Below are 72089 nucleotides of genomic sequence, written 5' to 3' on the forward strand. Positions count from 1 at the left end.
ACCCAACCCCTGTGTTGAGCCTCCAAAGTCAAATGCACGTGATGCAAATAATCGTTCCTACTAGGGATCCGGCATGAAGCTGAGTTATTCTAAGTGAAAAACCTGAGGCATATTGTTCTAGCCCTTGCTTACCTAAGTGGACAGCTTGAGCCGAAGTGGGGGCAACGTACCGGGAGCACGAAAGTCTACCCGGCCTAGTTACTTGTCCCAACTTCGTTTTATTTGGTATGACTTCTAACAGAAAGGTGGGCCACGCGCACGTGTACACCATAAATTCAGAAGACTCAGAAAGAAGAAGGGTTTCGTAGCAGTTTTATATACACAATTCAGATAATATTAAAGCGGTAAAAGCATCATTTAGCACATTAGGCATATATCATGTAAAAATCAGATAATAAATAAAGCCAACTATAACAGTTATTTTAAGCTCGAATTCTTGAACCCTGAACTAGTGGTTCTGGTTTGCTATTCCCCAGCAGAGTCGCCAGAGCTGTCACACCTCCTTTTTCCGCCCCCGCTAGGGGTGAAGGGAGTTTTTTCCAATTAAAGGACAATCAAAACGGGATTTATTTATTTATTTCAGAGTCGCCACTTGGGAGATTTAGGGTGTCCCAAGTCACCAATTTTAATCCCGAATCGAGGAAAAGAATGACTCTGTATTACAGTCTGCGCACCAGAAATCCGGATAAGGAATTCTGTTAACCCGGGAGAAGGTGTTAGGCATTCCCGAGTTCCGTGGTTCTAGCACGGTCGCTCAACTGTCATATCTGGCTTAAATATCTGATTTTTATACAATTATGAGCTCATGTGCAAATTTTATCTTTTTACCGCTTTTATTATTGTTATTATTATTTTTACAAGAATGTGAACATTGTTTAAAACATGTCTTTGGATTACGTCACATGAAATGCTCCCGCAATCCGGAACACATTTTTATTCAATGTTTTGGGATTTGGATTTGGGTTGCATGAAATACGCACCCGAGTTTAAGAAGATAATATTATTAAATACGCGCCTAAAGCGACTAGCGTATCATTATTTTGGGTAGGGCCGAGAAATTTGCTAAACGACTCCTCCCGAATTCTAAGCAATTAAATGTACATTTATTGAGGGCCCCGCAATCTATACATTTTATTAAGCGAGGCTCATCTCATTTATTTTAAATGGACAAATCTTAAAGCGACTACATTTTTCTATAAAAATTAGTCTCTAAAATAAAGGAAGAAAATCCTAATTAATTACTAGCTTTTATTTTATTTATTTAAGAAAACATGACATACTAATTGCTAGATTAATACAAATATTGATGAAAAGGAATTTTATTTAAAAAAATTCGAAATTATAAATAAAATAAAAATTTGACAACTAATATTCAAAAGAATCAAATACAGCTAGATAAAAACTCAGCGTTGTTATAAAAAAAACTATTGAGATTAATTATTCACAACCATTTAAAACTAGATTTTAACCATAATTACTAAATCTTTTTAGAAAGTCTTTTAGACTTAAACGAAGTTTCTAATCTTGCCTGAACTCAAATGCCTTAATGCCTAATTTTCGAAAATTAATTCAAATTCATGCCTTAACTAAATTTATCTACTTATTCATGATTAACCTACTGTTGATAATTTTGAAACCTTCATAACTAGTGAATTAACCTGTTTTGCCAAACCGATTCATTAAAGACTAACTTATGTTATTTTTTCTTATTTCAATTATTATTCAGTAATAGATGAAATAGTTTAAATACAATCGATAAAAGGAAATAAAAATGATATTAAAACTTCAAAATTTCATTCTTCATATGTATTCATGCTTCCACATTATTAGCTTTGCAATAGCTAGTATTACAGTCGTGTACCTGGTATTGGAAACAAAAGATGATGAGAATCAGCAGCAGTAATAACAATACAGCACAGCAACAACAGTCCAGCAGCAGTAACAACCCAGGAACAGAGTTTGCAAACCAGTGGAGCAGTAATCCCAAAAAACAAAAGCTTCAAGCTTTGATGAAACAACAATTAATTCTGATTTCAAACAATGAAAGAAAGCAGAAGATTTTTTTTTTTAGTTTTTTTTTTATTTTTTAAGTTTAAATATTTTTCGGAATTTTCTCTCTCCTAAATGTTCAGCCCTTTTTTCTCTCTCTTATTTTCTTTCTGTTCTTCTCTATATTCAGATTAGTTCCTCTATCTGTTCCTTCTTTTGTGTCAAGACCTCTCTATATATAACACATTCCCAAACTCAATTAAAATCAATCACTTTCTCCTACCAAACCCATTATCTTCCCACTCACCCCCATTACCTTAAATAAATATATCAACCCCACCCCATTATATTTTGTCCCTCATGCTTTCACTAAACAAATACAAGATTCCTCCCCACTAAATTTTGTCTTGTCCCCCTTTATATTAAACAACTATATCACAACCCACCCCAATACATTTTGTCCCACATGCTTCACATAAAGAATTCCAAAATATTTAATTACCAAACTACCCCTCCGACCTTATTGCAATTACCAAACTAATCCATCAGCTCTAAACAATCAATTAATCAAACTTGAACCAAAATATAGCCAATATGACTAATTTCTACACAAATTCAAACAAAAAATCGCATGAACATGATTTCTGAACCAATTCAACAATAATATCACATGAACACAAATTGAACAACAAAGAACAACTAAAATTTGATTGAACAATATTTTTAGCAACAAACAATCCTATTTTCAGATTCAACAACAACAACAAACAAGTATATTTAGATTTCTAAATTCACTCATATTGAACTTAAAATTAACTCTAACAACATTACAACCAACAATTCCTATATTAAACTTAAACAAGATTATGAGACAAATTCAAGAAATAATCATAAATGATAAACAAGAAATCAAACTGCAAGATCAACCAAACAAAGTATGAACATGAATGAATCTATTTTTTAAAACAACAAACATGACGGATTAAATGACTCAAACAACATTAATAATTTCTGGAAAATATATAACAACATGAAACAAATTGAAGAAATAATCAATTAAATTTCAATTTGAATCTAACAAACATCAAACCAACAAATTCTTACCCAAACAATAAAACAAACATGAAATAAACATGAAAAACCACTAATTAACTTTCCATTTGAAATCTGAAAATTAATTCAATCAAAACACATGAACACACTAGAGAATTATTTCAACGATGAACAACGAACAAAACAAGAATCAAATATTTAACTATTTTAACTTCGAGAAATATAAAAACGAAATATGGACAAAAATAAAACTCAAAAACAACTAACCGGAGATGAATCAACGACGAACTCGATTGTAAACAAATCTGTTCGGGCTTCGACTCAACGAAAGACCTTCGAACTTTGACGAGACGAAGAAGATGAAGCAACGTGAAACAGAAGCAACTGCTGCGACGAGCAGCAGTAGCAGTCCGTCGAAGAAGCAGCATGAAGCAGTAGCAGCGGGGAGCAGAAACGACTGCGTCAATGGCGGACGCGGGCAGCAGCAGTCGCGAAAGATGGAAGAAACAGCTGGTTGACGGAGCATCAATGGAGGAAAAGGAGCAGTGGTCGTCTACTGCTGCTGCGTTCAGCAGCTATGGGAAAAATGGAGCAGCAGCTCGAGCTGGACACGGACGATGCAGAGGCAGCAAGAAGCAGCTGGGGACGATGCTGGTTGTCGAGAAGGAAAAACAAATCGCCATGGGAGCTCAAGCTTTGAGCTTGGCGACGAAGACGGGGTCGTTCGGTGTGTCTATGGGGTGTGTACACGAGTGAAGGAGAAGCTGCCATGGCTGATGCTTGGAGAAGTTGCAAGGGGCAGTCATGGGAGGTTTGGAAGGTTTTGGAGAAGAAGATGGTGAAGGAGAAGAGAGAAAGAGAAAGAGGGGCGGATGGGATTAATTTTTAGGGTTTTCTTCTTCCTTTTTTTTTATTTGTTTTGTTTTGTAAAATGTAAGATAATAGGATGTTGGGTTATGGACTGGGTCGACCCAATTCGAAATGGACTGGGTCGTTTGGGAAGATTGGGCCATTTTTTGGGTCTGTGGCTTGAAATCGAAGAAGAGGCCCAATTCCGACTTTCTTTATATTTTCGCTCTCTTTTCTTCTTTTATTTCTCTAAAACTAAATTATAAAAATACTTAAATTATTATTAAGAACTAAATTAAGTTATAAAAGCGCAAATTAACTCCAAATAACAATTAACGCACAATTAAGTAATAATTAAGCATAAAATTGTATATTTGGACATTAAATGCTAAAAATGCAAATGATGCCTATTTTTGTAAATTTTTATTTTTTGTAAACAAACTTAATTACTAACAAATTGTAGAATTAAATCCTACATGCAAAATGCGACATATTTTGTATTTTTTATTAATTTAGCAAATAAACATGCACAGACAAATACAAATAATTATTCAAAATATCACAAAATTGCACACCAAGAAAAATTATTTTATTTTTGAATTTCTTTGGGAGTAATTCTCATATAGGGCAAAAATCACGTGCTTACAACAGGAAAGAACAAATAGGACCTTAGCACATAAGGCAGAAAGAAGCAATTAGAGGCTCACGTTTACCTCCACAAACAATGCATATAAGCAGCACAACTCAAACATAAATAGGGCCTTTTGTTAAACAGTATCCTAAGACATGATGTCTAAGTGAATATCAAGACACAGAAGATAGGCAGTTTATTTTAAAAACTCATAAGTAATGGCCCTATCAGTTTGCCTACTGATTTTTTTAAGCCTGTTAAAAATCAGAACGACATCAAGTAACAAAAACAGTTTCAGAGTTATAGGATCTGGAAATACCCTATAGGCTTGCCTACACGCGGAATAATGATAACTATGTTTTATATAGTGAAACAGGGGGCAGATTTTAAAATTGACTCTTAAGTCCCTATAGGCATGTTGTCTAGTGATGGATTAGGGCAATATTTGAAAGAATTCATATCAGGAAAACAAACCACTAATTAGACTAGTTTCAAAGTAAACTACTCAAGAACTGGATTGACTTATTTAAACTAAACTAATTCTACATCTAGGCAGAGTTTCTGATGTTGTTTCCTATAGGTATGACATCTAATTGTTTAAGAGCTGATGTTAGAAACTTGTAGGCATGATAACAAATAAAAACACATGTAAACACTCGTTATAACAGAAGTTGAACTGGATCATATCCTATAGGCATGGTATCTACTTGTGAAGTTGATTTTAAGACCTATAAACATGATTTCTATTACTAGAACCACTTGAAACCTATAGGCATGATGTCTAACATGGTAAGGCAAACATAGCAACTATAGTATCGTATAGGCATGGTTTCTACCCATATTACCCCACAAATATGTAACTACCCACCCTTTTTCACTAGTTGCCCCAATATTCGTTTATAAATTATTACAAACCAAATGAATGAATTACATAAATAGATAAACAAAGAAAAAGCTACACTATAAGGAGCCTGAAGCAGGCCCAAGTGACTTCAAAAACCTCCAATAGCCTCAAATGCCAGTTTCATAGACAATATCATTGTCTAGGTGCATCATAGTTCCCTAAGGATCTCAAGGATCCCGGGCAGTTCTCACACCTAGACTTGGTAACTAAATTGAGTAAGTGCAGTGTGGAAGGGCCAGGCTCAATGTTCCAGAGTTCATAGGGTTCTCAAGAGGATCCCAAGGCAGTACGCACATTGGAGGGGGCAGAACTTAGTGACTTAGGAGTAGAGTGAGAGTTCTTGCCATAGTTTGAAAAAGGTTCCAGTAGGAAAACAGTATTAAAAGAGATTTGCTTGAAATAGTTTTGTAAGAAAACACATAGGGAGTTATTAAATAAGACAATCTTAAAAAAGGGGTAAGGTGGCTAACAATCAGTCAAACCAAATATAGAACCAGAAAAAGCACTTCAATACATGGAGTTAAATAGGTGCACACATCCACTTAGGGGTAATGGGGATTTGGGGTAAGCATGGGGGCACATGGTAAGAATCAGAGGAGCCTAAAAAGGGGTCAAGGTTTTTAAAGTATAGCATGAACTGTAGAGTTAATACAGAACCAATAGGCTTAGGATAGCCAATTACTTCATACAGGAAGGTGCATGCCAGGGATCAGAGAAACATAGTCACATTGGGAAATACTAAAAGGGGATCCTAAAGGGGTATATAGCATGCAGTAAAGAAGACAGTGAAGTATACATGCTAATTGCAGGTTGAACAACAAAACCATAGATAGAAGCATATTAGAAACATGATAACTTGAAGTAATAGGAGAAGCATATTGTTTTTGGGACTTGAATTAAAGTTGGAACATACCAGTAAGGGGATAGTAAATACAAAGTGAAAGAGAACCCAGTAGTCAGCCTTGGCTTGTAGCCGACTGACTATAGACATTAGTAAGTGACACAAAAGAGAGCAGAAAGCTTTTTAGTGTGAAAGAGAGAGTTTTTGAACCAATGTTCGTGTGTCCTTGTATTAATGAGAGAGTATGTATATATAGTAGTTTGAAATTAGGTAAAATAAGGTAAGAATCATAGTAGTACAGTAATTATAGGACCAAGCACTAATCAGAATCAAATCAATGCAAGTACTCCTTTAATTAAAGGGTAATCAACCAACAGTAATGGGCAGAAAATATTTAAGGAAAGAAATCTAGTAGGGCATTAGGTACAAAATAGATAATTAGGGGTAAGTACATAAGGGTTCAATTAAGGAAACCGTTAGTGAAAAATCAGTAAAATACTCGGTTAACCTAATAAGGTAAGAAAACAAAATAAAGTTGCAGAATATGGAAATAATCGAAAATCAGCATATAGTAAATCAGTGAATCAAGGACTCAAAATTACTGATTTAAGGAAAGTAACATGGGTTCCCATGAATAAGTAAATAAACCAAGTTTAAACAGGAGTCGAAGGTCTAAAGGGAAGTTTTCAAATCAATCCAAGAAACAGGGAGCTGAGAGTCAATCAAGGAGAGAGTCATGAGTCAATATTTTAGCATATGAATAGAGTGAGATGGGAGTAACCAAACATAGCAAGCAAAGAGGAAAGTATTGATCAGTCAAGATGAACACCAAGACATAGAGCTAATGTAAGTTAGGCATAAAAACTCAGTAGAAACATATTCGAGGCGAGATAGTCATAGAAACTCAAACAAGAACAGGCCAGTCACAAAATCAAACGAAGAAGCCTAGAAAAATTAGGGCTTTCAACATAAACGAGTTAAAGATGTGATAAACTCATAGAATCAGTTAAAATAATGTAAGAAGTAGAAGGTTAAACACAAAGAATCAGTTAAACAAAATTTTAAAAGAAGTTCTGAAACCCTAATTTTTCAGAAGAAGGTGAAGAACACTTGAAATCAACGATTCTTGCAAAAGAGTTCCAAGGATAGTGTAAAACATTAAAGAAACAAACTCAAATCATCTTAGATCCATACAGATCTAGGAGATATAGGCAAAAATTAGGTTTCTTCCGAAACCCATAGAGTGATGAAAGAATATGTCTAGAATCCCAAGGATCGTAACAAATACAGCGTGATTTTACTCGAAATCACAATGGAGTAGCCAAGAACAGACAAGTAACGAACCCTAGATGCAAGTCGGCATGGCCCTGGGCCCTTGAAGACCTTAGAGAAGGCAGATATGGTATGAGAGAAGCCATTGGAGGCTTTGGAGACGATAAGAGGTCACCGGAGAAGACCGGAGAAGAGAGATTGGCGGTTGAAGGGCTAGGGTTTAAGGGTTAGGAGAGGAGATGAGAGAATACAGAGGCGGCTTGTTTGGGAGAATGAGTTAGGGTTAGGGGTCGTTTAGAGTTTAAAAAAGGCAAGAGTTAATACGGGTCGTTGATCTCTCAGATCAACGGCCATGATTTAATTGGTTCTGGGTCGGGTAAGTGGGTTTTGGGTTTGGTTCGGTAATTCTATTAGGGATTTGGTTGGGGTTGGGTTAAAATTGAAGCTAAAATTGAAATGCAATCTGGCTATATTTTAAATAGCCAATATATCCTTATATAATTTATAATAAATAATAGATAATTTCTAGAAAATAATTTTGTATACTAAAATGATTAAAAATAGATATATAACATTTTAAAAATATAGAAGATCAATTTTATGCATATAATGTAATTATACATTAAAAGGGCTAATATTGCAATTATATGCAATTTAGCTTTAAAAATACAAAATGCAATAATAAAAATGCACTAAAAATATTTTAACAATATTTTGGCATAAATATAGAATTTAAATGACTAAATCACCACAACAATAATTTGAGGGATAATTATTGGAAATTTTATGAGTAAAAGGGAAGGAAATAAATCAATTTAAAATCTTTAAAATTATAGGAAAATGATAAAAACCTTGTGCATGCTTATATATACATATATATACTATTTTGAAAGTATTTATGCATATTTAAAATATATAAGAAAAAATTGGGTGTCAACATTGATCATCATTACTAATATTATTCATTAATACTATAGTACTATTCACCAATAGTGATTGTTGTCTACATTATACGGTTGGGAAATTTTTTCTTATACGGAATAATATTCGTCGTTACTATTCACAAGCAATATTCACATAAATGCTTTTTTGTGAAAAATGGCATTGGAAGAAGGGAAGGTTAAGATTGACAAGTTCAATGGCAAGGATTTTGGATTCTGAAAAATACAAATAGAGGATTATTTGTACCCAAAAAAAATTACGCTTACCTCTGGCCGAGGTAAAACCCAATAATATGGCCAAAGCAGATTAGGATCTATTAGATCGCCAAGCTCTTGGTGTGATTCATTTGACGCTAATACGAAATGTGGTGTTTAACATCATTAACAAGAAGACCATTGCAAGCCTGATGAAGGCATTATCAAGTATGTACAAGAAGTCATCTACTTCAAATAAAGTCTATTGCATGTGTCGATTGTTCAACTTAAAGATGAGAGAAGGTGGATCTGTCACAGAACATATCAATGAGTTTACTATAATATCAACTCAGTTGAATTCGGTTAATATAACATTTGATGATGAAATCAGGGTATTGATTCTACTAACATCTCTACTGTAGAGTTGGTCTGCAATGGTAACTGCAGTTAGCAGTTCATCCGGAAGTACCAAACTCAAATTGAATAATATTAGATACTTGGTTCTAAGCGAAGATATTCGCCGAAGAGAATCAAGTCATTTCCCAAGATCTGCTTTTCATATCGAAAGTAGGGGGAGAAGCAATCAAAGAGGAAAAAGTCATGGTCGTGGTAGATCAAAGTCAAGAAGAAGAGGGAAATACAAACATCGAGACATTACTTGTTGGAATTGCGATAAAAAAGGTCACTACAGTAGTCAATGTAGATAACCAAATAAGAAGAAGAAATAAAATTCAGTAAATGTAATTGTTAAACAAGTCGGTGATGCACTAATTTGTTGTGCAGACAGTCCAATCGAATCTTGGATTCTGGACTTAGATGCATCATTTCACTCTACATCATCCAAAGAATTATTGCATAATTATATTGTTGAAAATTCGGGAAAGTTTATCCAGCAGATGGAGAACCTCTGGATATTTTTGGGAAAGTTTAAGTTCATAAAATGACTTCACAAGGTTCGCTATGAAAATTACAAAATGTCTGACATGTTCGTGGCCTCAAGAAAAATCTGATATCTATGGGTCAGATTGATAGTGAAGGATATACAACAACATTTGGTAACGGACCATGGAAGATAACCAAGGGAAATTTGGTTGTCACGAGGCTTCATGAAGGGAACATTGTATGCAACTGCAAGACAGAGAGATACTATAGCAACAGTTGATCATGGTCGTGATGCACCATTGTGGCACTAGAGGCTCGAGCATATGAGTGAGAAGGGAATGAAGTTGTTGGCATCCAAAGAAAAGCTGTCAAACCTAAAAATGGTTGAATTAGGTTTGTGCGAAGATTGCACTTACGGAAGACAAAAGAGAAGCTGGAACTAGTGCATACGAATGTGTGGGGACCAGCTCCTGTAACTTCTCTAGGAGGCTCACGCTATTACGTCACCTTCATTGTTTATTGCCTTTAAAAGATAGAAAGCTAAAGTTGAAAATCAGACTGGTCTAAAGTTAAAATATCTAAAGTCTGACAATGGAGAAGAGTATGACAGTCAAGAGTTTAAAGCATTCTGCTATGAGAATGGGATCAGAATAATCAAGACAGTTATTGGAACACCTGAACAAAATGGCATTGCTGAGAGGATGAATAGAACGCAGAATGAACAAGCCAGAAGTATGAGAATACATTCTGGATTGCTGAAGTATTTTTGGGTCGAGGCTGTTACCACGATAGCTTACCTCATTGATAGGGGACCCTCTATACCGCTAAATTTTGAAATTCCTGAGGAGGTATGGACAGGAAATGAGGTAACTCTCTCACATCTGAAAAAATTTTGTTGTGTTGCTTATGTGCATGTAAACTCTAATGATAGAGATAAGCTTGATCCTAAATCCAAAAATGTTTCTTTATTGGCTATGGTGATTATAATTTTGGTTATCGATTTTGGGATGATCAGAATAGACAGATCCTAAGACACAGAAATGTCACATTTAATGAAAATGTGATGTACAAGGACAAACTTGAAGTATAACCAACCAGCACCAGCAAACAAACATCTGAAACAGTTGAGTTAGATGAAATCTTAGAAAATAAAGTGGTTAGAGGAATGACAACTGATTCTGAAATTGAAGATGAAGACTCAGAAGCCAAATCTGGATCAGAACAAGAACTGGAACCAGAGATAGAATCAAATGCAAAACCAAATTTGGACTCAGGACTTGAATCAAATTCGGAATCAGTTACTCTTGAATCTACATTAAGGAGATCTAAAAGAGTCACGAATGCTCCAAATAGGCTAACTCTCTCTCTTCACTATTTACTTCTAACTGATGTTGGAGAACCAGAGCATTTTGTTGAAGAAATGCAGGTGATAAACTCTTATAAGTGGAAGCTAGCCATGAGAGAAGAGATGAATTCTCTTCCAAAGAATAAAACATGGATACTTACAGAGTTATTAAAAGGAAAGAAAGCATTGCAGAACAAGTGGGTGTACAGATTCAAGGAAGATCATGATGGTAAGAAGAGATACAAAGCACGATTAGTAGTAAAAGGCTTTCAGTAGAAAGAAGGAATTTACTACATCGAGATCTTCTCTCCTGTAGTCAAATTAACTACTATTAGGTTAGGGCTAAGTATCGTAGCTGCAGAAAATTTGCATTTGGAGTAGCTAGATGTAAAAACTGCTTTCTTGCATGGTGACCTTGAAAAAGACATCTACATGAAGCAACCTGAAGGTTTTCAAGTTTTTGTTAAAGCAAAACCTTGTGTGTAAGTTAAAGCAGAGTTTGTATGGTTCGAAACAAGCTCCCCAACAATGGTACAAGAAATTTGATGGATTCATGCATAAAAATGGTTTCACACGATGTGAGATGGACCATTGTTGTTATATCAAAAATCTTGATGAATCTTATATCATTTTACTGTTGTACGTTGATGATATGATAATTGCAGAAATCTAGCATAAATGAGATCAACATGGTTAAGCTACAACTATGTAACGACCCGACCGGTCGTTTTGAGCATTTCCATCCCGTTAAGCTATTTGACATTATTCTATGTATTATGACTAATGTGAATCGTCAGTTTTGGCTTTCAGGATTTTTCAGAATCAATTTGGAAGAATGGTTCTCAGCTAGGAAGCTTTAAATTGGAAGAGTTAACCAAGTTTCACTTTTTAATATTTGACCTCGGATTGGAGTTTTGATGGTCTCGTTAGCTCCGTTGGGTGATTTTGGACTTAGAAGCACATCCGGATTATGATTTGGAGGTCCGTAGTAGAATTTGGCTAGAAATGGCGAAAGTTAAAATTTTGAAAAGTTTGACAGGGAGTAGACTTTTTGATATCGGGGTCAGATTCCGATTCTGAAAGTTGGACCAGGTCCATAATGTAAAATGTGACTTCTGTAAAATTTGAGGTCAATCGGACGTGATTTGTTAGGTTTCGGCATCGGTTGTGGAAGTTTGAAGTTCAAAGATCTCCAGGTTCGAATTGAGATGCGATTCGTCATTTTGATGTTATTAGGTGTGATAATGAGGCCTCGAGTAGGTCCATGTTATGTTATGGGACTTGTCGGTATACTTGGACGGGGTCCTGAGTGTCTCGAGTGAGTTTCGGATGAGGTTCGGATTTGTTTGGATCATTTTTTGCCAAGTTATCGGTGGCAGATCTGGTGTAATCACACATGCGGCTGGTTTGCGTAGGTGCGATAGTCGCAGAAGTGTTAGAGAAATCGTAGAAGTGAGAAGAGGCTCGGTGAGGAAGGTCATAGAAGCAGAGAAAAGAGTGCAGGTGCGGATGAGCAGGTGTAAGGAATTGGAAGTGCAGGTGCGAAAGTCTTCGTAGAAGCGGAATTTGATACCGCATATGCGGTGGTTGCTGGGCAAGGCCAATTTTGCAGAAGCGAAGTTTTCTCGCAAAAGCGAAGGTCGCAGATACAGCTACTTGACCGCTAATGCGGAATCATTGGGCAGAATGTTATAAGTTCGAGGGTTGGTCATTTTTATCACATATAGAAATATGGACTTCGGAATGGAGCAATTTTTGGAGCAATTTTCATCATAAGGATTGGGGTAAGTATTCCACACTCGGTTTTGATTACATTTTATGAATCCATCTTCATTTTTAGCAATTGGTTGATGAATTTAAAGAGGAAATTGGGGGGGGCTAAAGTTTCATAATGTGAATTTTTGAGTTGTGAACAATGATTTTGAGTCGGATTTGAGTGAAACTAGTATGGTTGGACTCGTAATTGAATGGGTTTTCGAATTTTGTGAGATTTATCTGGTTCCGAAGCTTGGGTGTGACTTTTGGACGGTTTTGGGTTTTGATTAAGGATTCAATCTTTATCATTTGGAATTGTTTTCTTGGGCTTTATTTGATGAATTTGAGTTGTTTTTGGCTAGTTTTGAGCCATTCGGAGGTCGGTACGCGCATGATGCCATTTTTGGAGCATCCCTTGGCTTGCTCGGTATTGGAATTGGCTTGTTCAAGGTAAGTAACACTTCTAAACTTAGTGTTTAAGGTATAAAATCCTGAATTACATGTTATGTGATTGGTGTTGAGGTGACGCACATGCTAGGTGACAGGCATATAGGCGTGCACCGTATGAATTGAGACTTCATTATTTCTATGATATTGTGTAATTACCTGATCTTATCTGTAACCATAAAAGTTCTACGTATTTGAGCTATTGAGTTGTGATCCATGTTAGAAACTATGTCTAGGCTACATACTTATCCTGTTGGGGCCCATTAAGGTCATTTCTGCTGTTGAGTTATCTGTTTTCATTGCTTTATATACTCAGTCATACGCATTCATATGAATATCATATCTCAGTCTCTGTTATCATTTATTGGCATATCATATCATCATTTTGGGCTAGTTTCATGGCATTGTGAGCCCGAGAGACTGGAGATATTGATGACTGAGTGAGGCCGATGGCCTGAGTGTAAGTGATATTATGGGATCGGGCTTCACGTCGCAGCATGTTATATTGATTATATATATGGGATTGGGTTGTGCACCGCAGCGGTTATACTGATTTATGATAGCGCTTGGGCTGAAGGAACCCCTCCAGAGTCTGCACACACCCCCAGTGAGCGCGGTAGATTATATTGAGGGATGGATCTTCCTTGGACATGGATTTTGTTCGAACCATTTAAATACCTGGGGATGGATCTTCCCCACGAGCTGGATTGGGCCCTACTCAATACTGAGTGATTATTGGTCAGTTGATATATATATTTCGGGATAGATCTTCCCTGGGCTGGATTGGCCATATACAGTACTGAGTGATTGAGCATGATGAGAGAAAGTGTGAGATAGTGAGATTGGGTACTCTGAGAGTGTGAGAACATGATTTATCTCTGAGATACATGGCATTAACATGCACACATAACGTACAGGTATAAAGATGTATTTTTCTCATGTTGTATGGTATCACGTCATTCATGACTTCTCACACGTATTGATATATGGGCATAGAGAGGTATTTTACACTTGCTATCCGGAAAGAAAAATGAAATATCTCATTCATTGTTGAAAGGATTTTTGGGGAAAAATCACAATTTTCGAACGTACTTGTATTTTCGATGATTTTGATAAATGATTTGGATTTTTCACTGATATACTTGAAAAGCAGAACTATTTTTCGGAAAACTATGAGAAAGTTGAGCATTTTATCTCTGAGTTTCTTCTTTCATTACTTGCTTTGCGTGGCTATGAACTGTTGTTGGTTATTGGTGTTGGACCCGACCTTTATTCCAGCTCGTCACTACTTTCAATCTAAGGTTAGGTTTGTTACTTATTGAGTACATGGGGTTAGTTGTACTCATACTACACTTCTGTACCTTGCGTGTATATGTTGACTGATGATGTTGTTCTGTCCGATGGGAGCTAGATTTGAAGATGTACCTGTGTTTCGGTTGTAGCTGCCTCTTGTTCATGGTAGCCTTAGAATCATAAAACTCTGTTTATGTACTTTTCAGACGGGATGATGTATTTATTTCACACCAGCTTTGTAAACTCTATTCTTAGAAGCTTATGATTTGTACTACCAGTCCTTGGGGAAAGTATAAGATTCATATAATCTCTTCTATTTAATTATTTATTTAATTTCATTGGAATTGGATATTTTTAATTGGTCTACCTAGCGGGTTGGGGTTAGGTTCCATCACGACTAGTTGAATTTTGGGTCGTGACAAACTAGCGGATGAGTTTGAAATGAAAGACTTAGGACCAACTAAGCAAATTCTTGGGATGAGGATTAGCAGAAACAGGTCGTAAGTTTAAAGTTGCCTCAAGAAAAATACATTTAGAAGGTACTACATAAGTTTAGTCTTCATGATGCAAAGACCAGAAACACTCCACTCGGAAGCCATCTTAATCTGTCAAAGAACCAATCACCAAAAGACAGATGAATAAAGGAAGTACATGACCAAAGTTTCATATGCCTCAGCAATAGGAAGTTTGATGTATGATATGGTTTGTATTAGATCTGACATAGCCCATGCAGTTGGAGTTGTCAGTAGATACATGTCATATCCAGGAAAGGAGCATTGGAAAGCTATAAAATAGATATTACGATATTTGAAAGGCACCTCAGGTATGGTACTTTGTTTTAAAAAGAACAATATTATCTTACAAGATTTTGCTGATGCAAATTTAGGCGGCGATCTGGATAATCGAAAAAGTATCACATGCTACGTGTTCACCTTGGGTGGTACTGTTATTATCTAGATGTCCAGACTTCATAAAAGTATTGCTCTATCTACCACTGAAGTAGAGTACATGGCAATCTCATAAGCTGAAAAAGAGATTTTTTGGCTCAAGAATTTTCTTAAAGAGCAGGACAATTGTGAGCTTTTCAGCGATAGCCAGAGTGCAACTCATCTTGCAAAGAATCCAGTATTTTATGCAAGATCAAAGCACATCCCATTGAGATATCATCATATCCGAGAGCTGATAAGTGAAGGAACTCTTTCCCTGCAGAAGATACCAGGATCAAAGAACCCGTCAGACATGTTGACCAAAGTTATAGGTGTTGACAAATTGAGGATGTGCACTGCCTCAATTAGCCCTCAAAATTGATAGCGTGAAGGCGCCAACAGAGAATAGCAAATCCTTTTTAAATTTCTTTCTTGATGTAACATAGGTTTGAGGGGGAGATTGATAGGAGAAAACCTATTGTTGCACGTGAAAGAAAGAAAAGTAAACAAAACAAAAGAAAGAAAAGTCAAAGAGAGAAGAAAAATAATAGGCGGAAGAATTCATCTTTGAATTTTTTTTCTTATGACGTAAGTGCTTACGTCGGCAGGTTGAATTCTTTTCCTATAGCGTAAGTGCTTAAATCGGCAGGGCATCCAAATGCCTATAAAAAGGGTCTGCATTTTCATTTGCAGATCATCTCTCAACTTCTCTTTTCTCTTCAATTAATAAATAGTTATCCTTTATGTGGCCGTGGAGTAGACAAAAATTGTCAAATCATATAAATCTTGTCTAACAATTTATTGCTTTTCTTTTTTAAATATTTTTTCCTTCTATTAGCTTGACACTCTTCTCAATACATCAAGCTCCTCAACCAACATCAACAAAATGTGGTGACCGCTTAGGCTTCATTTAATTTATCACAATAGAAAGTTGGTTTCGTGTGGAAACCCATTAAATTTAGTAAGTCTTTAAGTACTTACCTTGGAAATCATTCTTTTGTGTAACTAATTAACATATCTAAAAACTAAAACATCAGATTTTGGTAAGCTAATTATAACCTTTCTCAATTGATAGTACAGATCATACTACTATAATCAGAATTCGATTTCATATTCTATAAATCTCGTGAATTTTTGGTAAGTAATTAAACCATTCTAATTCAGAATCCAATTCATTTTTCTATAAATGTCACCCATGAGAGCTACTAAAGTAAACATTACTTAGACCATTATATGCAAATTAAGCTTTATTATTCACAATGATTTCCAAAGATAAACAACTCCATTTCCTATTGATTCCTCTAATGTCCCAAAGCCATATAATACCTTTAACTGATTTTGCAAAATTATTAGCCCAATATGGAATTAATGTCTCAATTATCACCACACCCCTCAATGCTCAAAGGTACAAATCATTAATCACTCAATCTTTAAATTTTAACCTCAAAATCCAACTCATTTCCCTTCAATTTCCATGTGAAGAACTTGGTTTACCTAAGGGATGTGAAAATATGGATTCACTTCCTTCTACAAATTTATACAAAGAATTTTTTTTAGCTTGTGAGACATTAAAACAACCACTAGAAGAAATAATTCAAAAAATGGAAACAAAACCAAGTTGTATCATTTCAACTGGTGGTCTTTATTGGACACAAGAAATAGCTGACAAATTCAAGATACCAAGGTATGTTTTTCAAACAATTTCTTGTTTTGCTCTCCTTTGTTCTCAAGAAACTGGAACTAGAAATTCTGAGTTACCTAATGAGACTACAACAAAGCAATCTGATGATGTGCAAAGTGTTGTACACCAAATTAAATGGTCCCAAAATCTGGCACGAGGTACGTTGATTAATACATTCGACGAATTGGAGCCCTTGTACATTGATGAATACAAGAAAATCATGAAAAATGTTTTTTGTATTGGTCCAGTATCATTATGCAACAAAAAAATGGATGAGATAATGCACAGAAGTAACGAGAGTTCTATCAATAAGGAGCATAGTTATTTGACTTGGCTTAATTCAATGAAGCCAAAATCTGTGTTTTATGTTTCATTTGGTAGCCTTTGTCACATGTCATTCTTGCAAATAAAAGAAATTGGATTAGGGTTGGAATCATCAAATGTGCCTTTTATATGGATAATTAGAGGATTAAATGTTTCATCAGAAGTTGAGAAATGGCTAAGTGATGAAAATTTTGAAGAGAAGGTAAAAGGAAGAGGCATAATTATTAAAGGTTGGGCACCACAACTTATGATCTTATCTCATCCGTCGATCGGAGGATTCTTAACGCATTGTGGATGGAATTCGACTTTAGAAGGAATTACTTATGGCGTACCGATGATTACTTTTCCAATGTTCGCTGATCAATTTTACAATGAGAAGTTAATTGTGAATGTTTTACAGATTGGAATTCGAGTTGGGATTGAAGAGAAGAATAAGGTTTTGGTTAAGAAAGAGGAAGTCAAGAAAGCAATAAATCAACTAATGAATGAAGGATTAGAAAGTGAAGAAAGAAGAAAAAGAGCAAAGGAATTAGCAATAATGTCAAAGGAGGCAATGAAAGAAAGGGGATCTTCTTATTTGAATATCATGTTATTGATTCAAGATGTCATGCAGCTAGTGAACAATTAGGGGGTCATAGCATTACATTAGTTATTCCGAGTTTTATATCAGAAACTATGTACTATTAGTTATGCAGAGATTATATTATTAATGACGAGACTCGAGTTATATGTTGCAAACTTAATATGTATTGAATTTTATACCAGAATTATTTACCATATACCTTAAATTAAATGACCCTTTAAGTATATGAATATCGATACTATTATTAAGCAAAAATAATTTTATGTTTGTGTCATTTTTCTTGAGCGGATTCTTTGAAAGAGTATCGGTTTGAAATATAGCGCAGAGCAACACACTTGGGCCCAACGTTGATAAGTCATTCTCTTACATTCGGACTCGACGGGTTTACTGTTTAATTTTTCTAGTCAGTACACATAGATTTACACTAATTATACATATATTATACATCTGTATAATATTTTTTGTTTAAGCGTGGCGGTTGTTTAGGTTCATTTTTCTACATTTACATTTCTTTGGGTACAGAAGCATTGGGCTAAACCTTGTTTTTCAAATTTGAGCCTTTTATTGGGCTTATTCAGTGTGACTTGTCTTGTCTAAGTCTTGAATTTTTAGTAAAAATTGCATGGGGCGCCTTATTTGGTCGCCCTCATTTAACCTATACTCATTTTTTTAAAAAGTTTTAACTTGTATCCACTTTTTAAATAACTTCAGTCCCCTTTCTCCTCCTCAAAGTTATATTCGCCCTCAATCCGATAGTTCCATTAAAAAAAAATCAAAGCTTTTCAGCTTTTTTCTTGTCTTTTCCTCCGGCAGAGGCTTGACAACCTAATGAATTCATATGTTACAATAGATTAAAGAATTTAGTTTTTTTGGTACTGTTACTTCTTGTGGCAAACATTAGAAAGTGATCCTGCAAAAGGGGTATGTGATGGTTAACATCTAGCAAAGTACATGCATATCCTTGTCGATGGACAAAAAACAGTACCGTAGAAAATTACTTGAGGTTGACACCTCGGAGATGGGGCTATCCTCATCGTTTTAGTCCTCACTCTTGAAGATCAGTTTCTCTTTGGTTGCTCCAGATATTCCAACAAAGACAATCTATCTTTGCTTTAAAATTAGCTAAATAAGAGACAAACCTTCCAACAAGCTGAAAAGATATATGGAGCATTCACAATGTAGTAGGCTGAAGTTCAATTCTAAGAAAGCTGAAATTCGCCAGTTACAAACAAAAACTTCAGCTCTAGAGAGCTGAAGTTCGCCAGTTACAAACCAAAACTTCAGCTCTAGAGCTGAAGTTCCCCAGTTACAAAACAAAAACTTTAGCTCTAGAGCTGGAGTTCGCCAGTTACAAAACAAAAACTTCAGCTCTAGAGCTGAAGTTCCCCAATTACAAAAACAAAAACTTCAGCTCTAGAGCTGAAGTTCGCCAGTTACAAAACAAAAACTTCAGCTCTAGAGCTGAAGTTCGCCAGTTACAAAACAAAAACTTCAACACACTTGGTTCAGCACACCTGCTACTTCAGTCCCGTCTACAAGAATGCTGAAGTTTTGCGTGATTGTCTTTGTTACTTCAGCCCCGTATGCTGAAGTTACGCAAAAACGTGGGTATGCTTGCAGTTTTTTTTGCAAAGCAGGCACAAGTTAAAACGTGACCCAAAAAGCGGGTATAGATGCAAATGCCCCGAATTTTTATCGGGTTTGTGTTTTTTTGGACGGAAAATTCTTTGAAAAAATGACGTTGTATAGCCGCTGTAAAAATAATAGCAAATGTATAAAATATGTATATTTTTTATATATATACACATTCTGTATGTTATATACAAAAATTATACAGGTTTTATATACTTTTTCGGCTACTAAATATAAATAGTTTTTGGCGCGGACTAAAAGTGATAATACCCCAAATTCTTTTTCCATAAAAGCTAAGTACTTTCTATAACAAATGTTTTACCAAAGGAAATTATTATCAATAATTTTACAGTGTGTGTTTGATGTAAAGAGGTGGCATATGTTGAATTTTGGAAGGTGGAGAATTAAGCATGGGCTAGCTTTAAATTGTTGTTATAGTTAATGTCTACATTTGTTATATAGTATAAAATGGTTAGGCACTTATGAAAATTTTAATCTAATTTCAAAGTACAATGAATAGATGGTAAGATCCCATTAATTATAGTTTTTTTTAATTAAGTTAACGAATAGGTGAGAAGGATAATTAGACTAGATAGATGTATTTCAGAAGGATTTGCATATTGAAATTTTTAACACAACTGATGTAGGACAAATATATTATGATTTCTAACATAAGAGAAAATGCATTCGTATATATTCATAAGATTAGGGTAGGCTATCTATATCATATCTTTTGGGGTGCGGCCCTTCCCCGGATCCTACGTGAATGCGAGATGTTTTGTGCATTGTGTTGCCCTTAATATACTAGCAACATATTTACAACAACAGCTACACCTCAATTCCAAACAAATCAGGACCGACTAGCAAATTAAAATACATTAATCAGTAAATTTTCTTTAAACTCTTAATTTTTGAGCCTATGTTAGTGAATATAGTGTTTACTTCATATTAAGAAGCCATTCTTGTCCATCTATAAATGAAACGTCCATGTAAAGTGCTGCCTCATTCTGCTTCAACTGCTTTGAGTAGGGTACCCTAAATGTGTAGTTGGCTCCTGCCCCATAACACTCGTACTCCCCAAAGAATACTGTCCTGCAAAACGTATACATTGACGAGGATTAAGAGATAATTGAAGATTTTGCATTAATCCATCCTATTTCGACGGGAATTAATGAGTCGATTCACCTAATAGTCTTGCTTTTACTGTTATATCGGAAGTTATATATCCACTCATCAAATAAATTATAGAAAATAACAGTAAAAGCAAAACGTCTGGCTCATATAATTCAAGTCTTGTATTTACTGTTATATCAGAAATTTCAATTGGATCTCTAAATGAAAAGTATTTTCAAAAAAATTCTAGAAAATGACTACTATCGTACCAAACACACCATAATTTCATAAATCCTAAATCAATTTTTTGTATATTCGGGGAAACAGTAAAGTTATCGTGTGACTATAAATCACGGGTTCGAATCGTGAAAGCAACTACTAATACTTACATTAGGGTAGGTTGTCTATATCATACCCCTCGCGGGTGCGGCCCTTTCCTGAACCCGAGTGAGCGTGAAATTAGAATTGGAAAAGTTAAAGTCTCCACTTACTGGTCTTTAGTAGGATCTCTCCAATCATTCCAGCCATCAGAGGAAACCACATCAGACATATAAGTGTTGGAGAAGACAACAGTAGCAAAAGCGCCCCAAGCTCGGCCAAGCCTCACTTTTCCAGTGCCAATAATACTGCAATTCACAAATGAAAATCCAGATTTCTCTGTCTCTGAATTCTTTCCTTGTGCTGTGATTGATCCTCCAACTCCACTTGTTCCTTCTTTTGCTATTGAACTTATTGTGCAATCCTAAAAAAAATTGCGGAAAAATTAGAAATAGCCTGATTTATAATTGCTAATTTTAATTGAAAATTAGCTGTAATTTCAAAAATAATTGAAAGTTAGTCCCTTTTTCATGTAAAAATAAAATCTGAACAAAAACTAACTTAAAATTTTGGAAAAATTCCAGCATAATATGCTGGAGTTCGAATTTTTTACATATGAGATTTCAGCATAATATGCTGAATTTCACAATGTGTTGGAGTTCCAACATAATATGTTGTAGGTTTATAAGCATGAGCTCCATAATCTAACATATTACGCTGGAACTTTTCGTGTTTCAGCTAGATTATTTTTGTCCAGAGTTTATCTCCGCGTAAAATAGTGACTATTTTTCAATGACTCTGCAAAGACAACTATTTTTCAATTACTAGTCCAAAAACTAGTTAGCTTATGTTGTTTTTGTTGAGTGTCAAAATTATCCCACATCGGTTGGGGAGTGAATTGGGTGGGAATTTCACCCTATAAAAGGAGGCCTAATGTTTAGGATTTAAATACACATCTCATTTGCCTTCTTATCTTCTTAAGGCATTTGTATCTTCTCTCTTTAGTATTATTTCACTTGTATTTTTGGAGTGGAATAAAATATTGGTTGTGTCCGAGGAAGTAGGCAAAATTGGTCGAACCTCGTAAATTCTGGTGTTCCTTTTATTGTTGTTTTATTGTCTTATTTATTATTTGGTGGTTGTCATAATTTTTAGTATAATAGTTGTGACTCATTCACACTATATACATTTGGCTTCCGCAACAATTAGTATCAGAGCCAAGGTACTGTCTAAGTATGCTCTGTGGTTGCAGCATAGTCTGATCTTTCACATCAGAAAAGATTTATCTTGGTAACTAAGTCAAGGTTCTGTCTGAGTATGCTCTGTGGTTGCAGCTTAGTCTGATTTTCCACACCAGAAAGGAAATATCTTGACTTGTGTCGTCAGCTATTAAATAATATTTGTATCAAAGATGGGAGATAATAAACAAGAAGAATCTACATCAAGTGTCAACAATACGTCATCATTGGCATCTTCGCTTATGACAAGAATTGTGTCAAATGCAAAATCTGCGATAGAAATTGTTGACGGGTCAGGACATTTTGGGATGTGGCAAGGCGAGGTTCTAGATGTCCTTTTTCAACAAGGGCTAGATCTTGCCATTGAAGAAAAAAGACCAGATGATATTGGAGAAGAAGATTGGAGAATTATTAACCGTGTTGCTTGCGGTACTATTCAATCCTACCTTTCTAGAGAGCAAAAATATTCATACACAAAGGAAACTTCTGCAAGTAAATTATGGAAAGCAAAGGATAAATTTTTGAAGAAAAATAGTCAAAATAAATTGTACATGAAGAAGAGACTGTTTCGCTTCACCTATGTTCCTGGTACCACGATGAATGAACATATCACCAGTTTTAATAAGTTGGTCACAGATTTGCAAAATATGGATGCAACTTTTGATGATGATGACTTGGCCTTGATGTTGTTGGGGTCACTTCCTGATAAGTACGAGCACCTTGAAACTACACTACTCCATGGAAATGACGAAATTTCTCTCAGAGAAGTTTATTCGGCTTTGTACAGCTATGAACAAAGAAAGGGAGAAAAACAGAAGGGCGGAGAAGGAGAAGCACTGGTTGTGAGGGATCGTCCTCAAAATCAAACAAGGACAAAGAAAGGAAGATCCAAGTCAAGATCTAAACCCAGCAAAGATGAATGTGCCTTTTGTCGAGAAAAGGGGCACTAGAAGAAAGATTGTCCAAAGTTGAAGAATAAGGCCAAACATAACAATGAAAATGCCATTATGGATTCAAATGTAGTTGATGGTGATGATTCAGACTTCTCATTAGTTACAACAGAGCCATCAATATCATCAGACATATGGTTGATGGACTCGGATTGTAGCTATCATATGTGTCCCAACAGGGACTGGTTCGTGGATTTTCAAGAAGGAGAATATGGAGTCGTCCACACAACGGATAACAGCCCTCTTACCTCATATGGAATTGGTTCAATACGATTAAGGAACCATGATGGAATGATCAAAACATTAATAGATGTTCGATATGTACCGGGTTTGAAGAAAAATCTCATCTCTGTGGGAGCCATAGAATCAAAAGGGTTCAAAACCATTGCAGAAAATGGAGTGATGAGAGTATGCTCTGGTGCACTAGTGGTAATGAAGGCCAATCGGAAGAACAATAACATGTACCGTTATCGCGGTAGTACAGTTATTGGGACAGGGACAGTAACATCCAGTGACGAAAAAGAGGCAGAAGCAACCAGGCTATGGCACATGCGCTTGGGACATGCTGGAGGAAAATCCTTGAAAAACCTATCAGATCAAGGATTGTTAAAAGGAGTAAAGGCTTGCAACTTGGAGTTTTGCGAGCATTGTGTCACAGGGAAACAAAGAAGGGTTAAATTTGGTACAGCGATCCATAATACTAAAGGCATATTGGATTATGTACACTCTGATGTTTGGGGTCCTTCCAAAATACATTCATTGGGTGGGAAGCACTATTTTGTAACCTTTGTTGATGATTTTTCCCGAAGAGTGTGGGTGTATACAATGAAGAGCAAAGATGAAGTGTTGGGAATTTTTCTCAAATGAAAAATGACGGTGGAGAATCAAACAGGCAGGAGGACCAAGTGTATTCGCACAAACAATGGAGGTGAATACAAAAATGATCATTTTAATAAGGTCTGTGAAAATGATGGCATCATCTGACACTTCACTGTCAGACATACACCACAACAGAATGGAGTGGCAGAACGTATTAACCGGACCTTGCTGGAAAAGGTCCGGTGTATGTTGTCCAATGCTGGCTTGGGCAAAGAATTTTGGGCTGAGGCAGTTACATATGCATTTCACCTCATTAATCGCTTACTATCTACTGTTATTGATGGCAAGACACCATTTGAAAAATGGTATGGAAAGCCTGTTGTAGATTATGACTCTTTGCACGCATTTGGCTCAACTGCATATTATCATGTGACAGAGTCAAAATTGGATCCAAGGGCAAAGAAGGCTATTTTTATAGGGATTACTTCTGGAGTCAAAGGATATCGCTTATGGTGTCCTATGACAAAGAAAGTAATATTCAACAGGGATGTTACCTTTGATGAATCTGCTATGGTAAATAAGTTAACAGAAGATTGGTAACAAAATGAGGGTTCTTCTAAGCAGGTGGAGTTTGAGGGAAAATTTATTTTTCCTGTACAAGAAGCAGAGGAGGAAACAAATGAAGATTATCCTCTGGGAGAAGAGCCAGTAGAGAGGGAGATTCCAACTCAGGAACCTCAACAACAACTTGAATCAATTGCAACTAGCAGGCCAAAAAGGACAATAACAAAACTTATTCGTCTTATAGAGACGGTTGCTTGTGCCGCCTCAATTATAGCTGATGACGTTCCTACCACTTATAAAAATGCAGTCCAAAGTTCAGAAGAAGATAAGTGGAAGATTTCATGAATGATGAAATACAGTCCCTTCATCAGAATCATCCATGGAGATTGGCCAATCTCCCGAATGGAAAGAAAGCAATTGGGTGCAAATGGGTATTTGCAAAGAAAGAAGGATTTCCTAACCAAGAATATGTTCGCTACAAAGCAAGATTGGTGGCCAAAGGATATGCTCAAAAGAAGGGAATTGATTACAATGAAATGTTTTCTCCAGTTGTAAAACATTCCTCCATTAGAATTATGTTGGCTTTGGTAGCACAGTTGGATTTGGAACTAGTTCAGATGGATGTAAAAACTGCGTTTTTACATGAAAACTTGGAGGAGAAAATCTACATGACTCAGCCAGAAGGATTCAAAGTTGCTAGAAAAGAAAATATGGTGTGCAAACTTGAAAAATCGTTGTACGGATTGAAACAATCTTCTAGACAATGGTACAAGCGATTTGACAAGTTTATGTTGCGGCAAAGGTACAAGAGAAGCAAATTCGATCATTGTGTGTATTTGTGCAAGCTTGAAGATGGTTCCTTTGTATATCTTCTCGTATATGTTGATGATATGTTGATAGCTTCCAAGAATTCGGAAGAAATTGATAAGTTGAAGATTCAACTGAAGAAGGAGTTCAAGATGAAGGATCTGAGTGAGGCAAAGAAAATTCTTGGCATGGAGATAATAAGATAGACGTTCAAAGAAACTTTGTTTATCTCAAAAGGAATATTTGAAGAGAGTACTACAACGTTTTAGCATAGATGAAGGCTAATCCAGTTAGTACTCTACTTGCTCCCCATTTTAAGCTAAGTACTACTATGTCTCCAAAAGATAAAGCTAAACAGGAGTATATGTCAAGGGTACCATACGCAAATGTTGTTGGTAGCTTGATGTATGCAATGGTCTGTACGAAACCTGACATTTCACAAGTTGTTGGAGTTATTAGCAGATATATGCATAATCCAAGAAAGGAGCATTGGCAAGCCGTGAAGTGGATTCTACGGTATATTCATAATATTGTAGATGTTAGGTTAGTTTTTGAGCAAGAATGCAATCAATCTGTAGTTGGATATTGTGACTCAAATTTTGCGGGTGATCTGGACAAACGAAGATCAACTACTGGTTATGTGTTTACTTTTGCGAAGGCACCAGTTAGTTGGAAGTCTACTTTGCAGTCAACAGTTGCTTTGTCTACAACAGAGGCAGAGTACATGGCTATTACAGAGGTTGTGAAGGAGGAAATTTGGCTTCAGGGGTTGCTAAAGGAGTATTGGATAAAAAAGTATCACAATTTTTTGTGATAGTCAAAGTGCTATTCAATTAGCGAAGAACCAAGTTTATCATGCAAGGACGAAGCACATTGATGTTCGATATCATTTCGTACGAGAAATCATAGAAGAAGGTGGAGTCACGGTGAAGAAAATTCATACTACAGAGAATCCTGCTGATATGCTGACAAAAGTGGTGACTGCGGTCAAGTTTCAATATTGTTTGGATTTGATCAACATTGTTGAACACTGAAGATTGAAGATGAAGACACAACCAAAATTTGTTACTGAGAAAAAATTGAAGATGTAGAATTTTGCCAAGGTGGAGATTTGTTGAGTGTCAAAATTGTCCCACATCGGTTGAGGAGTGAAGTGGGTGGGAATTTCACCCTATAAAAGGAGGCATAATGTTTAGGATTTAAATACACATCTCATTTGCCTTCTTATCTTCTTAAGGCATTTGTATCTTCTCTCTTTAGTATTATTTCACTTGTATTTTTGGAGTGGAATAAAATATTGGTTGTGTCCGAGAAAGTAGGTAAAATTGGTCGAACCTCGTAAATTCTGGTGTTCCTTTTATTGTTGCTTTATTGTCTTATTTATTATTTGGTGGTTGTCATAATTTTTGGTATAGTAGTTGTGACTCATTCACACTGTATACATTTGGCTTCTGCAACAGTTTTGACCCCAAAAAATGCATCATGTCTACGTCAACGTTTAATTACCTAATAGATTAACCTTGTTATAAAGAGATTACGAGCAACAAACATCAAATTTTTACTTTATTTGGTATGTAACATATTAGCAAATCACAGGCAAGTGTTATTCTATTTAGAAATTTCGTTTAGCCTGAAAATTTTCACCTTCACGAAGGACCACAATAATCTTGTGAGTTGTGATACAAAAGGCAGCCCGGTGCACTAAACTCCCGTTATACACAGAGTTCGGAAAAAAGTCGAATTACAAAGGATCTATTGTACGCAGCATCACCTTCATAGCGGACCACAATAATCTTGTTTTTGTTTTTGTTTCATTTATGTATTTGAAACCCACTGGCAACCTAGTAAAGGAGAAAGGTCCCTTAATTATTAGGAGTTTTTTCATTTTCGCGATTTAAATATGAAATCTTTAATTAAGGATAAAAGAATTAATCTTACATTAATACGACAGTTGAGCATGAACATAAGCGAGTTTTATGTATTTCTGGACTTGACTACTTTATCAATAATTTGATTGAAAAATCTTTGGTCAAAATAAAACAAAACAACACTATGATTTAAATAATCAAAATTAAAAAAATTATACCTCATAGAGTGATCTACCATTTCCAAAGATAAAATCAATGGATCCTTGAATAAAGCATTCTTTAAAATAATGTCTTCCTCTATCATCATTAAGAGTATCTTGTGCTCCATAAAATCCACAACCATAAAATGCAGCTTGATCTCCTCCTACTCTTATAGCCAATGCCTGTGCTCCAACATCACCAGGCAAAGGAGTAGGTGCTGTATTCTTAATAAAAAAATAAAAATAAAAAATAAGAACACTGATAGGAGTTAGCAAGGTTAAATCTCTCTACAACTGTCATCCTTTATAATAGCACATCACTATAACAGTCAAGTTCTTTTTTTGGAACCAACTATTTATGTTATGTTATATTTATGTGAACCTATTTCCTTTTTGGTCCGTTCCAAAAAGAATGACCCCTTTCTAAATTTGGTAATAATTTAGCTTAAATTTACAATTCTACCCTTAATGAGAAGCTTTTATAACCACACAAATTAAATACTCTGGGCCTCTTTTTGACTTGTTTAGGACCACAAATTTCAAAAGTTTTCATTTTTTCTTAAACTACATGTCCAGTCAAACAGGTTCACATAAATTGGAATGAAGGGAGTATATAATATATATTCTTTATAACAGCACTTCACTATATATAACAGCCAAAAAATATTAGAACAGACGTGACTATTATAGTGAGGTTTGTCTGTATCAATTGGAGTCGTCATGGTGCAGTGCACCACTAGCCCAGATACCACCATTATAAAAAAAACAAAAAAAAAAATAAGAACATAGATCCAATCGACAACATCGAACCATAGATAATTCAAACTCTATAAAATTTACATAACACCAAAAAAAAAAAAAAAAAAAAAAAAAAACTTAAAAATTGATTATTTTACTTTAAAAAAATATTGTACCTGGAAGCTGATATTGTATGCTATGAAATTTGAAGCATAAATAGCAACAGTAAAGCTATTGGCAGTTCCACCAGTAGAATTAGCAGTATCATTCCATGAGATAATAGTATTAAGGTAACCTTGGCCTTGTATTATCAAATTTGTCTTGTTAGGGTTTATCACCATTTTCTCCCTGCCAAAAATAATATATTCAATACTGTTCAACTATACAATTTCATTATATATCATAATATAACAAGAAGAGAAATTAAAGAAGATAATTACTTGTATGTTCCTGAATCGAGTATTATAAGTGTCCTAGTAGAGCTAAAATCAGGAGCAGCATCAATGGCCTTTTGTACGTTGCTAAAATTTGCACAACCATATAAATCAACGCTAATAACACGGGAAACGCCATATATAGATACAAGCTTGGAGTTCCATTTAGAATTGTCACATTTAGGTTTATGCCTCCTCCTTCTGTGGTGGTGATGGTGATGGTGGTGGTGGCGACGAGTAATAATAATCTCTTTGAAAATATTAAAGAAATCCTCTAGGACACTTTGCATGAAAACCCTTGGTAGAATAGCTAGTCCAAGGCTACTTTCCACACTTGTGTTTTCAATGGAACTATTTGTGGAAGAGTGGTTGAAATAGAGGGAAAATATGATGGAAAAGAGTGCAATGACTAAGGTGATAAACCAAAAGAGAATGGTCCTTCTAGTGTTACTCATAGTAAGATTTGTTTTGGTTGATGTTTTTGCTTTTTTTCTATGGTGGATTTGAAGAGTTAATATAGTCAGAGACGAATTCTCTATTTAAACTTGATGAGTTGAATTTTAAAGTTCTTCTCGCTAAATATATTGTTCATTTGAAATTATGAATTCAGATAACATAGTCTAATATATTTGTGGAAACTTTGATAAGAGATACAGTTAAACTCGTTGAATATAAGTTGAATTCGCATATATATATATATATATATGTGTGTGTGTGTGTTTAATATAATTAGAAGGGTAGTCATTGTTTTTATTAGCGTAGGAGGTAAGAGAAGTGTGGAGAAAGGGTCTCTAGTGACATACATTTTGTGATGCAAAAGAAGGAAAAATGTGGAGATTGGATGATTGACACGCCAAGAATTGTACAAAGGAGAAATCAGAAATGACATTTTAATTGCCCATTTTGGTGTGAGTTAATGATGAATGTGTAATGCAAAGTGTCACTTATATATGTTGTTTATTTGGAAAAAAATGAATTTTTCTCTTTGGATTTCTCATCCGGTGTCTGGTACCCATAATGACCTAAGAAGTATTGGGGAGAGGTGATCAGACAGGACATAGCGCGACTTAGGATTACTGAGGACATGGTCCTTGATAAAGAATTATGGAGGTCGAGCATTAAGGTTGTAGGTTAGGGGAGAGTGTGAATATTTCTATAGCACAATAGAGTGAGACTATCCAGTTAGGAGTTAGACTAGGAATGTCATTGATCGTCTATTGATGCAGGGCTTTACCTTCTAGTTATACTTATACCAGCCATCTATTTCGTATTTTCGTATTTCGTATTTCTGTATTTCATATCTCTTATATATGGTTGTTATTTTTATTATGCATTTTTATGGTACTAATATATCATCTCCTATTGCTTTTTTGAGCCGAGGGTCTCCTGGAAACAGCCTCTCTACCCTTCGGGGTAGGGGTAAGGTCTGCGTACATATTACCCTCCCCAGACCCCACTAGCGGGATTATACTGGGTCGTTGTTGTTGTTGTTGTTGTCTGGTACCCATAATAGGGCCCGAATCCGGATTCGCACCAAAAAATGTCAAAGGGTAAAATATTTTCTAACAAAAGCAACTTCATGCTCGAACCCGAGATTTTTAGTTAAGAAAGAAAAAGTATTTACTACTTCACTATAACTTTTGTTGGTAAGTAAACTTTTCAAAGGTAGAAGTTGGATTTGGCCGGTGGAATAATGGCTGTGTTAATATGGCATCAAAAGAGAACGTTTCTTCAACCAAATATTTCCTATTGTTAAAATTGAAACTAAGGCACAGTTGCGGAGCCACATTGAACCAAGGGGTGTCAAGCGACACTCCTTCGCCGGAAAATTACACTATATTGCTATATAATTTTTTTATTTTATGTATATTTACTATACGTTGACCCCCTTGACTTTTTAATGTATTTAATTATTTATATTTTGACACCCCTTCATGAAAATTCTGGTTCCGCCACTAACATCATATTTTTAACACATCTAGCTTCACTTGATAACCTCCATTATGGAAGAATGTGCCAAAAAGCCTCATTTAAGTTGAAAAAGAGACCCATTCTTCCTTTTTCCATTTTTTTCAAAATTAACCAAAATTCACCTGAATTCAATTAATTTCCGTGCATCATTAATGAAACTTAGTGTTATTTTGCGTATCCGGGCTCATTTCTTGGTATATATATATATATATATATATATATATACCAAGAAATGAGCCCGGATACGCAAAATAACACTAAGTTTCATTAATGATGTAAAATAGAAAAATGAAAAAGGGCTAAAAAATACCTCTATTATTTAATAGTAAATGATTTAAATTCACGCTCCGTCCACCTTTTGGTCCAAAAATGCACACAATGTTATTTTTGAACCAAAACATGGACGGAGCATGAATTTAAACCATTTGTTAAACGATAGGGGTATTTTTTGCCCTTTTCCGATAACAAAATACCAAATGCACTCTTAGTTTTCAGAGAGGGGAAAGGGTCAAATTACCCCTATTATACGAAAATGATCAATTTTACCATTCGCTATATTTTTTGTACAAAAATCCTCGATATTAGCCAAGTTTGCAAAAATATACTCTTCTTCCATTAGGACTGTCAAAAATGAAAACTCAATTCACATGACACTAATACTTTGATGAGGCAACAGTACGTGGCATGCCACCTCACCATCCCGACCCATTTTAACCATCCCTCCTTACCGTCCACCACCACTTCCACCGTGACCACCACCATTTTGTTTATGTAACTTGAGAGATGGATTTTTGGTAACTACATTTGTCCGTTAGTGATGATTTTTGGTTCTTCCACCTAATGTAGCCGAATGACCCTGGTAATATGATCTAAAATCTACCGATTGAAACATCAACTCACTTCACTCTTCCTTCTTAAGAAGGAATTTTAAAAATATAAAAGAAAATATATAAGAAGGATTGCTCTGATGGTAAACAACCTCCACTTCCAACCAAGGGGTTGTGAATTCCAGTTACCCCAAGAGCAAGGTGGGGAGTTCTTGGAGGGAAGGATGCCGAGGGTCTATTTGAAAACAGTCTCTCTACCCCATACCCCACTAGTGGGATTATACTGGGTTGTTGTAAAAGAAAATGACCAAAGTAAAACTTGCTCGTAATTAAGTAAAAAAGGGGGAATATTATATCTAAACGACGAATATTTTGACCCCAATTGTCATACATATATTTAAATGGTACGCATTTCCCTCTTTCTTGATTCTCTTGCAGTAGGCTCGATCAATACCAATACAATATTACAGTTGATCATTATCTCAAGTAAAAATGAATTTTAGAACTTTTACATCACACTGGTATCTCTTACTTTGTATTAGAGCTTTATAAATATCTTAATATAAGGTCTTTAGTTCCTTCTATATCATCTGAGAAAATAGTGAATTTTTGTTGCATGTAGATAAACTTAAACATTTTCAAATGGGCGGCCGTGGTGCTGCTGACATGACAATTGGTAGAAGTAGAACATGACATATTACCACCAAAGGATGTGGCTGCTCTTCCCTTACCCAGAGGTCTCGAGTTCGAACCCTGGATATGAAAAAATCCTTTATAGGGAGCGCTATCCCAAATGAGGCTCCACCCGATGCAAATTCGGATATAATCAGGCTCCAATGCGGGTACCGGATACCGTGTGGAGAAAAAAAAAAAGAACATGGCACGTTGATATTCTGTACTAGAGCTTTCTTCAGTGGATAAAGCTTCTTTTCTTTTTTTTCCTTCTACACCTTTTTAGAGGGAGGGAGGTTTGTGGTGGGGGGGGGGGGGGGGTGCTGTGTGACAGAAAGAACATGAACCTAACTTCAAAACATGTACCCAGCTTTGACTTTAAGCAATAAGAACGTCCTTTACACAATATTTTATCCTCTAACGTTCATAATTTGTAAAGTTAAATTCATCTTTGATCAAATAAAATTCTAATGTACATGTGATCAGAAATGGCTCTACAAAATGGGTTAATAAATGGAAAATCCTCTTTGGCGACCTACTCATCTGGTGCATCAGTTTCAGTTCCCCCCTGCCGAATAATTCGACATTTAGGAACCATTTTTTCCAGCATAGATGTTCCTTTGAAGGTAATCATCTGCCAACAGGTCTTTTTGTAGATGACAAGCTACAGAAAGAAAAAGGGAACCCGAACCACTTAGAACTCCCAAAAAAAAATTTAAAAAACAAAAAAAAAAGACGACCAATAACAGATGCAGCAGAGGCTGGGTCACATGCAAAATATACCTGGTCTGGTGGTATCTCTTTGAATCCGAATTTCGTCGTCCATATTGACATTGCTTCCACAGCAGAAGGTAGTACAAATCTTCTTACATTTAAAAATGCAAGCAATTTTTCTATGCACGAGAGCAGCAACTGAAAGTAACCCTGTAAACATTCAAAGCATATGTTCTAAAACTCAGACATTTCGAGAACAATAGCAGAAGACATCACTCATAAGATGTATTTACTATTTACTATCTCTAATTACTTGGCAGGCCCTAAACACGGAATAAGCAAGTATCATAAGAAGCATCATCAAAATTCACAAACTAGTCAACATGAAGATGCTAGATCATTATGTTCCCAATCAATGTTCTCCACCGTGGCAAAAATATGGATTGGGGTAGAGTGGGTGTTAAGTGACACCAAGTTTGGGTCTAAATGAATCTTAGTTTACCAAATTAGACTCCATCACGACCCTCTTGAAGAGAAAAGACCTGATCAGTGAAGACTAATATAAAACTAAAATGCTGCCGACCACCCTGTGGCCAGTAAATTTTAGAGGCTGCTGAGCATCTTCCAATCCACTAGGAGTATTAAGATCAAGCAGGAAAATTGTCTAAAAGAAATGACCCAATCAGTCAACCAACCATTTTTGATACATTAAGCAACTACTGATCTTGAAAGCCTAAATCTGTATAAATAAGGCAATACATTCAAATTTGGGCCTTCCGGTAATGCAACTATATGTAACCCAATCAAATACTGAATGGACTTTAAGGAGTATTTGACAAATGTTAAAGCAGTGAAAGTTGAGAGAAAGTCAATTTGATAGAAAATAAGTGGGGCCTTTTTTGGCGAACAGTTTCAAAGCCTTTACCTTGCCTTGGCTATCAATACGTGTTGCCACTAGAGGAAGCTCTGCAATATCCGGACCAAAAATACGGAGGATCCCAGCTGATACTACTATTGAGCTGCAACAATAACCAAATAGCATGTTAAGTTGTGTAATCAAAATGTGCTTAAACAAGTTTCAAATGAAACAAACAGCAACACTTCTTACTTTACAGTCAATATAGCACAGTACATGCCCCCAAAGTCTTGGCCCCTAATATTCCTTCTGCAAAGAAGAACAAATATCTTAGATAACAGCAATGGCGAAATAAATGAAAATCCACTTCACCCTGCATAACAACCAAAAAAAGCTTACCCATAGACCATAGATGGAATGAAATCACGTCCAGTTGCCGAATCAACAATAGGATCGAAGCAATCCTGAAAAGTCAATGGTTATGCTATTGATGCAAACTTTTTCCGCTCATTTCTCATTAAAAAAAAATACAATCTATTTTATGAAATATAACTCAAAGTAACAATATGGAACAAGGAAAAACTAGAGATATAGAGAGAAAGAGAGAAGAGATTTTTATTTCTTCTTCAATTGTGTGTATTTTCCTATCTATTACAAGGCCTTTATATAGGCATGAAAAGTGAAGAAAAATATGTCATTGAATATGTCATTAAGCATTTGAGAGGAAAATCATGGAGGAGGTTATGGAGTTACAATCATAACTCCATAATTGTTAGAGTATTGGGAGTTATGGAAATGATGGAGAAGAGTAGACATCCACCATAATTTAATTTCTTATAACACTCCCCCTTGGATGTCCATAGATGATGTGCCTTGTTAAAACCTTATTAGGAAAAAATCCTATGGAAAAAAAAATCCTAGTGAAGGAAAAAGATAACACATGTTTAGAAATATGTCTTTTGGTTGTCTCGTTAAAAACCTTGCAAGGAAAACCCAGTAGGACAAAACTTTGTAAGGGAAAAAGAGTACAACGCGAATTAACTCCCCCTGATGAGAGCATCAATTCACATCCTTGAGCCTTTGCATCCCAATCTTGTACACTAGTTTCTTGAAGGTTGACGTCGATAGAGATTTGGTGAACAAATCAGCCATATTATCACTTGAACGAATCTGTTGCACATTGATATCACCATTCTTTTGAAGGTCATGTGTGGAAAATAACTTCTGAAATGTACTTTGTCCTATCTCCTTTTATGTCCTCCCTTCAATTGGGATATGCATGCTGCATTGTCTTCATACAAAATTGTGGGTAGTTTGTCACACTTCAAACCACATTTGTCTCGAATAAAATGTATTATAGACCTAAACCAATCACATTCTCGACTTGCTTCATGAATAGCAATTATCTCAGCATGATTAGAAGAAGTAGCCACGAATGATTGCTTAGTCGATCGCCAAGATATGGCAGTGCCTCCACATGTAAACATATAGCCTGTTTGAGATCGAGCCTTGTGCGGGTCAGATAAATACCCAGCATCGGCATAACCAACAAGATTGGGATTGCAATCATTGCCATAAAATAAGCTCATATTGGTAGTCCCTCTTAGATACCGCAATATATGTTTGATTCCATTCCAATGTCTCCTTGTAGGAGCAAAGCTATATCTTGCTAAGACATTAACTGAAAAAGTTATGTCAGGCCTTGTAGTGTTAGCAAGATACATTAGTGCACCAATTGCACTAAGATATGGTACTTCAGCACCAAGAAGCTCTTCATTCTTTTCTTGAGGTCGGAACGAGTCCTTATTCACATCAAGTGATCGAACAACCATCGGAGTACTTAATGGATGTGCTCCATCCATGTAAAACATTTTTAATACCTTTTCTATGTAGGTAGATTGATGAACAAAAATCTCATTTGCCAAATGTTCGATTTGCAAACCGAGACATAATTTTGTCTTTCCGAGATCTTTCATCTCAAATTCCTTCTTTAAATAATCAATTGCCTTTTGGAGTTCTATAGGAGTTACAATAAGGTTTATGTCATCAACATATACGGGAAGTATAACAAACTCCGATGTTGTTTTCTTTAAAAAACATATGGACAAATGGCATCATTTATATAACCTTCCTTTAATAAATACTCACTAATGCGGTTATACCACATTCTTCCTGATTGCTTTAGACTATACAAAGATCTTTGCAATTTGATTGAAAATATTTTTCAGGACTTTTTTTTTTTTAACCCCTCCCAAATTTTTTTTAATCAGGATTTTTCAGGACTTTGAATTATGTGCGTCATGCATTTTAAATTCCTCGGGAATATTCATGTATATCTCATCATCAAGTAAGTCATAAAGATAGGCTGTAACCACATCCATTAAATGCATGTCAAACTTTTCATGGACAGCAAACCTAATGAGAATACGTCTCTTCGTAATCGACACCAGGCTTTTGTGAAAATCCTTGTGCAACAAGGCATGCCTTATATCTTTGTACCTCATTTTTCTCATTCCTTTTAGGTACAAAGACTCATTTATAGCCAACAGGCTTAACACCATTAGGTTTTTTGGACTACAGGCCCAAAAACTTCACGTTTCGCAAGTGAATCCAACTCAGATTGGATTGCTTCTTGCCATTTTGGCCAATCACGTCTTTGTCGACATTCTCCAACAGATTGAGGTTCAAAATCCTCATTATCTTGCATAATGCTAGATGCAACATTGTATGCAAAGACATAATCCACCGCTATATTCAATCGATTCAAATTCTCTCAATATTGATTAGATTTATTGATAGTTCCTTATTTTCTTGAGTCTCAGGTGCTTATTTTCTTGAGTCTCAGGCTCATTGATTTCCTCATGAATCTCAAGATTGATTAAATCATGGGTTTCTTTATGAGACTCTTTCGTAGTGTCATCTTGATCATTTATTTTCCTTTTTCTAGGATTTCTACCCTTAGAACCCAATGGTCTGTCACGTTTTGGGCATGCTTTTGACTCATTAGCTATGACACTAGAAGATTGTCCAACAGGGACATCAATACGAATTGGAATATTCTCTGCAGAGATATGTGATTTTGTTATCCTTTTCAGATCCGTAAATGCATCTGCATTTGATTTGCTATTTTTTGCAAATGGATAATCTTTTGTACCTCTTTTTCACAAATAGAGGACAAGATGAGACAATGATGTATTTTTCACCAAATTTCCCGTTTGGTTTCACCAAATTTCCCGTTTGGTTTCACCAATTTCTCCCCCTAATTTTGGGAAAAATGCCTCATCGAATCGACAATCTGCAAATTGAGCAGTGAACAAATCTCCCGTTAATGTTTCAAGGTAGCGAATAATGGAGGGCGATTCAAACCCAACATATACTTCTAACCTTCTTTGGGGACACATCTTGGTGCGATATGGCGATGCTACACGCACATATACTGCGCATCCAAAAATTCTTAAATGGGATATATTAGGTTCATGACCTAAAACTAATTGCAACGGAGAATATTTATGATAAATTGTCCATCTAAGACGAATTAGCATTGATGCATGCAAAACGGCATGATCCCAAACTGAAGTGGGTAACCTCATTTTCATGAGTAACGGTTTTGCTATCAATTGTAGACGTTTAATCAAAGATTTTTGCAAGGCCATTTTGAGTGTTAACATGAGCTACAGAATGTTACACTTTTATCCCAATTGATAAGCAATAATTATTAAATACTTGGGATGAAAACTCAGTGGCATTATCAAGTCTAATAGATATAATTGGATTATCAGGAAATTGTGCCCGTAATCGAATTATTTATGCCATTAATTTTGCAAATGCCAAGTTGCGAGATGACAATAGGCATACATGAGACCATCTAGAAGATAGATCTATTAAGACCATAAAACAACTAAACGACCCACTAGGTGGGTGAATAGGTCCACAAATATCCCCTTGTATACGTTCCAAAAATGTAGGGGACTCAATCCCAACCTTTGTTGGTGATGGTTTAATAATTAACTTGCCTTGATAACAAGAAGTGCAAGAAAATTTATTATTTAAAATAATCTTTAAATTCTTTAATGGATGCCCATTTGAGTTCTCTATAATTCGTCTCATCATAATTGATCCGGGATGTCCCAATCGATCATGCCAAAGTACAAAAGTATTGGAATTAGTAACCTTTTGGTTTACGATAGAATGTGTTTCAATTGCACTAATTCTTATCCAATACAGACCACAAGATAAAGATAGGAACTTCTCAATAACCCATCTGGCCAGAGACATTCTTGGTAACGATGAGATATTCGAGATTATTCTCATCTATTGTCTCAATATGATATAAGAAAATTAAATTATGGTGGATGTCTACTCTTCTTCATTATTTCCACAACTCTCAATACTCTAATAATTATGGAGTTATGATTGTAACTCTGTAGCCTCCTCTATGATTTTCCTCTCAAATGCTTAATAACATATTCAATGACATATTTTCCTTCAATTTTCATGCCTATACAAAGGTCTTGTAATAGATAGGAAAATACACACAATTGAAGAAGAAATAAAAATCTCTTCTCTCTATATCTCTTAGCTTGTTTTTCCCTGTTCCATATTATTACTTTGAGTTATATTTCATAAAACGTTATCAGCACGAGACTCTATCGTCTCAAGAAGATCTTTGAGAAGACTAAGGTATAATTTTTCTCAAATTTGTTTTTTTTAATTATGACTGATATTATGAAAAAAAAGTTCGTTGTCCTTGAAATTGCGGGCAAGAACTATATGGCATGGGTATTGGATGCTGAAATCCATTTAGATGCAATGGATCTTGGAGACGCCATTAAAGACAAAAATAAAGCATCTACCCCAGACTGTGCTAAGGCCTTGATTTTCTTGCGTCATCACCTTGATGAAGGGTTGAAAATAGAATATCTCAAAGTCAAAAATCCACTTGTTTTCTGGAATGGCTTAAAGGAAAGATATGACAACTTAAAGTTGGCCACTCTTACACAAGCACGATATGATTGGGCTCATCTGAGGCTCCAAGACTTTAAGTCTGTTTCTGAACATAATTATGCGATGTTCAGAATTACTTCTAAATTGAAACTCTGTGGAGATAATATTTGTGACTATGATATGCTTGAAAAACGTTCACAACATTTCATGCCTCCAATATGGCCTTGCAACAGCAGTACCGAGAGAAAGGTTTCAAGAAGTACTCTTAGTTGATTTCTCTTCTACTTGTGGCTGAACGAAACAACGAATTGCTTATGAGAAATCACGAAAATCGACCCATTGGGTCTACACCATTGCCTAAAGTGGATGAGGTGTATTCCCATTATGCTAAGCGTGGAAAAGGTCGTGGCCATGTTCGTGGTCGTGGTCGTGGCCAAGAAGAAATTTTCCTAGTGTTAATCATTCCCTGAAGAAAAATAACTTCCAAAAGTGGAAAGGGAAAGATGAGAAGCCAAACGCAAAGGGTTCAGAAACTGAAATGCTATCATTGCGTGGAAAAGGGCATTGGGCAAATATTTGTCGCATACCAAAATATTTGGTTGAGCTTTATCAAGCATCTCTAAAGAATAAAGGCCCTGAAGCTAATTTTGTCTATGACAATGAATTTGACATCACCCACTTGGAAATGGCAGATTTTTTTTAGCACCCTGATGGAAAAATAAACAACTTAATCAGTGATGGATCTATGGTTAAAGATGATTGAGCAGTTTGATTTTTATATTTTCCTATTCGTAGTATCTAATGAATAAACATCATGTAATTTTTATTGCGCTTAATAATACTGCTTATGTAGTTCTTAAAAATATATGTATTTCCGAAAAGAAAAAAAACTAAAAAGTCAATGTTTCACAAATTTCACAAACAAGAAGTAATATCTAATTAATTAGTGTCCTAGTCTTAGTGAAGTAGATATTAATTAGTGTAACTTAAAGTCTTGGAGCCTCAAATGAGCTCTATCATATCGTGCTTGTGGAAGAGTGACCAACTTTAAGTTGTCATATCTTTCTAAGTCATTCCACAAAACAAGTGGATCTTTGACTGTGAGATATTCTATTTTCAACCCTTCATCAAGGTGATGGCGCAAGAAAATCAAGGCATTAGCACAGTCTTGGGTAGATGCTTTATTTTTATCTTTAATGGCGTCTCCAAGACCCATTGCATCTAAATGGATTTCAGCATCCAACACCCATGCCATATAGTTCTTACCCGAAATTTCAAAGGCAACGAACTTTCTTTTCATAATATCAGTCATAATTAAAGAAAAACAAAGTTGAAAAAAATTATACCTTAGTCTTCTCAAAGATCTTCTTAAGACGGTAGGAGTCTCGTGCTGATAACGTTTTATGAAATATAACTCAAAGTAACAATATGGAACAAGGAAAAACAAGCTAAGAGGTATATATAGAAAGAGAAGAGATTTTTATTTCTTCTTCAATTGTGTGTATTTTCCTATCTATTACAAGGCCTTTATATAGGCATGAAAAGTGAAGAAAAATATGTCATTGAATATGTCATTAAGCATTTGAGAGGAACATCATGGAGGAGGTTATGGAGTTACAATCATAACTCCATAATTATTAGAGTATTGGGAGTTATGGAAATAATGGAGAAGAGTAGACATCCACCATAATTTAATTTTCTTATAACAATCTACAAATAGTTGAAAAACACTTTTTAGGAAACAGAGCAAATCTGAAATAAACTAACCACAAATAATTGCAAAACTAAATATCATAAACCTCTATGAGCATACAAAAAAAACGACGAAGTAACATCGAGAGAATATTAAATCATCTTGGACTACAAAAACGGCAAGTAAAATTCCAAGAATGAAAGTTTACCATGAAATATTACTATGACAAGTTTGTTTGTTTCTCAGGATTATAGATTTCTTGAAGCACCAATTTTCATTTCTCAAAAATAATCTTAAATTTGGTCACGTAAAAATCACAAAAACAAAGTTACAAAATGAAGAGCAGACAACTGAACTCTACACAGCAATCCATCCCGTCTCAGATAAGTTGGAGACTAATAAGTAACACCACACAGTGGACATGGTCATCATAGCCAAAGTCTGCTCACTGAAAGTTTGAACAAACAAAATTCAGGGCTAGTGCTTACATGGAAGATTGAAACAGCTTCTGCTAGTAGCACTCTGGTTTCACGGGAAGTAATTTTGCCACTTAAAAGTCTCCATCTCACATCAAGATCACCAACTGAATTCAAACTTTTTTCCTTTAGCTTCATTCTTACAGCACCCAGGCAAGATTCTGACAGCTTCTCATCTCCCGAGTTCAGCAACTTTTGCAGTGCAGAATAGATCCTCTTGCAATCCACACAACAGAACCATTTTCCTTTAGGCAACTCCTGCGATGCAATTTGCACCATATCTTAACACGAGAATCCAAATAATATACTTTTTAAAAGGAAAAGAGAGGGAAAAAAAGGTAATGAAACAGAATAAAAAGGAGCAGGCCTCCTGGACAAAGAAAAGAGACTTCCATGAAATAATCCTAAAACGCAAGTGGACTAACCTTTAAATCTGCTATCTTGCGTTTCTTCAAGCAGCCAACATGATATTCCTTCTCACACTGGATATGAAATGTGAGTAAACCATTTTAACCATTTACTTGGTTGAATAAGGCAGTTACAAAGAATGTAGAGGAAATACCTGGTCACAGAGGATAACCGTGCGTGGACCAAATCCAGACTTGCTAAAATCATAACATCTGTGTACAAAAAATATACACTTAATCAGACTACAAAAGCTAAGACATTAGGCTTTGAACAACTTTACAAAGCAGACAAACACCTGCATAAAACACATGCTATAACTTCTGCCTCTTCTGGGTTCTTGACAGTACGAATGCAACGTTCAGTTATTTGCTCTATGGGATCAATACCAGAAATCCTCCCAGCAGCAACCGCGTTTGCATTGTGCTCCACAAACTTCTCCCTCTGAAACTTGTTTTCACAATATTTACAGTACCATTTACCACGGGGAACAGCTGACAATGATGCACACCCTGCAATAGACAATTGAAAACACATATTAATACCACTTAAATGGAATATTGAAACTTACCAACAAAGCAACCATAATTACTAAGTGGTGAAAGAAAAAGAAATAAAATAGAGGCAAATCTGAATTTTCTCAAAACTAATCCATAGTTATGTGCTGCTCATGTAAATAGAGACATGGAACCAATTGTGCAAAAGCACAGCTTATTTCTCATTATAAGTAAATCTATAGGATTAAGAGGACAACTAGCAGAGCCTTATTTTTATTTTTTTCTATTTTTATAGGTGAAGTAATAGTTGCTTTTGACTTAATGGTTGTTTCTTCCTTATAAAAGGACCAACAAGAACTTACAGAAGCAGTCCACATTGCAAACTGGGAGAAAAAATTTGACCAGAAACACACAAGGCAAGTAAAAATAATTTTCAAGATCAAGTTAATCAACTAGGCGTTAGGATAATCTTCCCAAGTGTTTGTACTGAATTACATCAATGTTTCAAATTTAATGTGTTGGGAATCATTAGACATAAAGCGGCTCTCATCTAAAACTAAAAGGTCCACTTCAATCAATTCATACTACTTAAAGGCTCACTGCTGTATACTTAGGCTCATTTGTTTATTTAAAGATAGTCTGAATCTCAATCATCCATAGATAGCCTATTAAGTGTCTTATTTTTTCTCTTTTTACAACTATTTCTGTACACTTAAAATCATTAAATGTTATTCGCTTAAAGATTCATGTGATGTGACCTTTTACCACTACTTTATCCATTATCACTGCATAATCACTACCAGCCTTCACCACACAGCAGCCAACCATCTACCTCAACCACTGCCCCAACCACCACGACCAGCAATAATGAATGGCCAACCACCTCCACCACCAACCTCAAGCCCACCTGCTTCGCATAACTACCTCCACCGGTAGCCACAACCATCAGCCATGCACCGCCAGCTTTGGCCACCATCACACAATAACCACCAACCACACACAACCACCACAAGCAACCTTCACCACCATCACGACAACCACCTCAAAACCATGACCGTCGACCACCACCATCCCTGTTAGCTTTTAAAGTGTACTTTATAAAACAAACAGTTTTTACAACACCATGTAAATTAATATTTTCTCTAATATTTTGTGGATATATATATTTAATTATTAGTTTATTTGAATTTCTTATTTATTAGCTTTAAATAAAAATATATTAGTAATCCCTCTCCCATTTTGTGCAACACTTTTCATTTTAGATTGTCCAAAAAGAAATGACATTGTTCTCTTTTGGAAACTACTTAACCTTAGTATCTCGATTTTACCCAATGACATGACTTCTTGGAACTCACTGCCACTCGTTTATGTGGAACTCTTACCACCACTTGTTTAAAAGGATACTTTTGGTACTTTACATATATTTGGTCAAGTCTTCGCTAATTTCTTAAACTCCGTGCCCAATCAAACATCATCACATAAATTAGGGCAGAGTGAGTATATGTTCGATGCCGAGGAAACATGATTTTCCAATGGTCAGATTTAGAAACAATACAGTAATAATCAGATAATGTATTCAAACTCAAACATCTTACTCTTAATAAAAACAAACGAGGCTTTGGTCCACTTGAGAAATCCTTATTCGTCATCAGACTCTTCTAAAATCTTCTACACAACTGAAGGAGATAGTTCAGATGAGAACCGGTGCAGAGCATCACAGAATGTGAACCCTGATCAAAGTTGAAATTGTTTCGGGCATATTATCTTGCTCTACCATATGTTTATACTATTTCCTCTCTACTACCATTCTGTCCTCCTAAAATGTGATGAGTACGCTAAGCTTGAACAAAAACTAAGGAGTTGTGGGCCTACTACAATCTAAACAATCCTGGAAGTTAGACAGTAACTTCCACAATTAGAGATATATGGTTTCTTTTCTTTATCTCTTTTTGCTTATCTTGCTCATGCCTCAAGTTTTTTTCCCTCTTTTGGGGGAGTGTAATGTGGGGTGAGGATGGGGCTTGGTGCTCTAATGCCCAACAACAAATTTATGAGCACTTGTCATAACCTGACCCCACACACCCAAAATGTAAAAGATTAAAAAACAAAAAACAAAAAAAAAAAAAAAAAGAGCTAGACAATGCATGGATGATGAAATAGAACTTGATGGTTTTAATCATCAATTAGAAAGGACAAAAAAACCACATGCACAAAAGAAAGTATCTTGTGGAAATATTAAGGCCCTACAACTTTAACCTTTATGGAAGGCCCTTGGACATCCATCACAAAGCACCAGTTTTCCACCATCTGCGCATATGGTGCACAAGTCATCGCTGTCTGTGACAGAAGACTTACGACCTCTCAATAGGGATAAAGCAAATTCATGTAGAGACACCCCATTGGAAGTATATATGTATCCATAGCTGCAGAGACATGGTACAATGTCAAATATCTAAACTGGAATGCATCAGAAAAACTAGGTTAAGAGCTAAAGAAGATAAATATTCCTTGAAAGAAAATTAAACAGAAGAATGATACTGACGGTTTTTTGCGAGACGCCCAACCTGCATGAGCTTCAAATTGTGATGGACTAACCTAACCATGAGAGGAAGCCAATCAGTATGTCTTACATGACGTTTATGAAACTCTATGAGAAGAACCTTTTTTTTTTTTTTTGAAAAATTATGCAAGCTACAAGAAATGTACCTCACAATTGCAGCAAGAACAAAATATACCAGATCCCTGCTTATAACCAACGAGCAATTTCTACCAATGACAAATGAGAAAATCACAATTATAAAACACGTATAATATTTATATCTCAACTACTAAGGAAAAGGGTAAAAAAGAGAAGGCTCGGTACCTTTCCACGAGAATAATAAGCTACTTCAGTCCCATCGGGCAGTCCACCTTCCTCAAAAACCAACCAATGCATCTTTTGATCCCTAAATGCAATGACGTCGAGTATAAGAAATGTGCTGACAGAAATTCAGAGTAAGCAAATGTCAAAGGAATGGTACCAACTTTTTTGTAATTTTCCATTGGGTCCTAGAGTGCATTGGAACACCAAGAGGACCAACTTTCGAGGAATTTGAAGCTGCAATGGATTTCGACAATCTGAATTAAAGAATACAGGCACCATACAAGTGAGATGTTATATATCAGATGAAAGAAAAAAAGTGGCAATTAATTAGACAAATATTCACCAACTTTTTCGAGATCTTGCCCTGCATATTATCTCTGAATGAATTGCACATCGTGGCAGCTCCATTTGACTGTGGAGCAAAAGCTGGAGTGGATAACCTTGATGGTTCCGAATAGAAGTGCATAAGAAGAGAGAGATGGAAAACAAATGCATTTACCAAGTAAAATTGATTTTCCAGACCAAAAACAAAGTGAAAATATCAAATAGAGAAACATTGAGTAATACAACACACTTGTTTGGTGTCTTCAACTGATCCTTCCTTCCGGAGATTATATGTGCCGAAGATATTCTAATGGACCTTTTCCTTGAATATATTTCCACAGCCCTTACAGCAATAATATAACAGCATTATTACATATTTGCTAAACCATTTCGTCGCATTGAAAAGTTCGCAGGGTGCAAAATAAAGCAGAATTAGTCAACAGGAAAAGATACCAACTTTCTCTTTTTTCTTCCTCTACTTCTTTTTAGTGAAGTATCTGACATAGTTGAAGTTTCGGAGGAATTTGAGTTCGGAAGAGGATCAAACATCCTAAGTTTGCAAAAGACAAGATTAGCAATGTCATAACAGCAAAAACAGAGAGTCAGAGACTACTGAGAAAGCTTCTGACTATACATACACAATATACAAACCAATAAAAACAACAACAAAAAATCAGTGTAATGTCACAAGTGGGGTCTGGGGAGGGCAGTGTGTACGAGCTTTACCCCTACATTGCGAGGTAGAGAGGTTGTTTCTAATACACAACTATACAAACCAAAAAGCAATATAAATTGCCACATAACAATTCGTCAAAGGACATCAATTATTGCTTACATGAAGAAAAATCATAAAGTCAACTATCAAAAAGATCTCAATAGTAAAGAAACATGAGATGACAACAGAGTCCTTAGGTTAGTGTGATTAATATTCTTAAATCCATGCCACTCGTCCAAAATAATAACATTATTTTAAGTTCATGATAAGCATTCTCTTTCTGGGAATATATGATCTTAATAACCAAAAGCGAAAACGGGTTTGATTCCACTCATCATAAAAATAAATCCTGAAAACCAGATGAGGAAATAGAAGTACCTGCCTCACACCAAGTAGGTTTAATAGATCATCTTCCTACAAAATCTAGCCTTGCTTGGACCATTGAGAATGAGAACCTAAATTGCACTAAATAAGTACTCTCTCTGATTCATTTTATGTTATTTACTTTCTTTTTCAATCTGTTTCAAAAGTATGACTTTTTTTATGTTTTAAGTTTTTAGTTCCAACATCCCCATTACTCTAAGGACGCTCCCTTATAGGAATGGTGTGGCATGTTCAGGAAAACAAAATTGAAAGGGTATTTTTGGTATGTTATACAAAATTTAGTTTAAGGTCACAAGATTCTGAATCCTCTTTACAATATATTAAACTTCGTGTTAGTCAAACTAAGACACATAAAATGATACGGAAGGTGTATAAGAAAATTAGAGTCTAGTGAAGCACACAAAAGTATCAAAGCAATCATACGCTTATTTTCATTCAAAACATACCCAGCTTCAACTATTATTGACCGAGTTGGAGTGGCTTCGGATCTTGAAGAGATTATGCATGAATCACAAATTTGGTCAACTTTTCCAGCTGAAGTTGCAGAAAAAGACCCTGGCCACCACAAGAAATCAAGAAAAAGATCATTTACTTGCACTTCAAGAACATGTTACAATGTTCAACTTCACATAAGAAAGCTCACCATTGCAATTCCGACAAATGATAATTTCCTTCACAGGAATCGGACCAATGAAGCTCCGAATTGTTGCTTCCAATTTCTTCAAAGAACCTTTCCTACATTCTTTGACCACATCAAGGAGACTCTTCCCGTTTTCCAGGCAGATATACTGTGATGCACGTCTATATGCTTTACATGCATGGATCTCAAATTTGCCAGGAGGAACAACCTAAAGGAGCCAAAATTGGTATAGAACTTAAATTCATAATGGAAATGTTAAGACCCAAACAAGTACAACGTCAACAAAGAGCAAAACAGAGAAATAGAAATAACAAGTACTCACCCTGGCTCCCTTGCACAGATCACAAGAGCATAGAATTCCATTATCTTTGATTGTTCCCCTCAGTCGAATTCCCTAAATTAAGACAACTTTAGCCTTCAGAATAAGATAAAACTACTGAGACCATATTGGAGCTTTCAGTTCAAACTAGATGAAGAACAATCGATCAGGAAAAGCTAGATAAGCTTTTTGGTAAGAGAAACTGCACAACAAGCTAAATGATGTATCGTAGTGCAGTAATAAATCCATGTAACACGTTGAATGCTAATGCTGCTTTAATGTTTTCAACTCATTTGTCTCCCATTCATGTTCAAGCTATAATAAGCAGAAAATTCTAAACATATATTTTATTCTATATTCATATTGGATAATATAAACTGGGTCCAATTCTTTTCTCCCGTAACTACCCAGCAAGAAACAAGGTTGACCACTGGGGCAACACCAAAATTTCTACACATGTGGTGTTTCCCATCCTTTCTTCTGCCAATAAATATGCATGTCTCTTGTATGTGTCTGTAACAAATAACAACTGCTACTAAGCCTCTATCCCAAATCATCTGTAACCATTCTGCTCTATCCCGACTCAAATCATTCCAAATACGAGTACAACATAGTTAATGATCATGTATTGGCATTTTCATGCAAGAGTTAATGCATAAGAAAATGACAACAACTACGCCTCAATCAAGTTAGGATCTTCTATATGAATCCTCATTGACCATGTTACTTACTATAAACTCATCTCAAACCAATATTATACAAACTAAAATAAATAAATAAAATAATAAAAATACTGGAAGTTCTTTATATTTTCTTAAAGACTTAAAGATCGTATAAATCTAAGAAAGGCAAAACAACTCCGAAAAAAATATTCTCAACTATAGGTCTATAAATAAATAATCCACATTTAGGCCACAATTAAGGCAATTCTAGGAGAATAATTAATTTAAATAATCCACATTTTAAGCTAAGAAAGCATTAATTACCCTCTTGCCACCATTATAGAAAACAGGATAGCCTTCGAGCAAACCGGTCTCGAAAAGCTCCTTAACCGTAGTAGGCCTTCCTATAATCGAAATCCTCTTCTTTGATCCACCAGTATTACTATCATGAACTTCACCACATGTGATCAATTCCCCCTCCTCCAACACTTCCAAATTCTCATCAAGAGGCTCCACATTCAGCTTCAAAGCCGACCTCGTAAACCTCCTACTACTACCTGTAACACTAACATCACGATTTGCTGCCGCCAACGTTGACTCCTCTTTGACTTCAATCTCCACCATCTCCGGAATTCCGGAAATACCCTCCGTTTCATTCTTATGTACAATTTTACCACCGCCTGAATTACACTTGGACGCATCACTCGGTTCTACTCCGCCACCGCCGCCGCTGTCGTCAACATTAGCGGCTCTCTTTAACCGCTTATTCCTCCTGTACACGACGAGTCCGTTCCTATCACGAGCCCTAACCGGAACAACTTCCTCGAACCGAACACCGTGAACCGAACCGTTCGATTCCGGTTTACCGTTACATGGATCACCGGTTTCGATATCAATTCCGGTTCCGGGTTCGAGTTTTGACCGGGGCAACGACGGCGAATCGAATTCACTGATCATCGGTGCCGTTAAAACTGAGCTATGGATTTGTAAAAAAAGGGAGGATTTGTTAACATGAATTGGATTTGTTCGGAATTTGGGGAAAAAGAAGAGTGAAACTAAAACTCTTCAGGGGCATTGGGTAGGGTGATTATTTGGGGGGGGGGGGGGTGTTAAGGGGAGAGCGTGTGAGTGTGAAGATTATGAGAATCCATATTAATGAAGCTGAAAAAATAAACTAAAAGATTTAATGTAAAATTATTTTAATTTTAAAACGCCCATAACTAACTAGGAGTGTAGACTGACTGACATTGCAATAAAATACTTCCGTTTGGAGAAACTTTGCAAAAGCACTTTCGCCATTTATGTACGTGAATAAAATGCAAAAAAAAAAAAAAAAAAAAAAAAGATACTTCTGTCATTTTTGTATTTAGGACTCTTTTGATTGAGAAATTTTATTTTATATGAGACCCAACTATTATGTGGCATATAGTACTTATATGATGCTCCTTTAAATCTTTGCCAAGTGGATTTTGGTCCCACTTTCAACAAAAATTGGCCACCTCCCAGCCCCTAGTACTCTCTCCTCTTCCAAATTTTTGCAATAACTCAATATTTTCATTTACCATAATTGAATGTTCCTAATTCGTTCTTGTAAAGACCCGATCGGTTAAGCATTTGCACTTTGCCAAGAGGTTTGAGGGCGTGAGTAGCTCCGTATGATGTATTACGACTTGTGTGTATCGTCGATTCCGATTTTTGGGTAACTCGGAATTAGTTTAGAAGAATAAATTTCATTGTTGAAGCTTTAAACTAGAAAAGTTGACCAAGTTTGACTTTTGTATATTTGACCCCGAATCGGAATTTTGATGGTTCCGTTAGGTCCGCATGATGATTTTGGACTTGGGCGTATGCCCGGATTTGCATTTGGATATTCCCAGAAGGTTTCGCCGCTATTTGGCGAAAGTTGAAAATTTGAAGGTTAGGAATGTTCATAGGGTTAACCGGGAGTTGACCTTATTGATGTTGGGTTCGGATTATGATTTCGGGAGTTGGTACAGCTTCATTGTGCCATTTGGAACTTGCATGCAAAATTTTACCTCATTCCTGATTGATTTGATATGATTCGACGCGACTTGTAGAAATTGAAAGTTCATAAGTTCGTTTGGTTCGATTTGAGGTGTGATTCGTAGTTTTGACGTTGTTTGATGTAATTTGAGGTCTCGAGCAAGTCCCTATTATGTTATGGAACGTGTTGGTATGTTTCGACGATGTCCCAGGGGCCTCGGGTATGTTCCGGATGGGCTACGGGCCATTTCATTCGATTTTGGACTGCTAGTTTCTGTCACCTGATGTTCTTCATCGCGTTCACGCCTTTACTTCCGCGTTCACGTAGTGTTATGGTGGTCTCAAGTACGTTGTTCTTCACGTTCACGAAGAGGCGATAGCGTTCGTGAAGGCTGAGGGATTTATGTTGTCGCATTCGCGTTCTTAGTTACACGATCGCGTATTAGAGAAGTTGGAAGGGCCTCAGGCCTTTCTTGTCCGCGATCGCATGGGTACAACTGCATTCGCATAGTGAACTGGAAGCTGTGTGTCGCATTTTTACGCATTCGCAAAGAAGGTTTGGGCAGTTGTCATCATTTTGTCTTCGCGATCGCGAGTGATGTTCTGCTATTGCGATGAGTAAATCACTGGGCAGAATATAAGTACTCTTCGAGAGCTTTTGATATTTTGTAACTTTTTGAGTTAGAGAGCTCGGATTTGGGTGATTTTGTGGGGGAGGGGGTATTCACGTGTTGGTTTGGGGTAAGTATTCTTTATCCCAATTTGATTATATTTCTTGATTCCATCTTTGTTTTTAATATTAAATTAATGATTTGAATGGGAGAAAATGGGATTTTTTGTAAAATCTTTCAAAAATGTAAGACGAGGATTTGAAGGCCGATTTGATGTCGGAATTTTATAATTTTGGTATGGTTGGACTCGTATCGGAATGGGTATTCGAATTTTATCGGATTTTGAGGTGCGGGTCCGGGGTTGACTTTTTAGTTTTCTTTAAAGATCAAAGCTTTATTATTCTGAATTGTTTCCTGTGGTTTTTATTTATGATATAAAGTTATTTTGGCTAGATTTGAGCCGTCCGGAGGTTGTTTGACACGAGAAGATCATTTTAGAGTATCGGCTTAGCTTCTTTGAGGTAAGTGTCTTGCCTAACTTTGTGTGAGAGAACTACTACCCCTTAGGATTCTAGTTGATTGTGCTATTTGTGTTACATGAAAGTCGTATACGCAAGGTGATAAGTGGGTACACGGGCTATATGTGGTATTTCACCAGATTAGGTTATCTAGACTATTTCCATGCCTTTAATTGAATTGTCCTAACGTGCTATGTCTCTCATTGTTAATCTACTTTTATATGCTTTATTTGACGTTGTTAGCACTTATTGTACCCTTTACTAGTCATTTTGCACTTACATGCTTTAGTTAAAGTTATTGTCTTCCTTATTGTCTTGTTACCTTTTAATTGTTGAGGCCCTTTCACGATTCCGTGCCTATTTGCTACTTGTCTTAAGTGTTTTACTTGCACACCTTAGTTGTCACGCACTTTACTTGTCCTGTCATTTTTGTAATTTTTATTGCATTTCTTTGATTATTATGTGGTTCCTTTATTGCTATGTACTCATACCCTTTGATTGTAGAAATCCATATAAATTGAGTTGTTGGGTTATTTTTGTTAATTTAAATTGCTTGTAGATCAGGTTGCACGCCGCAACATGTGAAATAAGGGACGATTGTGATATGATGATACGGTGGGATCGGGTTGCACGCTGCAACAGGTGAAATAAGGGAAGATTGTGATCTGTTGATACGGTGGGATAGGATTGTACACCGCAACATGTGAAATAAGGGAAGGTTATGTGATATAGTGAAATAAGGGATGATTTGATATTGATACAGTGGGAGTGGATTGCGCGTCGTAATAAATTTTATATGTTATTCTTGATATTGATATGGTAAAATAAGGGAGTATTATGTTCGATAGGATAGGTTTGCGCGCTGCAATGGATTGTGTGTATTGTATTTATTGTTGTATTGTGTTAGCTTTCGGTATTTTTCATATGAGGTTCTGAGGACTGGTATTTTTGGATTTACTGATTTCGAGGATTGAGTTGTTTTCATTAGTTTACTGTTTTTCCGTCATTTCCTATTTTCCTTTCCTATTATGATTATTTTGGTGAATTAATTTTCAAAATGAATTTACTACGCTGAGTCATTCGCTCATACCCTGCTGAGTTATCTATAACGTAACGGTTTTAAATAAAAGAATTAATAACATGCTTACCTTATGTGACTCTTAATAAAACTCATCGTTTCATTCGACACTTTACTATTCTTAATAGTTGTCATATTTCACTTTAATTAATTTTTCAACTTAAACTCCTTACCCTATATGATGTTTTTACTTTACCAAAAAATCGTTATTATGTTTTAGTTTAATAAATTCTATACTTAATTCAGTAACTTATCTGATGCTTTATTTTACTTAAAAATACTATTCTCCTCACCTAAATGATTTCAAAAATAAACTCGTTTTCTCATTTGATCCACTACTTTATTTAAGGTTGTTATTATGGCTTATCGTATATAAATAAACCTCTCGAACATTCCATTTAGCAATCTACACGGATACGATGTACATGACAACACGTAGACCTTGTCGTGCGGAAGTGATTTGGGAAAAATGTAGGCACGAGGTGCCATCCTTGATAGATTTGAAAGTTGTGACTTATGATTTGAGATTTACGAGGAGTGGTACCTTAGGTAGTTCTTACTGTGACATATGTGTTGGGTATGAATGGATGGATTGAGTAGTCATTGGTTCCACATACTTGAGTTCATTCATATTTCATTTGTATCCTAACTATATTGTTACTTTATTGCATGGTTATTTCTTGTTGCTATTCGCGCTCTCATTATTTTCACCGTTGATTGTAAATTCATGATTCTTTTGATGTTGGTCTTACATTGACGTCCTTTCCTTATTAGCTCTATGTTATATCCGTACAGGTTTACATGTCTGATAGGTCTCTTGACCTGGCCTCGTCACTGTTCTACCGAGATTAGGCTCGATACTTACTGGGTATTGTTGTGGTGTACTCATGCTACGTTTCTGCATATTTTTGTGCAAATTCATGTATTTTTTATCTAGTTTGATTAAAACTCATGCATGTGCGACTGGAGACTTCAAGGTATACATGTTGACATTCGTAGGCTCCGAAGTCACCTTCTGTTATATTTTATTTCCATTGTTTTCCATTACTCCGGAACAGTGATGTATTGTTATTACTAGTGACTCTTAAAAAAGCTTATGACTTATACTACCGATTTTGGGTTATTTTATTATGTTGAGACATTGCCTTAATGTGTCGTCCAGATAGAGGATGCGGATGTATTGAGAGACCAGTCAGTTGTTTATGTGGGGGTACAACGGATTTTGGCATCTGGGTGATAAGTATGAGCTCGGGAAAATTTAATTGGTTGCATAATTGTCGCGATCGTGGTAGGGTCATGAGGTGGATGATGATTTGAGAATAATGGGTGGTATTAGGGACTATGTGGTTCGTATGGGATTTTTACTCAGTGTGAGGTACATATTACCATTTAAGGCACTAGAGGAAGCAAGTTTGACTGTCATGAGGATGGGCATACGCTTAGTAGATGATTTGGGGTATCTTATGATTGGTATGCCACCTTAAGGGTAATTCAGAAGGAACTCGGGGAAATATGACAGCTTGGTAGTAGCTTGGATCAACACAGTAATAGTATGATCGGGTTCTTTGGGTACATATATTATGATGAGTCTCTACATGTGTTTTATGGCAATACTCTTGGGTTTGGAGACCTGCGTGGCTTGGTTGAGTTAGGGAGATTCAGTTCTGACGACTTCGCTATGTTCAAATGGGTTTCGAAGAGTTCTCGATAGTTTCTACTACGGTTTGAGATGGATATTTCCTACCAGCATGAGGGGCATATTGCGTATTGTGATTTTCTCCTGGATGGGATCAAACGGAATATTTCTGACTGATCGGGTATGTATTATGTTGGTGACTCATAGTTGATTAAGAGATTCTCATGCTCTTCATATGATGGCATTATAGATGTGGTGCACCCTATGGGATTGAGATTTGCATGTACAAGGTGGCGGTTCAGTTCTAAAGGGAAGGTCATGAATTCTTAGATAACATGAACGGTTTCAGATGGCTAGATGAATGTTATTACTACTTGGTATTGCCTGAGGAGGGTTCACATCTCAGAAGGCGCACAGTGTTTTCACTTACGAATGCTTCACCGATATTGCGGTACTCGCCTGATTGATAGGTTGCTGATATTCAGATTATGCTAGGTGGGATGGAAGGCTTATAAATGCATTTCTCATGGGAATAATTGTGTATGAGGGATGTGTTAGTCATTCGAGTGGTGGAGTTTAGATCAACTACGGTGATTCAGGTGTTCTATGGATTTAGAGACTGGGAGTTCTCAAAAGCAGCTTATTTTGGGGTCTTGGACTGTGAAGATGTGGCCAAAGTTAGTTGCATGGCGGTACGTGTTATGGCTAGACCTTTGTGGGCTTTTGGATGGCTATTTATCCATTTGGGGATGACCAAAGTTGATTTGGGAGCCTATCGGTGGGCCCAAGGAGGATGTGTGTTCACATCGGGTCGAATTTGGTGTCATTCGGCTAGAGTTGGCTTGTTCATGTTTTGATATGTTCTATGTGTTACTCTTCTATGCTACAGGGGGGTTGTGATTTGTTGGTTATATGCATATCCGATGCGGTTCTCTTTGGGCCTTGTAGCGGAATTCGAATGAGATGGTTATTGAGGTGTTGATTGCTCCTTAGATATGGTCTTTCCCGTTGTGGTATATTGTGCTATTTACTTCTACATAGTTATGTTCATGCACTTCGTGTACTTGATGTCGAGTTGTGTGTAGTTGTTGATTTTGAGCATTGTGGCTGGAAGTATTTCGCACGGACCGGTATTTGGATGGGTCACGCGTTACAGCGGGGCCATGTTGGGATATGATCCTTTGTATTAGATTCGCGTGTCTTGGTCCTACTATATGTGATCGGTTTAGAGCATTGCATTATAGTGGTACTTGTTCATATGATGAGTGGTTATATGTTTCTGCGTGTTTCTTTCATAATCGCCAATGTACGATTTTGCACAAGGTTTTATTTTATATTAGATTCATTGCCGATATTAGGTTTGTTTTGAGTAGCTACAATGATTGAGAATTTTTTCTACGAGTATGTGAGTCGTGTGGTATATCATGTGATTATGTGTGGGGTTATAGCTATGGCTTGATATAGCTTGTTCTAAGTTATTCAGTATGTGTATGCGAGATTCGAGTCTTGTAAGGAATTTCGGATGTTGAGAATTGAGTTTCGAGGTTTATGGGCTAAGGTAAAAAATAATGATCTTTAGTTATGTCGTATGGGTAGGCTTACATGGATTAGGGTGATGTGGGATCACTCCCGGGTGTATTCATGATAAGGTTACACAGTGATTCGACGGCTTTAGAATGACTCTTGGCACGTTTGAGGACGAACGTATAATTAAGTGAGGGAGAATGTGAGGACCCGATTGGTTGTTTTGAGCATTTGCACATCGCTCAGTTGTTTGAAGGTGTGAGTAGATCCGTATGATGTATTATGACTTGTGTGTATCGTCGATTCCGGTTTTCGGATGATTCGAAACTAGTTTAGAAGAATAAATTCATTATTGAAGCTTTAAATTAGAAAGTTGATCAAGTTTGATTTTTGTGTATTTGACCCTGGATCAGAGTTTTGATGTTTCCGCCAAGTATAACTGATGATTTTGGACTTGGGCATATAACCGGTTTTGCATTTGGATATTTCTATAAGGTTTTGGCACTATTTGGCGAAAGTTAGAAATTTGAAGGTTTGGAATGTTCATAGGGTTGACCAGGAGTTGACCTTGTTGATATCGGGTTCGGATTTTGATTTTGTGAGTTGATACAACTCCGTTGTGCCATTTAGAACTTGCATGCAAAATTTGACGTATTTCGAGTTGATTTGATATGATTCGACGCGAGTTGTAGAAATTGAAAGTTCATAAGTTTATTTGGTTCGATTTGAGGTGCAATTCGTACTTTTGACATTATTTGCTGTAATTTGAGGACTCGAGCAGGTCCACATTATGGTATGGAACATGTTGGTATGTTCGATGGGATCCCGGGGGCCTGGGGTGTGTTTCGGATAGGCTACGGGCCATTTTATTCTATTTGGATTGCTGGTTTCTGTCAACTGATGTTCTTCATCGTGTTCGCGCCTTTACTTCCACGTTCGCGTAGTGTTGTGGTGGTCTCAGGTATGTTGTTCTTCGTGGCCGCGAAGAGGCGGCCGCGTTCATGAAGGTTGAGGGATTTATGTTGTCGCATTCGCATTCTTAGTTACGCGATTGCGTATAAGGGAAGATGGAAGGGCCTCTGGCCTTTGTTGCCGCGATCACATGGGTACAACCGTATTCACGTAGTGAGCTGGAAGCTGTGTGTCGCGTTCGCGACTTCTTTTACGCGTTCGCAAAGAAGGCTTGGTCAACTGTCATCATTTTGTCTCCACGATCGTGAGTGATGTTCCGCGATCGCGATGAGTAAATCACTAGGTAGAATATAAGTATTCTATTTCGAGGACTTTTGATATTTTATCACTTTTTGAGTTAGAGAGCTCGGATTTGGGCGATTTTGGAGGGGGTATTCACGTGTTGGTTTAAGGTAAGCGTTCTTTATCCAAATTTGATTATATTTCGTGATTCCATTTTTGTTTTAACATTAAATTAGTTATTTGAATGAGAGAAAATGAACGGAAATGTTAAAAAAAGTTTTCCCCTCGCATCTCGGTCACTTTTACTTTTTTGTTATTTTGTAATCCCCAGGGTATGATACCTTATAGCTTTACAGTTACAAGTCATTTTCTCATTACTTTGGGTCTCTCATTTTCTATTTTTATTGGCATTTTAAAATCTTTCAAAAATGTAAAATGAGGAGTTGAAGGCCAATTTGATGTCGGAATTTAATAATTTTGGTATGACTGGACTCGTACTGGAATGGGTATTCGAATTTTGTGAATTTTGTTGGGTTCCGAGGTGCGACATGTAGTTGACTTTTTGTTTTCTTAAAAGATCAAAGCTTTATTATTCGGAATTGTTTTCTATGGTTTTTATTTATGATATGAAGTTATTTGGCTAGATTTGAGCCTCCCGGAGGTTGTTTCACACGAGAAGGTCATTTTAGAGTATCGGTTTAGTTTTTTTGAGGTAAGTGTCTTGCTTAACTTTGTGTGGGGGAACACCTCTTAGGATTCAAGTTGATTGTGCTATTTGTGCTACGTGAAAGCCGTGTACACAAGGTGAGAGTGGGTACATAGGCTATATGTGGTATTTGACCGATTTAGGTTATCTAGACTCTTTCCATGCCTTTAATTGAATTGTCCTGACGTGTTGTGTCTCTCATTGTCAATATACTCTTACATGCTTTATTTAACATTGTTAGCACTATTATACTCCTTACTTGTCATTTTGCCTTTACATACTTTAGTTGAAGTTATTGCCTTCCTTATTGTCGTGTTGCCTTTTAATTGTTGAGTCCCTTCTATGATTCCATGCCTATTTGCTACTTGTCTTAATTGTTTTACTTGCACAACTTAGTTGCCATGTGCTTTACTTGTCCTGTTATTTCTGTAATATTTGTTGAATTCCTTTTATTACTATATGATTATTCTATTGTTGTGTACTCATACCCTTTCCTGTAAATTAAGTTACTGAATTATTGTTGTTAATTTAAATTGCATGTAGATTGGGTTGCATGCCGCAACAGGTGAAATAAGGGAGGATTGTGACAAGATGATATGGTAGGATCGGGTTGCATACTACAATAGGTGAAATAAGGGAGGATTGTGATATGATGATACAGTGGGATCGGGTTGCACGTCGCAACAGGTGAAATAAGGGAAGATTATGTGATATGGTGAAATAAGGGAGGATTTGATATTGATACGTTGGGATCGGATTGCGCATTGCAACAGATTTTATATATTATTCATGATATTGATATGGTGAAATAAGGGAGGATTGTGTTTGTACGGTGGGATCAGATTGCACACCGCAATGGGTTGTGTGTGTTGTATTCATTGTTGTATTGTGCTAGTTTTCGATATTTATCATATTCTAAGGACTATATTTTTGGATTTACTGATTTCGAGGATTGAGTTGTTTTCATTAGTTTACAGTTTTGCCGTCATTTCCTGTTTTCCTTTCCTATTATTATTATTTTGGTGAATTGATTTTCAAAATGAATTTATTACGCTGAGTCATTCTCTCATACCCTGCTGAGTTATCTGTAACATAATGGTTTTAAATAAAAGAATTATTAGCGTGCTTACTTTATGTGACTCTTAAGTTAAAACTCGTCGTTTCATTCGGTACTTTACTATTCTTAATAGTTATTATATTTTACTTTAATTGATTTTTCAACTTAAACTTCTTACCCGATTTGATGTTTTTACTTTACCTAAAAACCGTCATTATGTTTTAATTTAACAAATTCTATACTTAATTCAGTAGTTTATCTAACGCTTTACTTTACTTACAAATATTATTTTTCTCACCCAAATGATTTCAAAAATAAACTCGTTTTCTCAGTTGATCCCCTACTTTATTTAAGGTTGTTATTATGCCTTATCATGTATAAATAAATCTCTTGAACATTCCATTTAGCTATTTGCACGGGTACTATATACATGATAGCACGTGGACCTTGCCGTGCAGAAGTGATTTAGAAAAAATGTAGGCACGAGGTGCCATGCTTGTAAGATTTAAAAGTTGTGACTTATGATATTATATTTATGAGGAGTGGTACCTCAAGTAGTTCTTGTTGTGACTTGCGCATTAGGTACGATTGGATGGATTGAGTTGTCATTGGTTCCCCATACTTGAGTTCATTCATATTTTATATGTATCCTAGCTATATTGTTACTATATTACCTGGTTATTTCTTGTTGCTATTTGCGCTCCCATTATTTTCACCGTTGATTGTAAATTCGTGATTTTTCTGATGTTGGTCTTACATTGACGTCATTTCCTTGTTAGTTCTATGTTATATACTATACAAATTTACATGTCTGGTAAGTCTCTTGATCTGGCCTCGTTACTATTCTACCGAGGTTAGGCTCGATATTTACTGGGTAGCACTGTGGTGCACTCATGCTACGCTTCTTGCACATTTTTGTGCAGATCCATGTATTTTTGATCGAGTTGGATTGACACTCATACATGTGCCGCTCGAGACTTCAAGGTATACCTATTGACATTCGCAGGCTTCGAAGTTAGCTTCTATTGTATTTTATTTTCATTGTTTCCCATTACTCCGGAACAATGATGTATTGTTATTACTAGTGACTCTTATAAAAGTTTATGACTTGTATTACCTGTTTTGGGATGTTGTATTATGTTGAGATTGTTGGCTTATTATAGAAACCTTTTTTCCTACTTATTAGTTATTTTGTTAGAAATCTATTATTTAATTAGCATGTGTAAGGCTTACCTAGTCTTAGAGACTAGGTGCCATCACGACATCCTACAGAGGGAAATTAGGATCGTGACAGTTCTTTTTTCTTCTTCTCTCAAGCAATTGATCATTTTTCAAAGAGGCTCAAAAGTCAAACCCATAAAATATTTTAAAAAATATGAAGTTTATTTTCTCCCTTTCTCGCTATCTTTTTTGTTCAAATTTCTCTATCCTCTCTTTTCTCTTTTCTTTCTCCATGAAAATGGCGAGAAGCCATAAAAAATACCTCTGAAAAAAATTCAAATAAGATTGGTCAAGTATCTGCAGAGCTATATTTGTTAATTTTGACTTCAGTTTTATCGAGAGCTAGAGTAAAAAATCAGATTTTTCTCTCAGCAAACAATCTCTTTTCTGAAAAAAATTCTGCAGCAATTTGCCTTGACAAGTTAAATGGATGGGGTTGTCTCCCTTTAGTACTTTGTTTCTCACTCATGACAGTCATAAAGATTTTTTATCTGAGTTAAGTTTTTTTAAAAACTCAAGGAGTGGGCAAGAGCGCCTCCCAAGGTACCAATTAAAATAAAGACACATAAGCGGTGTATGAAATGTGGAGCTAATAGTAACAAACCCATCACATAGATCTGTTGGGAGGACGAAGATGAAGTGTTAAGGGAAAAAAAGGGAATAGGAAAGAAAGTGGGACGGGCAATTGCTTTGACCAAGGGAGAAAATATATTAGAAAAAATGGGCCCACAAATTCCAGATGTCACTAAATAATGGCCTCACACAAGTATTTCATGACATATTATACTCAAAATAAAATTTCGTCATTTGATTGGTTGGCGACCTTTAACAATTGTTTCAACAATCTGCAACAAATTCCAAATTAAAAATTAGTAAATACAAAAGATATTGTCATTCATTATAGGTATAAAATCTGTAATTCTTGGACCTTTTATGCATTTGTTTAGCATATAATTTTTTTTACGAAGTTGGGTATTGGTAATTGAATGGAATAGAAGGTTTTCCGATTAAATGGGTTGCATTTAATGTTTTTTGTTTTTGTTTTTTGGCTTAATAATTTCTTGGTGGCTATGTTAAAATATTTCACTAAAGAGAATGTCTAATAATTACATGTTATGAAAAAAATTCCTCAAAAGCTTAAATATATACAATGTTCGGCTTTTTTCTTCTCAAATTTGGGTAAAAACAATTCATATTATTACTATATGTTTGTATACAGTAGAAATCGGGCTTGGAACGTGAGGGGCTGAAGATTGACCCCAAATCTCACCGAGCCAGAATTCGAGATCAGAATGTCTATCCTCGAGAATATTGAATCCGTGATCCCAGAATCGACACTGACCCCGAACGAGCTCGAGGAAGCATTATCAGTGTAACCAACAGAAGACCTAAATAACAGAGGGCCGGTACCGTGACCGATTGGATATTATGGCGGAAATCTCGACACGTATCAATAAGGGACTAGCAAATTAGTGAATCAGGAGATTTTTACCTTTTATAGAAATGTACCTAATATATGACTCCCCTACCATATAAAGGGGGAGGGGTTGATTACTTGTAAAGACATTATAACAATCATTCAGAAGCAATATAATATTATTTTCTCCTTAAGTTCTTATTCAACTGTGTCTTGACACTGATTGAAGTGCATTCTGTTCAAGGGTGGCTCACCCTCCAAGGTTATAACTATTCAATTCGTGTGGTTTGAATTTACTTTATCATACTTTATTTCAATTGCAATTTAATTTATCACTTTGTATCAATTTAATCCACGTATCCTTAAAATTACTTACAAATTCAATTGTTATCCGATTTTGAGAGTAAACAGTTTGGCGCCCACCGTGGGGCTAAGCACAATAGTGGTTATTTGATACAAATTTTTCATAACACACACTACTTTACACTTATTCTTTGAAGTGCCTCTAATTTCACGTTAAAGCTCAAAATGTCAAACTCATAATTGGCACCCTTATCTCTGATACTGCCAAGTACAAGTATAGTTATTCGTCTGCCTTCGGTGTGTGAAAAAGTGGTGGGCCTTGGAGGAACTCAAGCGATATTTATCGAGTCCACCACTTTTTCACACATCGAAGGCAGACGAATAACTATACTTGTACTTGGCAGTATCAGAGATAGCAGTAAGTGGAGTCCCGGTCCAGGAAGAGCAAGGTACACAATTTCCAATTTAGTATGTTAGCAGGACTCTAGGTGAGGCCGAAACTAGGTACCCTCACCTAGAAAAATTGGCGCTCACTTTGTTAAGCGCCTTAGGAAACTGAAACCATATTTTCAGTGCCATCCTATATACGTTGTAACTACTTACCCATTGCAAAATATAATGCATAAACCCGAACTCTCAGGACGATTGGCCAAATGGGCCGTGGAAATCAGCGAGTACGATATTGAGTATCAACCGAACAACCGTTAAATCTTAAATTTTGGCAGATTTGTGGCCGACTTTACACCGGCCCTAATACCCAAGGTCGAAAGAGAGTTGTTGGTAAACTTTGGGATGTCTTCGGGAATCTGAACCCTCTTTAAGGATGACGCCTTGAACGTAAAAGGGTACGAACTTGGCATCGTATTGAAGCAACCTACAAGCAATTTAGTTAGACAATCTATTAGAACTGTGAAATTGAGTAACAACGAGGACGAATATGAGGCCATGATTGCAGGTCTCGAACTAGCCAAAAGCTTGGGGGTGGAGGTGATCGAAGCTAAGTGCGACTCCCTCCTCGTGGTGAACCAAGTTAATGGGATATTCGAGGTCAAGAGAAGAGCGAATGCAAAGGTACCTAGATAAGTTGCAGGTAACATTACATCAGTTCAAGGAGTGGATTTTGCAACATGTACCTCGAGATCAAAACAGTGAGGCCGATGCCCTTGCAAACTTAGGATCATCAGTCGAAGACGACGAGCTCAACTCGGGGATAGTCATACAACTCATAAGATCAGTAGTGGAAGAAGGTCATGCTGAGATAAACTTTAAGAGCTTGACCTGGGATTGGAAAAATAAATATGTAGAATATCTGAAGACTAGAAAACTGCCCTCGGATCCAAAGGAATTGAGGGCCTTGCATACGAAGGTATCCTAGTTTAGCTTGTTCGAAGATGGAATCCTGTTTAGAAGAACATTCGATAACCCACTAGCGATATGTATAGGACTACGAGATATCGAGTACGTTCTGAGGGAAGTTCATGAGGGCACCTGCGAAAATCATTCAGGCGTTGAATCATTGGTTCGAAAGGCAATCAGAGCGGGCTACTACTGGATTGACATGGAAAATGACGCAAAGGAGTTCGTATGAAAATGTGATGAATGCCAAAGACATGCTACAATGATTCACCAACCTGGGGGCTGCTGCATTCGGTTTTGTCACCATAGTCGTTCATGAAGTGGGGAATGGACATCGTTGTCCCTCTTTCATGGGCACCCGGTAAGGCTCAATTTATATTGTTTATGACTGAATATTTTTCTAAGTAGGTGGAAGCACAGGCATATAAGAAGGTCAGGGAGAAGAAAGTCATCGATTTTATTTGGGACCACATCATATGCTGATTCAGAATGTCGTTCGAGATCGTGTGCGACAACTAGAAATAATTTATCGGCAGCAAAGTAAGCAAGTTTCTCGAAGATCATAAGATCAAAAGGATCCTATAAATGCCCTATCACCCCAGCAAGAACGGATAAGCAGAATCAACCAACAAAACCATACTCCGAAACCTTAAAAGGAGGTTAACTGACGCCAAAGGAAAATGGAAGGAAATCCTACCCGAAGTCCTATGGGCATACCGTACAACCTCGAAGTCCAGTACCGGGGTCAGCCCTTTGTCATTGGTTTATGACACCGAAGCTCTGATATCGGTCAAAGTCAGAGAACCAAGTATTAAATTACGATATGCAAAAAAGGGATCGAATGATGAGGCCATGAGTACGAGCTTGGAGCTGTTAGATGAAAGGCACGAAGCCGCCCTTGTCCAGTTGGACGCCCAAAAATAGCGGATCGAGAGATATTACAATCTAAGGGCCAACCTTCGACACTTTTATACCGGGGACTTAGTACTAAGGAAGGTCACACCAAGCACCCGAAACCTGAATGAAGGGAAGTAGGGGCTGAACTGGGAAGGACTGTACCAAATTATCGAGATCATCAGAAAGGGATCCTACAAACTCGAAAAAATGAACAACGAGCAAGTACCGAACAACTGGAATATAACTCACTTGAAACTATATTACTACTAAGGTATGACCCCATTATTTCTTTTATTTACATTTTGAACTAGCGCTTGCAGGTAACCAATAAGGAACGGTACAAAATTTTAGGTCTGAAAAAATGTGTTGCACTCTTTTTTCCTTGAACCGGTTTTGTCCCAATTGGATTTTCCGGCAAGGTTTTTAACGTGGTAACAGTGGATCGTGCTAACTTATAATAGAAGTTCGATCATGAATCAGTGTCAAAGATTGCATCACCAGTATCTAATGCTTCTCTCTATGATCAACCTCGAATACGGGGGGGGGGGCATTACCATCGGATACCAACTTTAGAAAGGAAAGAAACTTCATGATTGAATGGTCTCAGCTCAATCGATCGGATTTATTGTAAGGTCTAAATAGTCAAATAAATCGTGTACACATAGATTGCTCGATCCCTGGAACAAAGCATGTACACATGTATAACTATTATGCATAAGAATAAAAAGAAGTTTCTTCTTTGTGGATAAATATCTTATCTCTTAAAATTTTCCTTGCAATTCTTAAGAAATTTCCTACATCCGATCCCCTAAAGGTATTGAACCCAAGGGCCACCTTAATTCGAGTTCAGAAAATCATTCTCACTCGGGGACTGCCATCCGAAAACAAACTCGGACATTCCGAGCTATTGGAGCTCGGGGGCACAAGACCTATTAGGCAACACCCAAATTTTAAAAGCTACGGCCATCCCTACTCGGAGACTGTTATCTTAGGCAAGCCCGGATAACTCAGGATAACGAGCCCACTAGGCAATACCCAAACTAAAAAGGCTACGACCTTATTAACACGGCTTAGAGACATCCGAGACCCGTAACAAAAACTACAAGGCCTTAAAATTTCTTAACCGGTTCAAAAAGGCTAACTATAATCTAAAAAGTATAAGTACTTTGGGGAAAATTTTTTGGTCACACCGAACCCCCACGATGCCTTAAACAAAATAATGTTAAAGGCAAGGCTTGTTCAAACCTTCGAACATAACCTAACTATTTCGTGCTAAGGCATTTTAATCTTTGCAAATATAAAAGCAAAGGAAAAAAATTAGCAATTGTTAAAGGGAAAAAAACTTTATATAAATATCAAAAGATTTTTACAAGGGCCAAAACAGCCTCGTTACAAATTTTTACAAAGGCCAAATGGCCTCAACAAAAAAAAGAAAAATACACAAGTACAAAGATACAAAAAACAAAGAAAAAATGTACAAGGCATTTAAACGGCCTGGTCTTCACCGGAGCCTGCCTCATCTCCAGGACCTTCAGGGTCTCCTCCACTGTGATGACCCAAAATGTCATCTTTAAATTAAATAATCATCTCGGTATTTTAAGACCTTGAAAAGCTATATCAATAATTCCTCGTCTTACGTGCGCAATCCATATAATTTTCCGGAAGGTTTTTATGTGAAAAATCGATTAAATTGTGAATTAAAGCTTTAAAACTCAACTGAGCTGACTTCGGTCGACATTTTGAGCAAACGAACCCGGATACAAGTTTTGAACATTCCGGTAGTTCCGTATCGTAATTTGGGACTTGATTATATGCCTGAAATCGAATTTGGAGGCCCCTAGATCAAATTATCGCCATTTAACAGAATCTAGAAATATAAGGCTAAAGATTTCTTAAGTTTGACCGGAGATTTAACTTTAGAGAAAAAGACCCCGGAATGAAATTTTGATGATTCCAATAGTTTCGTATGGTGATTTTGAACTTAGGCACATGTTCGGATTTGGATTTGGAAGTCTGTAGGATAATTCAGTGCATTTTGGTGAAAGTTGGAAAATAGAAGATTTTGGAAAGTTTGATCGAGGGTTGATTTTTCGATATCGGGGTCGGAATCCAGTTTTGAAAATTTTCATAGCTTCGTTATGTCATTTGTGACTTGTATGAAAAAATTGAAGTCATTCAGACTTGATTTGATAGGATTTTGCATCGAATATAGAAGTTGGACGTTCTTAGATTCATTAAGCTTGGATTGAGGTGTGATGCACGATTTTACCATTTTATGATGTGATTTGAGGTTTCGACTAAGTTCGTATGATGATTTAGGACTTGTTGGTGTATTTTGTTGAGGTCCTGAGGGCCTCAGGTGAATTTTGGAAGGTTAACGGATCAATTCGGACATGTATTTATCTGCTGAAATTTACTGGGCAATTTCTGCATTTTTCGCACGTGTATCCGTGAACAGTATCAGTGTACATTACCCATATATAATAGCCGTGTACAATAGCGTGTACAGTATCTGCGAACAGTAATCGTGAACAGTAACACATGTGAACAGTGCCCCCCGAAAATTCTGGACAGTGTAAAGGATGAGCAGTCCGGTTTTCCTCATTTTTTGGACTTCCAAGCTCAGATTTTGGACAATTTTGAGCGAGAAGTTACGGAAATTCTTGGGGTAAGTGTTATTGACTCCCTTGTGATTATATTCCATGAATAAAGCTTCATTTTTGGCTTTAGATTATTGATATTTGAAGAGAAATTGAGGAATTTTCTAAAATTTCATAAAAATAAATTTTCAAGATTTGAACATCGATTCGGAGTCAGATTTGAGTAAATTAGTATGGTTGGACTCATAATTGAATGGGTTGTCGTATTTTGTGACTTTTGTCGTATTCTGAGACGCGGGCCCCACGGGCGATTTTTGGGTTAATTTCGGGTTTTGTTGAAAAATTAGTATTTTCATATGGAATTAATTCCTAAAATATGTATTGAATGAATCGAGTTAATTGTGACTATATTCGGGACATTTGGAGGTCGATTTGAGCGGAAAAGGCATTGCGGAGTAAGATTTTGCTCGGATTGAGGTAAGTAACGATTATAAATCTGGTCCTTAGGGTATGAAACCCCAGATATTGTGTCGTATGACTATTTTGGAGGTGACGCACATGCTAGGTGGCGGGCGTGTGGGCGTACAACGTTGGGGATTGTGACTTGGTCCTTCCGTAGCAACTATAAAGTTGCGTATTTGACTGAAACTATATGATACTTATGTGTTTTGGAAAGAGTTTCTATAAATTGGGCTGAATGTCAAGTTTGGGCCTTGTGCCATAACTGTTTGAACCCTTAGGGGCCTTTTACTTATTATCCCCTCACTTTTCTGATTGAAAATCTATATTCAGTCATGTTATACTTACTGATTTCATAATTTAGTCTTTATTACTCTATTTTTGAAACATATGAAATGTTGTTTTGGGCTGAACTTCTTGTTTTACTGATAGCCCAAGTGGCTTGAGAGGTTTATGACTGAGTGGGACCAAGGGCCTGATCTGTGAGGATATTTATGGGATCGGGCTACACGCCGCAACATGTTGTTACTGATTTATAATTGAGTGAGGCCGAGGGCCTGATATGTGAGGATATTTATGGGATCGGGCTGCACGCCGCAACATGTTGTTACTGATTTATGATTGAGTGAGGCCGAGGGCCTGAGTTATTTATGCCACGAGGTGGCTTGTTATAGCGCTTGGGCTGAAGGAGCCCCTCCGGAGTCTATACACACCCCCAGTGAGCGCAGGTCCCTACTGAGTACGAGTGCTGAGTGACTGAGAGGAATGAGTGGATGTGAGGAATGAGTGATTATGATCTTGGAGTGAATATGAGGATAGAGTGACTGTTATTCTGAGAAAATACATTTACTTCATTACTGTTGCAATGCAGATGTCATATCACTGTTTTGAAAATTATTGGAAGATATTATTTACTGCTCAGTCAAATTTGATATCTGGTTTATTGAGTACGTACTGATATGACTTAAACTGTTAAATTGAAAGTATGACTACTCTTATTTGAAAGTTATTGAGATAACTGTATTTGCATAGCTCGTCACTACTTCTCAGTTCCTTATTTATTTCTGTTACTTACTGAGTTGGTGTACTCACATTACCCCATGTACCTCGTGTACAGATCTAGACACTTCTGGCCACAACAGTTGCTGATTGAGGAGTCAGACTCAGGAGACTATTGAGGTAGCTGCATGACATTCGCTGACCTTGACTCTCCTTTCCTTTCATGTTATAATGTTCTATATTTCCAGACAATGTTTTATCAGTCGGATGTTGTTATCATTTAGATGCTCATGCACTTAATGACACTGGGTTTTGGGGATGGATTGTTTAGTACTTTTGGAGTTATATTCTATTCTAAAAGGTTTTATTTAATATTAACTACTTCTGCCTTTATTTAAAAGTTCTACTGTGTTGAGATGTTGAGTTGAGGCTTGCCTTGTACCACGATAGGCGCCATCACGACGGGTGAGATTTTGGGTCGTGACATCCACCCTCGGACTCGCTCAAGTCTTCAGAATCATCATCATCCTCGGGATAGGCCAACTTCTTGGCCTCGGCTTCGAGCACCTTGACACTCTTAATTTTGGCCGACAAGTCGAAACCTCGAACATGAATTTCCTCGAGGGACTCCCTTCGGGATTTTTGCTTTGTGTGCTCTATGATAGCCTTTGCTCGATCCTTGGCCACATCGGTATCGACCTTATATTGGGGCACCATCTCGTCAGCATCGGCTTTAACCACTTCGACCACCCCCTCCGTCTCAAGCTCCTTGGCCAGAGTCCCTTGATCGAAGGCGACCGAACTTAGCTGAGACTGAGCTCCTCAATCTTTTTGGCATGTATTAAGGCCTTCTCCTTTGACGCACGAAGCTAGACCTCAGCCGAAGCCAATTACGCCTGGGCAGTTTCCATTTCGAGACCAAGCAGTCCATTTTGCTTTTTCATTTTCAGCCTTGACCTTTACCACATCCATCTCTGCTCGAAGTTGGTTGATTCGATCAAGATTTTGTTGGACCTGTGGGTTCGGAGCGTTAATAATTGAGTCTAGCTCATCGTCACTAATCTCAAAGACTTTTACCTTTTCCACTAGGTCAGCATGCTATTTCCGAACCGCCTCTAGCTCAGCTCGGAGTCTATTAACCTCCCCTTTCACGTTGCTCGCTAAGAAGTTTGTAAGCATCTCTCTTCTCAGTGAGCCCTCGATTCTCGGCCTCATACTAATTTAGCTCTTCCCGATACTAGAGAAAAGTCTCGTGATGAAACACCGAGGCCTACAAACACAAAGAGGGAAGTTATGATCATCTATAAATTGATATAAGTACAAATTAGAAGTCATCGAAGAGGTATCTGAATTACCCGATTTAACACCTGTTGAGCTTCATTGAACAGGCATGACGCTTCCACCTCGTTCATCTTGTCTTGGTATTCCTCGATCACCAAGAACCAAAGGTAACTAGCCACCCCCATGGGGGGAGAGAGGACCCGGGCATCCTCCGAAATGGAGATGATAACCGATCATTTCCGATAAGGATCCACGCTTGGAACTAGGAACCGGTTGATTAGCTTTGGGCTTGAGGAAGGCCCGTTTGTTCCCAAAAAGGACTCTTCCTCGGCACCTCTAATTCACTCAATCCGGTGACATCCTCCGTGGTGGTAGAATCCATGCCATAAAAAAAATCTGCGGATGGGGTCGTCCGCTCCATGGGCCCCATCATAGGGGTGAGGCTTCACTGCATGAGCCTCGTTAATCATAGACTCGGTGAACGAAGGCAACTCGGTGATGTCTATCACATTGAGTACATCCTTCGGGTCATTACCCATATCCCGAGAGGTATCGGCCATGGACTCTACATTGGCTCCGACCACGATCTCCTCGTCGGCCTCCCTGGCTCGAGGCAGATTGGCCTCACCTCTCTCTGATTTAGAGGTACCTCGTCCCTCAAACTGTGATCGCATGCGGGCCATCAGTTTAGAGGCTTCTTTTTCTTCTTCTTCTTCTTCTTCTTCTTCTTCTTCTTATTCTTCTTCTTCTTCTTCTTCTTCTTCTTCTTCTTCGTCCCTTAGTTGATAGAGTGAATCCAAAGGTGGGGCTCGAGTGCTGGTACTTTATTTGGTCTTGTACACCAGCTTTCTTTTCGTTTTCTTTTTCTCTGAGCTTGGAGAACTCAAAGCCCTCTTTATTTTCTTCTCATAACCCTGTCTCAGAGTAGGGGACTCGGTGGGGCAATCCTCGTTACCGAATGGAGGCCTCATTGCGACATCCTTGGAAAGACCTGCAAAGGGAAACAGAATGAGTAAAATCTCAGCGACACAAAAGAAAACCAAGTGTTATTCACTCAGGAAAGAAATCTTACCATGAGAACGGGCCTCCCACCGGCCCTTCAAGAGTTCGCGCCATGCGTGCTCGGAATATGGCTTTTGTGACACAATGCCCTGTTGAGGGACTGCATTCGGGACCCGGGTAACAACTGCACCACCACCAATCACCGATAAGAAAAAAGGAAAGGAGAGTAAAGTAAAATTTTGGAAAAATGAAATTTTACTTACGTTTTGTGTTTCATTTCTCGGGGAACGACATGCACTTTGCTGGGATCAAGTCCGAGGTCCTCACTCGGACAAAATGGCATAGACAACCTCGCTTCCGATCTTCATTGATGCTCGAGAATAGGGCTTTACTAGCCCGGCGCGCGAGTTTGATCAGTCCCCCCCAAAGAGTCGGGGACTGTATAGGCGCATAAGGTGGTCAACGGTAAACGAGCATCCATCGATCTTGCTCACAAAGAACCGGAGAAGGATGATGATCCTCCAGAATGAAGGGTGAATCTGGATAAGACACACCTCGTACCTTTTGCAGAAGTAGATAATGACCGGATCCAACGGGCCCATCATAAAGGGATAAGTGTAAACACTTAAGTATCCCTCGACGTGGGTAGTGATATCTTCGACGGGCCCGGGAACCACTACTTCTTTGCCGACCTAGTTGCAATCCTTTTTGACCATGGGGGAGAATTTCTTCAGTGATCTAGCAGATGTACCTCAAGACCTTCTCGCACTGGGCCGGTAAAGGTGAAGGTTTTTCAACTTTAAAATCGGCAGTTACTGAGCACCCGCCAGGGATGAACGTGCTCAGAGGAGGTTCCACCGCTGGTTCCTCACTGGCCGACCATGATGTAAAAGTAGTTTCTTTTTGGGGAATTATTTTTGAAGTTTTCGCCATTTCTTTTAAGATGGAGGGAAAAGATGGAAAAAGGAAGTTAAAGGAATATACTTGACGGTTTGGAATAAAGATGAGCAAAAGTTCTTACAAAGATCTCAAGAAACCAGTGTACAAGTGCTAGAAAATGCAGAGATTTTTCAGGTACAAAAGTAGAGAAAGTTTGGATGTAAAGTTTGAATGAATGGAGAAGAGGGTATTTATAGTTTTCAAACGACGGTTCGCATCCAAGAGTGGCCGATCGGCGACTAACAAGCATTTAATGCCAATTAAGACGTGACTGACGAGACGTTTCACTCATTTTATCATTTCTGACGTGGGGTATCGAGGTGAGAATCGGAAGCTCATATCGTTTCTCGTTGTTTACTCTCCGAAAAACGAGGGGACTATCTGTATACGGTAGAAATTGGGCTCGTCTACGACATGGTAGATCGGGCTCGGAACGTGAGGGGCTAAAGATCGACCCCATGTCCCATCGGGCCAGAACTCGAGATCAGAATGTCTGTCCTCGAGAACATTAAATCTGTGATCCCAGAATCGACCCTGACCCCGAACGAGCTCGAGGAAGTATTGTCAGCATAACCAATAGAAGACCGAAATAATAGAGGGCCGAAATATCCGTGGCCGGTCAGGTATTATGGCAGAAATCTCGGCACGTATCAATAAGGAACCAGCAAATCAGCAAATCAAGAGATTTTTACCTTTTATAGAGATGTACCTAATATAGGACTCCCCTACTATATAAAAGGGGCGGGTTCTGATTACTTGTAAAGACATTGTAACAATCATTCAGAAGCAATATGCTGTTATTTTCTCCTTAAGTTCTTATTCAACTGTATCTTGACAATGATCGAAGTGCATTCTGTTAAAGGGTGGCTCATCCCCCAAGGCTGTAACTGTTCAATTCGTGTGGTTTGAATTACTTTATCATACTTTATTTCAATTATAATTTGATTTATCGCTTTGTGTCAATTTAATTCACGTATTCTTAAAACTACATTGTTATCCGATTTTGAGGGTAAACAATGTCAACAAAACCCGCTTTGAACTTCTTTTGGCAAATCACCTACATATTATCATCTAATAGTTTTTTTTATTGTTTTTATTATCCTAGTTTAATATTTGGAAGTTTACTGTGCCTGTCTATGTCGTATTCTGTTTCTTCTATATATGCAAGCTTCTTTTACTATTTTTCAAACTTTTGCTCTTACCTTTCTGTAGAATTTTTTGGGCTTATTTATTGAACTATAAAAAAAAAGGCTGGGAAAGCTACATAGTATAATACGTAGTGGGTAAAAAATATATTTTCTATAATCTGACATATAATATACATACTTTATACGTATTTTTTTATATGTTTAGCTAGCGAATAAAATTAATTTTGATCGACCGGCCAAATACGTAACTTGACCAAAAAAGTTCATCAGCCCATTTGCTAATGGGCCGTTGTCCCAGGCTCTATTCTAGCCCTATGTGGTTTGTAGGTCTCCCATTCACCCAGCTTATTGGTATTTGAGGAATTTTTATAAAGCAATACGGCCTTTATAGTTCATACAATTAGTATGTTCAAAATCGAATCGAAATCGAAAATTGAATTACAAAAATGGCTTAATGGCTTATTAGTATCGAGTTATTTGATTAACAGGTGGTGAACGAATTGAAATTTTATTATTAACAGCTTATCGGTTTGGGGATGGATTATTCAACTTTCTTATCGGATAAACCGTTAACCAGTTAAATTT

The 72089-nt window shown here is 36.8% G+C and overlaps 3 protein-coding genes across 4 annotated transcripts; 1 reads left to right on the top strand and 2 right to left on the bottom strand.

Moving 5' to 3' along the window:
* The first annotated feature begins 16582 nt into the window (after positions 1-16582).
* LOC104229384 (UDP-glycosyltransferase 73C6-like) lies at positions 16583-17956 on the top strand. Its single transcript, XM_070150519.1, has 2 exons — positions 16583-17162; positions 17253-17956. Exons 1-2 carry the CDS (start codon positions 16583-16585, stop codon positions 17954-17956), a joined length of 1284 nt encoding a protein of 427 aa, XP_070006620.1.
* Positions 17957-20429: 2473 nt separating this feature from the next.
* On the bottom strand, positions 20430-29152 carry LOC104229383 (probable pectinesterase 15). 2 transcript variants are annotated; one of them, XM_070150996.1, is made up of 5 exons: positions 28599-29152; positions 28335-28506; positions 27439-27603; positions 21148-21398; positions 20430-20635 (listed from the first exon to the last, which is right to left on the bottom strand). In XM_070150996.1, the coding sequence occupies exons 1-5, from the start codon at positions 29045-29047 to the stop codon at positions 20482-20484; spliced, it is 1191 nt and encodes a 396-aa protein (XP_070007097.1). In that variant the 5' UTR covers positions 29048-29152; the 3' UTR covers positions 20430-20481. The 2 variants fall into 2 exon arrangements, with proteins under 2 accessions (XP_070007097.1, XP_009780329.1); XM_009782027.2 differs by having other exon boundaries at positions 27439-27645.
* Positions 29153-32410: 3258 nt separating this feature from the next.
* Positions 32411-48703, bottom strand: LOC104229382 (uncharacterized). The gene is made up of 21 exons (XM_009782025.2): positions 47879-48703; positions 46896-46967; positions 46577-46781; positions 46380-46488; positions 45292-45384; positions 45085-45177; positions 44858-44950; positions 44672-44764; positions 44511-44592; positions 44354-44413; positions 44190-44242; positions 43904-44070; positions 41449-41662; positions 41308-41365; positions 41171-41227; positions 40758-41003; positions 34032-34096; positions 33885-33941; positions 33702-33795; positions 32846-32986; positions 32411-32726 (listed from the first exon to the last, which is right to left on the bottom strand). Exons 1-21 carry the CDS (start codon positions 48509-48511, stop codon positions 32598-32600), a joined length of 2814 nt encoding a protein of 937 aa, XP_009780327.1. The 5' UTR covers positions 48512-48703; the 3' UTR covers positions 32411-32597.
* Between the last annotated feature and the right edge of the window lie 23386 nt (positions 48704-72089).

The sequence above is a fragment of the Nicotiana sylvestris genome, chromosome 7 (assembly GCF_000393655.2).
Source record: "Nicotiana sylvestris chromosome 7, ASM39365v2, whole genome shotgun sequence".
Classification (NCBI taxonomy): domain Eukaryota; kingdom Viridiplantae; phylum Streptophyta; class Magnoliopsida; order Solanales; family Solanaceae; genus Nicotiana; species Nicotiana sylvestris.

Coding starts and splice junctions, on each gene's coding strand:
- LOC104229384 (XM_070150519.1), top strand. CDS start 16,583: ATGATTTCCAAAGATAAACAACTCCATTTCCTATTGATTCCTCTAATG. Junction 17,163..17,252: donor GTCCCAAAATCTGGCACGAG/GTACGTTGATTA, acceptor GTATTGGTCCAG/TATCATTATGCAACAAAAAA.
- LOC104229383 (XM_009782027.2), bottom strand. CDS start 29,047: ATGAGTAACACTAGAAGGACCATTCTCTTTTGGTTTATCACCTTAGTC. Junction 21,399..27,438: donor ATGGTAGATCACTCTATGAG/GTATAATTTTTT, acceptor AATTTTTTTTAG/GATTGCACAATAAGTTCAAT. Junction 20,636..21,147: donor AGAGATCCTACTAAAGACCA/GTAAGTGGAGAC, acceptor TACGTTTTGCAG/GACAGTATTCTTTGGGGAGT.
- LOC104229382 (XM_009782025.2), bottom strand. CDS start 48,511: ATGATCAGTGAATTCGATTCGCCGTCGTTGCCCCGGTCAAAACTCGAA. Junction 45,178..45,291: donor AGAGGAAGAAAAAAGAGAAA/GTTGGTATCTTT, acceptor TATTGCTGTAAG/GGCTGTGGAAATATATTCAA. Junction 44,243..44,353: donor GTTCTTGCTGCAATTGTGAG/GTACATTTCTTG, acceptor TCTCATGGTTAG/GTTAGTCCATCACAATTTGA.